Source organism: Schistocerca americana, chromosome 7, assembly GCF_021461395.2.
Source record: "Schistocerca americana isolate TAMUIC-IGC-003095 chromosome 7, iqSchAmer2.1, whole genome shotgun sequence".
Taxonomy (NCBI): Eukaryota; Metazoa; Arthropoda; class Insecta; order Orthoptera; family Acrididae; genus Schistocerca; species Schistocerca americana.
In genome coordinates this window covers 270,440,227-270,512,315 of record NC_060125.1, presented here as the reverse complement: position 1 = coordinate 270,512,315, position 72,089 = coordinate 270,440,227, and the positions used below count along the sequence as shown (strand labels likewise).

The window sequence follows — 72,089 nt, the reverse complement described above, 5'->3', positions numbered from 1 at the left end:
TGCATTTTTATTGTTTGTTGTTTTAGCTTAGTTTTTCATTGTATGGGGGAGACTATTATTAGAGAGTTCGATAGGAGCGAAGTGAACTATTGGGAATGTTTGAGGATGTCGTACGATGTTGTTGTGACTTGTAGTGGGAAGGGGTTCAGGAGATATTACCAATGCAGAATCTGACATATATAAACTCCACGTTAAACTCAGAGTTTTTGGAAACGTTGCATTCCTTTACTAATGCACAGGAAGGATCTGTCGATGTTGATACAGTATTAGAACACGTTCGAATGTTACAACAGCATCGCACTGACAGAATAACGACAGTGAGAATTTCAGCCACAGGATGTGCCGTTTTCCTAATTTTCTTGAGTATAGCTTTGTGGAGAGTGTGGAAATGTGCACCAGTAGAGGAGGTGAGAAGACATCACTTGCCAATGGCATGGGAAATCAGTGTAAACAGTGTATAGGGGTAGCGTTAATGTTTTTATGTTCTCATTAATCTTAGTCTGAAGAATATAAGTTTTGTGAACAAGGTATGTTTACGCAGCCCCAGACAACGATTGTTATATTTCGATCGGGACGAATCTTGTTGAAAGATCGGAGGTGTGCTGCGCTATTACTACTTTTAGTCGTAGAAAAGGGGAATTTTGCTAAAATTCAGTAAAAGCGCGGTTGGGTGATGAAGTATGGGTCCACTGGCAGTGTGTGGTAATAATCGGCAGCCAGTAGGCCAGACAGGGTAAACATGGCGTGGAGTTGTAGCGGCGTATTGCGCATATGATTTATTTGGTGTGAAGAAACAACAAGGCAGGGAACTGCAGCGTTGCTCGAAGTTATTGCGATGTATGAGGCGGGGATCTACGCCAGAGCCGGGAGGGCGATGTGTAAGTGGCTCACGTATCGGAATTTACCCTTCTCATAGTTTCTGTCTCTCTCTGACACTACATCAGAAGTGAGTGGAAAAAGCAGTATAAATAGTCAGGCACTTTTAGCTAGAGGTGAGTGACAGATCGTTCGAGAGGCGGGACGGACCTGTGCTGGTCTACGCTTACAGGGGCCAGTCTGGCAGCGTTGTAAATATTCTGTGTAACCTGTTCTTTATCTCCATGTACTTGTGTATTCCGCCTCCGAGGACACAACACCGGGTCAGGACGGAACGGAAGCTGGGTACTTGGAGATTGCACCGTCTGCCTGCAGGTGGGCAGTGACAGTGGTCTGCAGCGGTTCCAGGACGGGCCATGTTGCTTCCCACCTGGTGTACGCTGTGGGGGGCGCGGCAGCGCTGCAGCTGCGCTAGAGGAGGCGGCGGATGTTGCCATCCAGCAAGCACCACTAGCGGCAAGTTGCGGCACAGCGTCCATGTGGACGCGAGCTAGAGGCCGGTCCTGTCCTGGGAGCAGCAGCGGCCCGAGGGCCACGGGTAACCAGTACATCCACCTTCGTCCCATGGTCGGACAGACCAGGCCGAATGTGGCGGAGGGCGGTGAGGACCAGGGACTGTAGCAGTCTCTCGAATCGAGAGCAGCTACAGGGCACAAGATTCGACGCATCGACGAGTGGCGACTGGCTGGGCACGACTGACTCACAGCTGAGCAGCTCTGATGAAAGGGCAGCAGTGTAGGCATACCAGGAGTTTGTGAGCTGGAGAGACTCGCGGGTCAACATTGCGAGCAGCACGCCGACACTACGCTGCACCCATCGTAGTATAGTAAATTATGTGAATAAAGAAACGGTTCCGAAAACCTCTGTATCACTCTGTCCCACCCCTTGACGCTACTGAACGTGCTCGCCCACCTCACAAAATACGGCAAGTGGGTCCCGGCTTCAGCTCGCCCACCTGGAGTCTCGGGTTCGACTATCAACACCCCGCAACAAAGCCAAGCCACCGGTTCGATGCATCCGTCGCTGTGCTCGTGTGTGGTCAGGCATTGTCATGCTGAAAAAAATGGCGCTCCAAGTCTAGATGCCTAGAAACTCGATTACAACACGCTGTTCCTCACGCGATGACATATTTACATTACACACTGCCATGTTACGTGATATTTGTCTAAGTCCTCTGGTGGCAGAGGACTGTGAAACGATTCTTGTAAAGAAATGTACTAAATTTTATTTGAGAACCCCAGAGATCAAGGGGTCTAAGTGACAAAATAATAGTTTTGAGAAAACGTAAGTCAGAGTTTAACAGTTTTCGTAGGAGTGGACATGAGATTTTCACCGTTTCGAACATTTATTACCAATGATAATAAGTAAGTAGAACATAGTTGAACATAGTTGATAGTTACAAATAATGGACAATACGTACTTAGACCCCTTTACCTCTCACTTACAATAGAGGAGATCCCGGGTTCGAGTCCCGGTCGGGGCACACATTTCCATATCTCCCCGTTGACTTATGTCAACGCCTCTAAGCAGTTAAGGGTGTTAATTTCATTGTAATTTCACTCTAAATATTATTTCCTCCTGCTCATGTGGAACATTTTCATTACATTTGTACCTACACACGTGACTGTATTCACATAACATTTTAGCCCCATGCAGTGTCATATTACGGTCAACATAAGCCTGTCCGGTGTTCTTCAATGTCATCCTCTCCTGAGATTTCTAGCTGTGCTCTCTTCACACACTTTTTGTCCTGGGCTGAGGTTCAGGGGGAATAGCATTGGCCGGCAAGTCCTCAATTTGACCAGGTCTTCGTTCTGCTTCTTCTTCTCTGCCGTCTAAAATTTATGTGTACTAAATCAAGGTTTTTGTAATATCAGTTAACAACGTTGTGGTATCTTAAATCGTATTACATTGAAACAGATACAAAAGCCCCAAGATTGGCGATATTTTATAGAAGCTCGAAATTTAGCGCGGACGTCAATGCGAGATGCCTATAACACTTTCCACAACGAAACGTTGTCTCTAAACCTGCCAGAAAATCCAAAGAGATTCTGGTCGTACGTGAATTATGTTAGCGGCAAGAAACAATCAATGCCTTCTCTACGTGATAGCAATGGAGATATTATTGAAGGCAGTGCTGCCAAAGCAGAGTTACTAAACACAGTTTTCCGAAATGGCTTCACAAAAGAAGAAGAAGAAAATACTTCAGAATTCGAATAAAGAACAGCTGCCAACACGAGTAACGTAGAAGTAAATATCCTCGGAGTAGTGAAGCAACTTAAACCACTTAATAAAACTAAGTCTTCTGGTCCAGACTGCATATCAATCAGATTCCTTTTGGAGTATGCTGATGCATTAGCTCCATACTTAACAATCTGTAACACTTCTGATACTAAATGTAACTGCGTTTTCTCTTTTGATGGTAGTCAATTGTCAGGATGAGACTTACTGTATAGGGCATTTGATTCTATAGCATTATGTCACGGTGAAAATACTAAATTAATTAATTTTTCTCTCTTAACAATATCTGGGCAGGGTGGGTTCTTCCTTGGCTCAATTATGAGGTAGAATAAAACAGTATTTTTACATAAGATAACTTTTATTGAAAATTTTGTACAACTGTTCCCTTACTGGATGTTCTGGCTCGGAGAGCGGCAGTTGTGTCGTTTGCGAAGCCTTCTGCTGCGGCAGCGGCGGCGGCAGCGTCTGATTACGCGTGGTGGTGTGTATCTTGTGTCGCCGTCTCGTCCAGTTGAGTGGAGACGCGCAGCGCGAGGTGGCAAGTTTAATTATTGAGAACGAAGTCGTGCATCGGATGGTGATACCTTGGATGTGGCGTCCCAGTGTTTCTCTTCTCTAAGCGGCCGCATGTGTCATTGTTGTGCGTCGGCCAGCGGAGCAGCCCGGTGGGGGAAGGCTAGTGTCCCGGACTCGAACAATGGGCTCCAGCTTGCCAGTCTTCGGCTGTCCGATCTTCATTCCAGCTCACAGGTGACTGCTGATGTAAGGCCGTCTCCTTCCCGTCCTCACGAGTCACCCGGGTACGTAAAAATCCGTCTTTAAATACCTTCTAACTTCTGTCTTCTGGCGGCGAGGCTGCTGCTTGCTATTCCATTACAACGGCGGCCTTAGTGCGTCTGTGTATGATTTAGTCTCTTCTTGCATGACGGTCTTCAGCACTGAAACTGACTGAAAACTACTGCTACTCTTCCTGTCGGGCCCACTGCGTCTCGCGTATTTATTCACTTCAGTTCACTGGAGGTGAACGACTTCACGGTCATTGCCTCTTCTGTCACGTTGAGAAGCTTCTCGAAGAATCTTCTTAACGTCGGTCTTTGGCTCTTGGAATATAGGCGAGGGCCTTTCATCACATGTGACAACTGAGAAACACGTGGGCCGGTCATTGCCTCTTCTGTCACGTTGAAAAGCTTCTCGAAGAATCTTATTAACGTCGTCATTGGCGCTCGGAATGTAGGCGAGGGCCTGTGATCACATGTGACAATTGAGAAACACGTGAGCCGGTCGGGCGATGCCCTGACGGCTGAATCGACAGAGTCCGCCTATGTGGGGAGGGCGATGGCTTCTTCTGTCCTTGCTGACTTCACGGTCATTGTCTCTACTGCTCTGCTGTTCTGCCCGCTGTTTGCCAGTGTGTAATTCTTCTAAACTAAACTAAGTTTTTCATTTATTTTCTACTTTATACTTCACTTCACACTGATTTCACTAATTTATTTACCTATCTTAAGTACCACTAAATATTCCTCCACCCTTCGGAGAAATTCTCCCTCGAATTTACCACTCAACATTCCTCCACTTTTCACACGGCAAAAGCATTAACACAAGCAATGAAAACTCTCGACTTAGCCGATTACACACGCTTCACAGTAAGTATGTTGAAATCACTTTACTAAAGCTCTGTAAGCTCATGAATCACGTAGTACACACATAAATCGTTATAATAAGTGTAACAAATCTTGATGACAATGAATAAACAAATATAGATTTTTCACTTAGAAAATTACATAGCAACAGCTTGTTTAATCTACCCTATATTAATGCAAGAATATCTATTCTACAGTATTGTTTATTTTAACATGAGACTGTTTAGTAAAGACTGAAGTACAATAAACAAAATTAATACACTAATGATCAAAAGAAACCACTGAAGTACACCAGTTAAGAGTGTGGTATCCAGGTAACAGGGATTTGATGAAGTAATATATTATTATTTAGCTTATTTTTTCGTCTTAAATAAAACAAAACTGTACAAAGCAGAAGAACCAACACAAAGGTTCCAGATAAACCCGTTCCTAGCATTATAATTTTAGTTTTGTGTTCACTTTTTAACTTTAAGACATGTTGTATCATAACATTGGCATCAATTTAGCCTTGCTGTGAGTTTATGAACATATCTAATGACTTCAGAAGGGAACTGTCAAGAGAGTCATTGAGGTAGGATAGGTTTTGTGTAGGAAATGCTTGCATTGCGTTTTCTGGCCAATAAATTAGAGGGAAGGATAAATTAACATTAGTTGTGCCAGTGATGGTTATGGATCTACCAACCTAGTAAAAACAAAAACAAAGAAAAGAAGGAATAAATTGTTTACTACAAGATCTAAATGTTTCTACATTCAACTTTTCTTTCTTAAAAAATAAACCATTATCACTTATTAATTATTTACATTTGTATGCTATCCACAGTCTACTATGATTCAACTAGGACATTCGCACCCTTGATCAAAGATTGTATGGTGCCATGTCTGTATGTTGTGCTGGCGTGGCCACTCTTTTTCTTTTTCGGGAACTTCCTCCACCCTTCGGTAAAGCAGACACTATTGTTCAAGGAATTACATCTGGAGCCCCCTTAAAAGGTTTTAAACGACTTGCATGGACAATAGTAGTTCGGGTGGGCAGTTGCAGTTTAACGTTGACTGGTGACGTGATCTCAATAATTTGATAAGGACCTCTGTAGTTTATTACAAATTTCTTCGTTTTTCCTTTCGCAATGTATTGGGTTGATGGCATCACCCACTGACCGATTTTGTAATTTGGATATCTAGCTTGGGCATTACCTAATAAGCCGGCCGGGGTGGCCGAGCGGTTCTAGGCGCTACAGTCTGAAACCGGGCGACCGCTACAGTCGCAGGTTCGAATCCTGCCTCGGGCATGGATGTTTGTGATGTCCTTAGGTTAGTTAGGTTTAACTAGTTCTAAGTTCTAGGGGACTAATGACCTCAACAGTTGAGTCCCATAGTGCTCAGATCCATTTCTTTTGTCCACTGTCCACTGTGTCCTGCAAGGATATGATCGTGGGCCTCTGCCATTATTTCTTGTCTAAGGTGTTGGGGAACAACAATTCGCGGTCCAAATTTTGTTTTACGGCATAATACACCATCTTCAAAGCAAAATTGTTTTTGAGTTATATTTTTTGCATTCTGTATCCTCATCTTGTGCCTTTCTCCAGTCCTCAGCATCTCTGGCTGTTGCTTCCAAAAGCGTTATTTTGCTACTTAGGCAATCTGCATTCGTGTGTTCTTTGCCTGGTTAATGGATAACTTCGAAATCCATTTCGGAAAGACATAGGGCCCAATGGGTGAGACAACTAGATGGATCCTTTAACCCAAGCAACCATTTTAAAGCTGCGTGGTCTGTAATAACCTTGAACTTCCTTCCATACAAGTAGCATTTAAAGTATTTGATACCATAAATAACACTTAATACTTCTTTCTCCTTTGTGGAATTATTTCTTTCTGCCATTTTTAGTTGTCTCCAAGCGTAGGCTATGGGGTGTTCCGCGCCATTAATATCCTGACTCAAAACAACTTCTACTGAATGACCACTTGCGTCACAGGATAAAATAAATTCTTTATTACAATCTGGGTAGGCTAATACTGGACTGTGTGTTAACTAATCTTTAAGGGTTTGAAATGCTGATTCACAGTCTTCAGACCAATGAAATTTTGCACCATTTTTCAATAATTGGGTTAAGGTTCGGGCAATTTCAGCAAAATTTTGAACATATTTTCGGTAATACGATGCGAGACCGATGAAACTTTGTACTTCCTTAACGCGTTGTGGTGTTGGGAAGTCCTTAACTGCCGAAATAAATTAGGGATCTGTTTTAATTCCTTTTTCACTAATGACATGCCCTAGGTATGTAACCTCTGTCAATGCAAAACTACATTTTTCCATATTCAATGTTAATTTACCTTTTCTAAGTCTCTGAAAAACATTACGCAGATGCACAGCATGTTCATTAATGTCTTTGGAGAATACAATAATATCGTCTAGATATACACAACATTGCTGAGTTTTGAGTCCTCGCAATACTCCATCGAGTTGTCTTTGAAAAGTTGCTGGTGCATTTTTCAAACCGAAAGGCGTTCTTGTGAACTGCCAGTGGCTTCCGGGTGTAGAAAATGCTGTTTTATACCTATCTTCAGGTGTATCTTCCAATTGATGATATCCGCTACGTAAATCGATTATTGAAAAATATTTACTGTTACCCAAACTGTCAATAATATCTGTAATGTTTGGAAGAGGATAAACATCTGAGATAGTTTGTTTGCAACTCTTTGTCCTCCACTTCTAAATTGTCAGTATGTACCGGTACTTTTCTTTCTCCCTCAACGTCTTGAACACGTACAACACTTCTACGTACAAAACAATGTGATACATCTAATTCCTCATTTTCCTCTAATGGCATTATTAGACATATTGTATCTGTAGGTATCTCGGGGTCAACGGTCATCCAGAAAAGTTTTCCTGAGCCAAATGGTATCTTAACCCGTGAATCAACCTTCAAGGACGTTGCACGCAGTGTAGTTGATTTCGCCTTCTGGTCGGGGAAATCTTGTGGCAGGGGGCCATTGCAGCGGTGTCACCTAGCTGAAACACTATTACGCTAAGTTCTACAGTTTGCTGTCTGAGGTCGATTTTAGCGTGATGTTTATTCAGGAAATCCAGCCCTAGGATCGCATCGTACCCGTCAGTTACCTTTGTTACCACTTCTATACCTTCTTGAAATTGTACACCGTGAATATAGAAAATCAATTACGTACAACCTAATGACTTCACTGTACCTCCTCCTACCCCACTCAATCTGTACCTCTGACGGTATATTTCTTTCTCCAATGCACTCATTACTCACTATTGAAACGATTGCGCCTGTATCCACCAGTATCCTTGCTCTTTATCCTGTATGGTTGCAGATAACCAGCATTCCGCCTTCACATTCGCATTAATGGCATGAAATTTTGTTAGGAACGCCTGGCGGCGGCTCCGACATTCCCGTTTGAGTTTAACTGATTTCTATTTTAAAAAACTTTCTTAGACCTGCATTCCTTAAACATATGACCTATTCTTTGACAATTAGTGCATTGAGGTTGTCTGCAGTTTTTTGCTATATGTCCTTGTCGATTGCACCTAAAACATCGTACACCTGCTGAAAATGCATTTCGCTTCTCCTTGTATCCAGTGGCAATGTCTATTTCTTCGAAAGCCGTTGCCACAGATACAGCTTCCGCTAAATTTTTATGAAACTCTGCCCTGACACGACGGGACGTTTCAGGAGGTAACCCACGTAAAAATGTGTCCAGATCTCTATCATCTGCCTCTTGTAAAATAACTTTATTTGTTTCAGCACTAGTTGTCAACTGCTAAGTGTTAATATTAACTTTTTTAATCCTATCTACAAAGCTTTCCTACGTCTCGTTTTGCCTCTGAGTGATAACTTTGTCATTTGTAAGAGCTGTTTATCTGACCATGATCCTAACTTTGCAGCTGCTGCTAAATCATCAAAAAAAGATGTTATATCTTCGCCAGGTTTACCTGAAAAAGGAGTTACTAAGCCTGCTGCTGAGGAATCTAGGGTGAGAGGGATAAAACCGGTTTGCCTAACCTCACACAAATGTTTAAATAATGTATTATTATCATTTTTAACCTGTGCTGCCGGCCGCGTCGGTCTCACGGTTCTAGACGCTCAGTCCGGAACCGCGCGACTGCTATGGTCGCAGGTTCGAATCCTGCCTCGGGCATGGATGTGTGTGATGTCCTTAGGTTAGTTAGGTTTAAGTAGTTCTAAGTTCTAGAGGACTGATGACCACAGATATTAAGTCCCATAGTGCTCAGAGCCACTTGAACCATTTTTTAAGGTGTGCTATCTGATTAACTGAGCTCTGAATAGCTTCCTCAGTAGAAACCGCTTGTGGTGCTGACTCTGACTTTGTACGATTTCGTCTCATCATTTTACAAACTATTAGTTACACAATCCTAGTACACTGAATTCAGAAGACGTTTAAATATTTTCGAAAAACTTAAAATTATGAGAGAAAATACACTTCTAAATAAAGAAAATACTACCACTGCTCTGCAAACCTCTATACTTTCACACATTAAACAATACTAACTGTGGACCTTTAGTGACTGTCATTCTCACCTCATATTGAGCCGAGGGTTTTTTCTCTGACACCAAATGTAACACTTCTGATACTAAGTGTAACTGGGTTTTCTCTTTTAATGTTAGTCAATTGTCAGGATAAGCCTTACTGCAAAGGGCATTTGATTCTAAAGCATTATGTCACGGTGAAAATACTAAATAAATTAATTTCTCTCTCCTAACAACATGTGGGCAGGGTGGGTTCTCCCTTGGCTCGGGCATGTGGTAGAATGAAACAGCATTTTTACATAAGATATCTTTTATTGAAAGTTTTGTGCAACCGTTCCCTTACTGGATGTTCTGGCTCGGAGAGCGGCAGTTGTGTCGTTTGCGAAGCCTTCTGCTGCAGCTGCGGTGGCGTCTGATTGCGCGTGGTGGTGTGTATCTCGTGTCGCCGTATCGCCCAGTTGACTGGAGACGCGCAGCGTGTGGTGGCCCGTTTAATTACTGAGAACGAAGTCGTGCATCGGATGGTGATACCTTGGATGTGGCGTCCCAGTGTTTCTCTTCTCTAAGCGGCCGCTTGTGTCAGTGTTATGCGTCGACCAGCGGAGCGGCGCGGCGGAAGGCCAGTGTCCCTGACTCGAACAACGGACTCCAGCTTGCCAGTCTTCGGCTGTCCGATCTTCATCCCAGCTCACAGGTGACTGCTGATGTGAGGCCGTCTCCTTCCAATCCTCACGAGTCACCCGAGTACGTAAAAATCCAACTTTAAATACCTTCTAACTTCTGTCTTCTGGCGGCGAGGCTGCTGCTTGCTATTCCATTACAGGAGCGGACTTAGTGCGTCTGTGTATGATGTAGTCTCTTCTTGCATGATGGTCTGCAGCACTGAAACTGACTGAATACTACTGCTACTCTTCTTGTCGGGCCCACTGTGTCTCGCGTATTTATTCACTTCAGTTCACTGGAGGTGAACGACTTCACGGTCATTGCCTCTTCTATCACGTTGAAAAGCTTCTCAAAGAATCTTATTAACGTCGGTCATTGGCTCTTGGAATGTAGGCGAAGGCCTTTGATCACATGTGACAATTGAGAAACACGTGAGCCGGTCGGGCGATGCCCTGACGGCTGAATCGACAGCGTCCACTTATGTTGGGAGGGCGATGGCTTCTTCTGTCCTTGCTGGCTTCACGGTCATTGTCTCTTCTGCTCTGCTGTTCTGCCCGCTGTTTGCCAGTGTGTAATTCTTCTGAACCAAACTAAGTTTTTCATTTATTTTCTACTTTCTACTTCGCTTCACACTGATTTCACTAATTTATTTACCTATCTTAAGTACCACTCAACAAATCATATACAACCATTCGCTCGACGAAAGATTCGTACCCAAAGACTGGAAAGTTGCACAGGTCACACCATTATTCAAGAGAGGTAGTATGAGTAAATCACTAAATTACTGGCCCATATCGTTAACGTCGATATGTCACAGGATTTTAGATCATATATTGTGTTCGAACATTATGAATTACCTCGAAGAAAACTGTCTATTGGGACACAGTCAACATGGGTAAAGAAAACATCGTTACTGTGAAACACAATTAGCTCTTTATTCACATGAAGTATTGAGTGCTATTGACAAGGGATTTCAGATCGATTCCATATTTCAGGATTACTGGAAGGCTTTTGACACTGTACCACACAAGTGGGCTTGGTTCAAATGGCTCTGAGCACTATGGGACTTAACATCTGTGGTCATCAGTCCTCTAGAACTTAGAACTACTTAAACGTAACTAACCTAAGGACATCACACACATCCATGCCCGAGGCAGGATTCAAACCTGCGACCGTTGCGGTCGCGCGGTTCCATTTTGTAGCGCCTAGAACCGCTCGGCCACTTCGGCCGGCACACACAAGTGGCTCGTAGCGAAATTGCGTGCTTATGGATTTGTGATTTCCTGTCAGAGAGGTCACAGTTCGTAGTAATTGATGGAGTAAAACGGAAGTGATTTCTGGCGTTCCCCAAGGTAGTGTTATAGGCCCTTTGCTATTCCTTATCTACATACACGATTTGGGAAACAATCTAAGCAGCAGTCTTCTGTTGTTTGCAGATGACGCTGTCGTTTACCGGCTAATAAAGTCATCAGTAGAACAAAACAAACTGCAAAAAGATTTAGAAGAAATGTGTATATGGTGCGAAAAGTGGCAGTTGAGCCAGAATAACGAAAAGTGTGAAGTCATCCACGTGAGTGCTAAAAGGAACTCGTTAAACTTCGGTTACACGATAAATTGGTCTAATGTAAAAGCCGTAAATTCAACTGAACACCTAGGTACTACAATTACGAACAACTTAAATTGGAAGGAACACATAGAAAATGTTGTGCGGAAGGCTAACCAAAGAATGCGTTTTATTGGTAGAACACTTAGAAAATGTAACAGACCTACTAAGGAGGCTGCCTACACAACGCTTGTCCGTCCTTTTTTAGAACACTGTACGCGGTGTAGGATCCTTACCAGGTAGGACTCACGGAGTACATCGAAAAGGTTCAAAGAAAAGCAGCACGTTTTGTATTATCACGAAATATGGGAGACAGTCTCACAGAAATGATACAGAATTTGTGGTGGAATTCGTTAAAAGAAGGCGTTTTTCGTTGGGACGGAATCTTATCCCGCAATTCCAATCACCAAATTTCTCCTCCGACTGCCAGATTTTTTTGTTGACACCGATCTACATAAGGGAAATGAGAGCTCGTGCAGTAAGATATTGGTGTTCATTCTTTCCGCGCGTCATAGGTGACATCTCGTAATACAAACTGACACTTTCTTGTGCCATGAAAAACCATCCACGTTGATGAGCTACGCTCTTTGTCAAACAAGCATTTTACTTGTGTTACAAATGGCCATTATGTCTATGGACCACATTGTCATTGCTCAGTAACAACCTCAAAAGGAGAGCAAGAATATTAGTCAAGAAACGATAGTATTATGAACATCTAATTCAGCTGTATAATTCTGTTACAAGTATCTTCTAGAATATCACTATATATCTATGAGATTATTTACGTACTTTTCCGCAGCATCTTATACACTGCCCAAGACATGAGTTCACTTTGCTTTCTACGGTCTCACAGTGACGAGACTGAAGCCATGCCACTGCACATGTTTGTCTGGATTATCGGGTGTGTTATGAGTGGCGCGTGGACAGCTAATTCTGCTGAGATTGTGGGCCATCGCCAGTCCTGCCATGAAGCCTTTCTCGAAGTCTTTTGAATTTTGCTGGCGCCATGAGAGTAGTGTGGAAGAAATACATATTATGAAGCGTGAGCACATACAGCGCTAGTAACATTGGTGTGGCATACATCTGGCTCAGGGAGAGGAAGGCAATAGTAAGAATGGAGCCACTTTGAGGATGAAGGTCAGTTGACAGCGGAGAAATAATTTACCGTTTTGTATTCCATTACAGCGGCGATCCTGCTAGACGAAGACTGGAGGCAATTTTGTCACCGGTTAAGTAACACAATGAGCAATGCGCCGTTGCTGCCATAAGCCTCCTCCCCCAATGCTATGAATGGAGGTGGTGCACCGGACGAGAGCAGTCCGCCATTGACGTCATGCCACACTCTCAAGAGCCTTGCAGACCGCCTGGTGCCGAATGGCCGACAACAGACAGTCAACACCCACAGAGCAGTTGTGAATGGGATCTGCCAGACAAGATGATAATCCTTGATACGACACATGCAGATAAGCCGGCACCACAAGTCCCAGAGGATTACCCCAGGTGGACTCACCCCTCTACAGATAGTGTGCGGAGTGTGGTGGCCATGGTACAGATGGGTTGGTCACGCAGTCATGTCCTACGACACATATGAGCGCTGCCAACAGCCCAGCTGCCATCTTGATGCTGTCAAGGACAAAGACAAGATGGGGGTCCAGAGACAACCACTGCTGCTCCTACATCAGGCGCTGGGTGAAAGGCAGCCCTAAGTCTGTATCATCCTCCGTGCACCTTAGATCTACAACTACTCCAGAGACAATTTGCCCATGTATCTAGTGCCATGTTTTATCCATGTGACTTTGTAAATGTAAACGAGTCCCCAGGGACCTTTGTGGATAGGATGTTTTGTGTAATTCTCTATTTCATGTAATTGCGTATATTTTCTTGTGAAAGTGATCTAATTTTTGATACAGCTCTATTTGTAAAGATAATTTGTCATGTATATATGCAAATTTATATCAAAAGTGTAACATGCAAATGTCTTTTAGGTAGTAGAAACAATATCACGTAAATAAGAATACCTGATGACACATGTTACTTGCTTGTTTAGATTTTGGTAGTGAGCATGTTTCTTAAATTATTATTATTGACTCTTGATATATCATGAGTGACTGAAACCATGTGGACAACTGAGCACAGGTAAATCACCGAGGCTGAGAATGGTTCGAGCTCCCCAGAATTGTAATCTGATTCAGGACATCAGACATCTCTGACCACAGAAATTGTATGAATGTGTAAAAATACTTCTGCAAGAGCTTTTTAACCACTTAGTAATCGTTCATCTGAAGACTGTGGTGTAGGACAGATCTTAGCGTCTACATGAAACATGAAACATACTGCACAAAGAAATGCCCATATATTCTTCTTGCAGCATTGCGCCAAGATAGCATGGCTTTTTCATTTGTGTTTTTGGTTGGTAAAATCGCCCTTTCACTTATGTTATCATTAAAAGATCTCAAAACTGTTTGGTGATTTCCTGTGTTCTGCATCACACTATACCATTTTGAAGTGAGACAGTATCCATGTGGAAATAAACTATATGTGGAGGGAATGAGAGAGGACAACTCACTGTCTCGCTTATTATCATATTCAGAGCTATTCTTCAATGTTGTCATTACATCCTAGACATCATTTTCTTTGAGACAACATGACGTTATCGACATGAGCAGTTGTTGATGGGAGCTTGTACAGTGTTAATGCACTCAGAAACTTTATAGGATATCTCCTTCGAGTAGTATTTTCTGGAGTATACAACAAGCAGGTGGTTTGGTTATTCAGCAGTACACCTTGCAGTAGACATTTGGGGCTTGGAAGCCATATGCAGTTGCTAGGGAGAGAAACATTTCTAAGTACTTACCGGGGAAAGAACGCTGGCCCTAAGAATTACTTGCACTGGTGTGCAGTCAAAGCTTTCGACCTAGATCTACTTGTTAGGCGTATCTGGCCACGGCAGGGACAGGGGTACGGGAGACAAAGTAACTCATCATCCAAGGCGTTTCATCAGTATCATGAGCCCCCATTGTCTGCAGAGTAGGAGTCTATAAAAGTCCACAACTTACCATGTTCGCCTTGCGCCGGACGCTTTCGACAGAGCCCTCACTTGCTATAGTCCCTCTGAGTTGTAGGGAAGCTTTAGCCTTTATTTTAGGACAGAACAAATCCGTCAGTGTCCATGTCTGTCTTGGAATGGTCACTAGATGCCACTTTAATGTGGTGCCATTCTCTGCCACTCTTCTGTGTGCAGAGTTTCTCTGGAAGCCTCAGGCCTTTGGAAGAAATTTAGGATGGAACGCTACATTTATGGCGGGACTGAAATGACCTGTGTTGGAACAGAGAAGCACTACTCTCAGCTTATCCGTGCCACCTGGTCGGAGGTACTGTAACATTCGCCCTATCAAGAAAATGGTTTCTGCAATGAATCTGTTGTTAAATTTAGGGCTAAACGAAAACTCTCAAAACATACTGAACAGTGGCCGTAGAAACACAATTTGGAACGTAATGTCTTTTCCTCCGCACATGGAAATTTATGGGGCAGAGATCAGTTGCTTCCCCACTGGAGAAAATAATATTGCTACCTTTGGTTACGACTGAGTTCGAGCTTCAGCGGACGAGCTAGAGGAGACATGTGGCCTTTGTGGAGGGTTGTGATTGGCGCAAAATCATGTGGTGGTGGCGTTTGCGTTGGTGCATTTTCCGAATGCATGCAGTTTTGATGGAAAGGTGAGAAGAGGAGAAAAACACTTCTGATTCAGATTCCGGTCTGGAGAGGAAAGTCCGCTCTTAACTTTTGTTATGAGCGGTTTACGCTTCGGCCATCCGTGCTGTGAGTATCTTCGCTCTGGCACTGCACTTCACTGCCGAGCCTGTGGCGAAGGCTTAGCTGTACTCACAGTTCGCACGTACTTCATCTCGGTCAACTGCAGTGCCAAGGACAATCGTATTTATATCAGTTTGCCGCCTTGATGTTTGATTTTCTTGTCCACACTGCCGTATCAGAGAATCAAACTGACCCATCGCAGGATTGGCGAATGGGAGTGTCACAAGCTGGAATCTCCCAATATATCAGGGCTCCAATTGAGAGTAACTGTAATCCGTCTGACAGATCACCTGGCAGCGACTTTGCCTATTCTGTGTCCGTGATAGCGCATTACAGGCAGCGCACATGACTACTCTGACAACGTTTGCACCACGAAGTTACCTGAGACAGCGCTACGCATAGAGATAGCGGTACACTATTACAGTTCCAGCTTTATAAGGCAAAAAAATCACAGTCTCACTAATTGTTCTGGGCCGCTCCAACGTAGTGCAACATATTTATTTATTTATTTTTTTACATGTCTAGTCTCGTAGGACCAAATAAGAGCAAATCTCTAAAGTCATGGGACGTGTCATTACATGAAATTGCAACATAAAAGTAATAACAGATGAAATAAAATGTTTATGAGTCCAAAAAAGTCAAGCCATAAGTTTCAGTAAACGCAATCAACAATATAACATAGGAATCAGCTTAATTTTTCAAGGAACTTCTAGACAGATGTGACCGATGAGGAAACTCTTCAGTTTCGATTTTAAAGCGCGTGGTTTACGGCTAGATTTTTGAATTCATATGGTAGCTTATTGAAAGTGGATGCAACAGTATACCGCGTACAATTCTGCACAAGAGTTAAGGAAGTGCGATCCAGATGCAGACTGAATTTCTGCCTAGTATTGACTGAGTGAATGCTGCTAATTCTTTCTAATAACCTGACATTGTTAACAAGAGACGACAGTAAAGCTTGTATATATCGAGAGGCCAATGTCAGAATACCCAGACTAGTAAACAGGGGTCCTCAAGAGCTTCGCGAACTTATACCACTTCTGTGTGCTATAAACCCATCAAAGACTATTCAGCGTTACGTATTTTCAGATTGCATTATCCATGATCTGAGCCAGGGTAAATTCATTGTACAGGGGAACCTTCGTCTTTGGGAAACAAATGTCAGCCAGTGGAGTGCTAATTATTTGTGTCGCCTAAAGTTCATGATTTCTTTGTCATCTCGCTTAACATATTTGTCCTGTTTTATGATCAATAAACTCGTGCCATGTTTATAAAATATTAATTCCGTGTTGGTATACATTAAAAACCAGTCACAAATTGAGTACAATAATGGCATGACCATCTATTTATTAGCTTTTCTTAGCATTCAATTTTTTAAACATTTTGACAAAAATGATAATCTACAATGCAATAGCGACCATTGTCAGAAGGCTGATTTAATTTAGCAGACGCATGGCCAGGTAGAGAAGCGGAAGGCTTAAATATTAAAGCGACTGCTCTCATGGTGTAAACTGGCTGTAGTGTTTCAGATCAAACCTCAACTTCAGTGTAGTCTTGCAATCTCATCTACAAATTTTCGGGCCGTTTCCACAATTTGCCCTGCATCGTCAAATTCATGCTTTGTTTGAAATTTCGTTATTTTACATCCTCCAGTTTGTAGTGCTGTTTGAAGTTATACAACCACCTACTGCTTCCCTTGAAGTCAATGTAATCTATGTCGCGCGAAGTTTGGTGTGCGTAACGTAGTAGGTCACATTCATGAACATCCTATAAATTGTACTGTGCATCCTTGAAGCGTGCCAACACCAGTTTTTGTAACAAGTAAGCTTTTTTCTCTCTTGAATGTCCATATTTTCTCATATGCACTACACAGTAATATTGCTGTGAACTTATTCGAAATCTGTTCGTACTGTGTATTGTTACTATGCTGTAGATAAACTTCCACGTGCTTAACTATGTTGAGTACCCACTACTTGGAGAGCGATTGTCCTTTACTGCGTTTCACTGGTGACGGGTGTTTTGGCTCCCTGTCCAACAAGGATGTTAAACGAGATGGCTCGACACCTATTGTAATGTCAACTTCACTTGTTAAGCACGTGTCGTTATCAATGTACTCCTCATGTACATTGTCCGCACTGTCGAGCATATACGATACCAGACATTTCACTGACGCATTTTGCAGAAACACTAATATTTCATCTGCCACTTCTTTCTCACTCTGCAACATTCATTGAGTTGCTTTCTGACATAGTGCCAACTTTGGCACCTGTCGTACATATCTTGGAATGATTGCTTTGTTTATCGTTGCCTTTGCTCTGTTTGTATCAACACCACTAGTACCGTATCACCGTTGTGAATTATTCGTCAACTAAGCAGTTCAACTACGCTCCGTAGCCTAATGCTGTGATCACCATTAGATACCACCAGTCCCGCTCCCTGTTGCCATTAGAAGCAATTATTGTTGTTCCATGGTACACAGTATGTGGGGTGGCGAATGCCGGAAACATCATTGACCTTTTACGGCCTCACGTTCTAGGAGTTTCTTATGAGCTGTTGTGCATCCGGAAACGATCTTCAGTTTTGGGTCCAAATATTTTTTTCAGTAGTTGTCTTTCTATTTGAAAGTTGGTAGTTAATAATGTCTTCGTTGGGGTGAGTGCCTACGTGAGGACGACTGTGCTGTAGTGACAAAGATTGGCTTAGATAGACAAGGATTTCTTTTTGCATATATTCCAGATAACTGTTTAGACTTAATGCAGTTTTTCTGCACCCGTTTTGCTAGCCACTCTTTCGGTTTTAGCGTTTCAGACAAGTTCACCTAGGTATTTCAAGTGTTTTACTTGTGTGATATTGTCATACGTGGTTGCAAGTGATGCCAAGTTTGCACTCTTGGAGTATGGGTATTATATATTTTTGTAAGGGATATAGATTCCGGGCTAGATGGCGGTCTTATGAAGGTTCTTAATGGCGTGGGTGGCATCCTCGGAAGTCCGGGTAATTAGTGCTAGGTCTTCAGCAAGGAGAAGGCACTTAATGTTGATTCGTGTACCTTTTGTTCCCGTATTTATTCCAGATATATCATTCTCCAAAGTTCTGATGACCCTAAAGACTGCTTTGTTGAACAATTGTGGGGACCGTCCACCCAGGACTCCAACTCTTTCTCATTTCACTTTTCTCTTTAAAAAGAAATAGCCTACATTTTTGTATATATTTCGATTTTTGTAAAATACTTTGTGCAGACTAGAATATGTGTACGGATATTTTTTACGTCACCAGTCTTGCGACCAGTATGATGTTAACGCCCATTTTTCTTATTTTGTGCTTCAAGTGAGACTGTGAGAGTACTACTTGCTCCTGTACCATCTGAAGTGAAGAGAAACAAGATATCAAAGTACGACGTTTATTATTAGAAACTTGTTTACATAGGAAGCATGTCGACGTAACTACATTCACATCCATTGCTAAATGTAACTGCATTGTGTTTGGTAACTGATTTAATTAAACACTACGTTGACATACTACTCTATGGCTCGTGTGGTGAGCGCGCAGTCTAATACAGATTGTACTGGCTGGGCAGTTCCTTGGTGCGGAACACTTCTGACATGAAGGCAGCCGATTCCTTGGGTGTCCTCGTCATGTTCGGACTGGTTTTGTCCACCTCGCACAGCCCGTACGTAACCCTGTATATAGAAATGTGAAAATTTTTATTCAGCGATGTTTACGTGAAAAAATGAGACAATCACTTATTTGGGATGAGGAAATCACTACATTACAGTAGCAGTTACTACAAGTGGTTATATTACACTGAACTAGACAGTAACTAAGAATATTATTCGGTTTTATGCCGTCTTTGGGTTTGCTTTTCGGTAATCCACATATTCATCCACTAGATAGTAACGACAGATATAGATTCATTTAGCGACTTTTGAGTTTCAAATGTCTTACCTTACGAATACGGGTAGCTTACTGAACAAATTTCCACTAGCATATACATGATGAACCGACAAAATGCAGGCACCCTTCCCTGAGTGCGAATGCATAAGAAAAGGTCCTATGAACATGTGTCCGTCAATGCACGGTGTGCACGCAACAACCAATCGTCCCGAAACACACTACAGAGTAGCATCGCATGCAAGTTCTGACAGATGTTCAAAGTTGCCTCCATGTTATGCAATGTACGCGTTCACATGTTGCATCATGGACTGCCGCACTGTTTCACCAGTTCCAGCCTCTCTCCGAATAGCGTCACAGGCGTCGTGAACTTGCTATTTAAGGTTCTGCACATCAGGAACTGGTTCAGCTTGAACATCGCTTTTCAAATACACCCGGAGGTAAAAATGTAGGGAGTTTAAGTCTGGTGATCCAGCAGGTCATGCTTGAGGTCCTTCGCTTTCGACACAACGTCTGGGGAAGATGTTGTTAAGGTGTCGGCGTACTGTAACGCAGGACTGGGTGGTGCTTCTCACGAAGAAACCACGTAATTTGCCATGTTACCAATGGCACATTCTCACGCCCAAGCACAGTATTCCAGGAGGAAGTCCACGTACGTTCCTCCGTCGAGGCGCCGTGGAATAAAAACCGGTCCAAGTATGTGATTGCCTAGGATGCCTGTCCACGGACTGGTGCTGAACCGATCCTGATGAGATGCCTCAGGCATATCCCAAGAATGGTCTGTAGCCGTAAAATGACGATTATGCAGACTGATTATGCCAGTTCTGGTAAGGTTGCTTCGTCGGTGAAGATGACTGATGACAGAAAACCCATAACTGTGATGGTCTCGTGCGAAAACCATCGACAGAATTCTTCCCATTGAGCGATATCTGCTGCTGATAATCCTTGCACCCGTTGCATATGATGGGCATATTAGTGGTTGTCACGCAGAGTACACATAATCGTAATTTGGCTTACACCACGTTGGCGAGGCATGCGCCTGGCGTTTGTGTTCGTGTTCTTGTCAATATCCCGTAAAATGGGGTCCTCCAAATTTGGTATATGCACAGTCCGCCGCCTCCCTGTGCGTTCACCTATCTGAAAAGACACGTGATCACACAAACGCCCAAAAAAGCCTAGAAATGTTGTGTGATGAATTTGGTATCTGTGAGGGTGCTTATTTTGGCATAGTCGTGCTACCTCTCCATCGTTTCTAACTACTTGGCAGTAGACACACATAATCTCGGCTTGTTCCTGTCGTTAATATCGGACCATTCGGCTGCTTACAGTTTGCAGCGTCATACACATAGCCTGCAATACACAAGGAGCAGACGGCACTTGGACATAGGAACTTTGATTACTCAGCGCCATTCACTGTGGCGACGATGTACTTGCTTACATATGTTCATGGGACATTTATTCCTCCATTTGAAGTTAGGAGTCCGTCCCTGCATTTGTCGCTTAACTGCTAAGGTCTTCAGTCCCTAAGCTTACACACTACTTAACCTAAATTACCCTAAAGACAAACACACACACCTATGCCCGAGGGAGGACTCGAACCTCCGCCAGGACCAGCCGAACAGTCCAGAACTGCAGCGCCTTAGACCGCTCGGATTTTTATTTATGTTCCACCCATATTTGTTCACACTGAATCCCCGATTTCCATGTAAAGTATATACGGAAAATTTTGTGAATGGTTGCGTGGATTAGGGATACGTGGACAGAATTATTCTAACCATTGATGCTATCACTGACTTAATATATACAATGAGGTGACAATAGTCACGGGATTGCAATATGAATACACAGAGTGTTCGGAAATTTCCGTTACTCACTTCTAGGGCTTGTAGAGGGGAGTTCGAGAATGATATTATCAATTAAAACCGATGTCCGTGAAAGTACTGCTTCTGTGCTATAACATTTTCAAAACATGTCTGTAATGTGACCACTTCCACAAGTAACTGACTAAAGGTGATCCAGTACATACTTTTTTTTTCTTTTTGCAGTTCCACTCATTAATAGACAAATAAGTGGATCGCGTACTCGCTGAGGTGTTCTCTTCAGCGTGATGTATTATAGATTCTTCCAGTTCGTATGTGTGGTGCCTCCTTTTAGCGCTACATTCACGCCTGCTGACGGTGGAGGTGCCCTGTCTCGAAACTGTTGCTTCATTAGGACGAAAAGTATATGCGATGGAGTGGCCCGTTTTAGATAACGAACGTGATAATGAAGACGAGCAGCTGCTTTAGAGCCGTGAGCTTGACCATTCAGAAGGATCATGTCGGTGTATTCCGCAAACGTATGCTCTGGGATGTTGACCTAACACTTGAACGAGGCTCGAACCAGTTCAGAGATATAGGACAGACGTCAGATAACATCCGCCGATTCGACGTAACCACGCCCCACCGGGACTACCTTGTTGCATGTTTACCTGGGAAACATCTTTGCAACTTGCTGTTGCACGAAATGGCACTTTTCCGGACATGGGTTACTATTCAAATTATTATGCTCTCAATTTCCTTTTATAAGTCCTAGAAGTTTGTAACGGGAATTCCGAACACTCTGTTTACAGATGGAGGTAGTGTAGCGTACTCAAGGTATAAAAGAGCAGTGGAGTTGTCATTTGTACTCAGGCGATTCATGTGAAAAGCCTTCCGATGCCCACACGACGGGAATTAGCAGACTTTGAACGCAGAATGGTAGTCTGAGCTAGTCGCACAGGACATTCCATTTCGGATATTGTTAGGGAATTCAATATTCCGAAACCCATGGTGTCAAGTGTGTGCCGAGAATACTAAATATGACGCATTACCTCTCACTATGGACAACGCAGTGGCCGAGGGCCTTCACTTAAAGACAGAGAGCAGCGACGTTTGCTTTGAGCTGTCAGTCCTAACAAGCAAAATAACCGCAGAAATCAATGTGGGACGTACGACGAACATATTGATCCGGACACGAGGATACTGACGTTGGGTCTAATAAAACAGCGACAGTAACGGAAATACCCTCCTAGCCTTAATGTAAGAAGCATTTGAGACATAGTTATGTTATTCTAACAACGATATTTACCAGTGTTTTTGTGAGGCAAAGGCGGTGTTGCAGCGTGTGGTGAGAGTGGTCGGATGATTTGGTACGACACTTGTTCGGGAGCGTTGTCCTGTTCATACAAATGCTATTGCTGTCTACTTTTGAGAATTTACATGTCCAATCCTACATGTGTAATACGTTCTCTCCGTTATTATCAACTTTCCTATGTCAAACGAGCGTATAAGTTTGGTTTGTGGGGCGCTCAACTGCGTGGTCATCAGCGAGCTTATAAGAAAGCGAAAAAGGATGATAGAACCTCAAGGGGCCGGGAAATTCAGTTTCTTAGCCTGTGTTATTTCTTTGTGAATAGTAAGAATGTTTGAGAGGACACGCTTAGCTCACGTGATTGAAATACACTCCTGGAAATTGAAATAAGAACACCGTGAATTCATTGTCACAGGAAGGGGAAACTTTATTGACACATTCCTGGGGTCAGATACATCACATGATCACACTGACAGAACCACAGGCACATAGACACAGGCAACAGAGCATGCACAATGTCGGCACTAGTACAGTGTATATCCACCTTTCGCAGCAATGCAGGCTGCTATTCTCCCATGGAGACGATCGTAGAGATGCTGGATGTAGTCCTGTGGAACGGCTTGCCATGCCATTTCCACCTGGCGCCTCAGTTGGACCAGCGTTCGTGCTGGACGTGCAGACCGCGTGAGACGACGCTTCATCCAGTCCCAAACATGCTCAATGGGGGACAGATCCGGAGATCTTGCTGGCCAGGGTAGTTGACTTACACCTTCTAGAGCACGTTGGGTGGCACGGGATACATGCGGACGTGCATTGTCCTGTTGGAACAGCAAGTTCCCTTGCCGGTCTAGGAATGGTAGAACGATGGGTTCGATGACGGTTTGGATGTACCGTGCACTATTCAGTGTCCCCTCGACGATCACCAGTGGTGTACGGCCAGTGTAGGAGATCGCTCCCCACACCATGATGCCGGGTGTTGGCCCTGTGTGCCTCGGTCGTATGCAGTCCTGATTGTGGCGCTCACCTGCACGGCGCCAAACACGCATACGACCATCATTGGCACCAAGGCAGAAGCGACTCTCATCGCTGAAGACGACACGTCTCCATTCGTCCCTCCATTCACGCCTGTCGCGACACCACTGGAGGCGGGCTGCACGATGTTGGGGCGTGAGCGGAAGACGGCCTAACGGTGTGCGGGACCGTAGCCCAGCTTCATGGAGACGGTTGCGAATGGTCCTCGCCGATACCCCAGGAGCAACAGTGTCCCTAATTTGCTGGGAAGTGGCGGTGCGGTCCCCTACGGCACTGCGTAGGATCCTACGGTCTTGGCGTGCATCCGTGCGTCGCTGCGGTCCGGTCCCAGGTCGACGGGCACGTGCACCTTCCGCCTTTCACTGGCGACAACATCGATGTACTGTGGAGACCTCACGCCCCACGTGTTGAGCAATTCGGCGGTACGTCCACCCGGCCTCCCGCATGCCCACTATACGCCCTCGCTCAAAGTCCGTCAACTGCACATACGGTTCACGTCCACGCTGTCGCGGCATGCTACCAGTGTTAAAGACTGCGAAGGAGCTCCGTATGCCACGGCAAACTGGCTGACACTGACGGCGGCGGTGCACAAATGTTGCGCAGCTAGCGCCATTCGACGGCCAACACCGCGGTTCCTGGTGTGTCCGCTGTGCCGTGCGTGTGATCATTGCTTGTACAGCCCTCTCGCAGTGTCCGGAGCAAGTATGGTGGGTCTGACACACCGGTGTCAATGTGTTCTTTTTTCCATTTCCAGGAGTGTAGGTATTGCAATTGATGAAAAGATAGTAGGTGAAATGCAAGTTATCCATGGATCAGCAACACTGGATCTCGTACTACTGACGGCGCAATGGAGGCAAAGGGTATCCTGATACCACTGCTTAAAGATACTTTCACCAAAAGTGAACAGTAGTAGTCAAAGGTGGAAATAGAATGTAGGCAAAGCGTCCTGGAACGCTCGGTTTTGGGAGGAAGTGAAAGCTAAACGGCAGTAGCACCAGAAAATAAGAAACTACACATATTCCTAAAGTAGTGTTATTCAGTGGATATACTGTATGATGTTTCGCCTTCAGTAAACAGTGTATGAGTTGAACATAAATCGCACATACTTGGAAAAAAGGAGGATAATTATTTAACGTTACATTGATGACTAGGTCATTACAAACGCAGAACAAGCTGCGATTGTGAAGGTTTTGGAAGGAAACTGGACGTGCTTTCTGAAACAAACCATCCCGGCACCAGATTAAGAGATGTTAAGGAAGGTGCTGGAAACCTAAATCTGGACGCTTCGACGGAAATCAGAACTGCTCCCCACACGACTGTGAACAAGTGTCGTAATAACTGCATCATGTCGTTCATTAACAGGCCTATGAAAAATGATAAACCTGAAGATTACTAGTTACAAGGAACACGTGACATTAGAACAGTAGTCAGTTTGGTAACTGAGGAAAGAGAAATTGGAAGAGAATAAGATGGTCAAAATCCGATTACTCGCTTATGGACCAAAACAACACGCCCACTGCCCTATGCGATTATAAACGTGGAGTCGTTCCAGAAGCAACACATAAGGCAAACGGCGAAATTCTCTGACATTAGCAGCTTTGACAAAGGCCAGAGTTTTTGGACCCTGAAGCTGCGAACGAAGAGCTGGACGTCTGTTCGCTTACTACTGCCGTGATCATTTATTGAAGATGGCGCAATGAGTGTGGAACTACGAGCTGTCGACAACGTGTTGGGCACCCATGCCTCTAGAGCGTAGAGAAAACGCTGCTCTGTAAGCAGGAAAAGGTGGCGGCCTGTAACAGAGTACTCTGCCTGTCCGAGCAGGAGTATTTTTAAGCACATCGTTTAGCGCACTTTGTTGAACACGGGACTGAACAGTCGACCCCTACATGTTTCCATGTTCAACCATTCATCGTCAGTTACGATTGTAATGGATACCGAATCATCAAGAGTGAACCGTGGCTCATTACGAACGTGCCGCCTAGCCGGATGAATGATTTTCGTTTTACACCATCTTGATGGTCGTATGTGGCTACACCGATTTACAGAGGAACAGCTCATCGAAACAATCACATATGCAGGCGGGTGGTTACTCGATTTTGTACTCTATTTCGCTACGGGGTGTCTACATATGGGCTTCCAACTGATCTGTAATAGCAACCGAATGCACCATGATAGAAGTGGACGATCTGAATATCATTGGGAGCCATCTGTAATCCTTGATGCTTGATGTCTCCTCTGACTATGACATCTTCCAGCAAGATTTGTGCGCATGTCACAAGGCCAGAATCAAGCTGCAGTGATTTTGTAAGTGAACTGGCGTTAATGACTTGGATCACAAATTCGACTCTTGTGAACCCGATGGAACACATCTGGGACGCTATCTGGTCTCACCTCCGCGGCCACAAGAACCGGCCCCTGATTTACGGGAAATGCATGTAGTGTATATAAACATCCGGTTCTACTTACCTCCAGGAACTTAGCAAACATTTGTCAAATCCATTGCACTCAGAATGGCTTCAGTATTGTTGAGATTATAGGATGTTATAACTGTTACACAATAGGAATATATAACAAATGACTGAGACGCGTTCATTTGGAAGAAAAGACGATGATGAATTCTTCTAATCGTTCAGGTGTGATATACATCGCAGTTGCTGATTCAACGAGTTCCTTTCTGTAAACTGATAGAGAAATAAGTTAATATGCTTAAAAAGCCGGCGTAAGATCGAATAAAATCCATTGGTGAATTAAGTCGCCCCATTGTGAAACATCAAAACAGTTACACAATCACCGTTTCGGATGTCACTGTAGCGGTCCTCTTCAAGGCGAATAAACTGCTTGCCAGACGAGGATCTCTGAATAGATCGGCGAACCTTCATTTGTATAGTTGTTTTATTGTTTTGTAATAACTCTTCCTAACACCCTAAATGTTTTTATTTGGACTGCTAGAGATAATTGATTCGCTTTGTAGAGACGCCAAAGTACTTCGATTGGTAAGTTAGTCAAGTTAGTCAATGCACCAACTCATGGCACTTTAAACCACCCTGCTGAGCACATCTCACCGCTGTCCTCTTTCTCTCTCTCTCTCTCTCTCTCTGTCGCTGTCACACACACACACACGCTGTCTAACTATCTGTTTCTGGTTGTCTGTCTTTTTCTCTCTCTGTTTTCAGTCCTTGTCAACTCCCTCTAACAAAGTAAAGCCTTGTATAAAATTTCAGAGTAATCAACTTGACAATACGTTACACTAAGCTCACACGGTTACGTAATGCTCTATTGATAAGGAAACATATTGGTGTTTTATCCGTATTACGTCAATTAACACATGAATGTATTACAATTACTCACGTGAATCCCAAGTTCCATTCGATAGTGTCTATGAGACTCCATGCGGTGTATCCGATAACCGGAACACCGTCAGTGTTTATCGCCTCTAGCATAGCTCCGAGGTATTCCTGGAAATGATACACCAATACAGTACGTTGCAGGTAATGAAATGGTTACTATAATAGTGTGGAAATTACTACTTACAGTATAGTATTCGATGCGGTCAGTATCATTCCGTCCTCCAAAATTCAAGCGACCGTTCTCTGTTATAATGATAGGATATCCTGGGTACTGACTGGCCACCCAGTTAAGTTGTTTCCGCAGTCCCCAAGGAAGGCGCTGAAAGTTTAGATACTGATTACACAAATTATTCTTATTTCCACCTGATTATTCAAGATAGGTGCTCAGTTAAAATATATAGTTTGTTGGCAGTTTTTCCACACTAGTTACAATCTGGTGTGGCTGTATTGTGTCCATCCAATTATTCCAGTCCTCTATTTGAACAGAAAAAAACACTAAAATCTGTCCACAGTTTAAAATCAAAGTAATTATTTTTTCACTTTCTTAAAAGTGTTAATACAATGTAGTAGTTCCAACATATTTCTTTTCTCAGTACCTCCCATATCCATATAGTATAGAACACATGTGCACAGGGAATATGTCTCAGCAAGAAAGTCAATGTCAGTCCTCTGCTCAGGTAAAGAGACATGAGTAGAGCCGAGAATCCAAAATTAACGTGCTGAATAAGTCGCTAGTGGAGTTCATCTGTCGTTCCCCTCTTCTGGCATGTTTTGAAGTATCAAGTGTTCTGAGCACGACAGTGATGCGTTGTTTTGTAGTGTAGTGTTGTGTTTATGTTGATCCCTGTGAAACGAAGCCGGAAACAGAAACACGATGCAAGCGTACACTGCTTCTCTCTAAGATCAACATGTGGTTGTCGATCGTGCTACGTTCCCTTACTCCAAGAGGCACTGCAGAGTGAGTTGGAATACAATCCAACACAGTGGCGCAATGTCTCCTGATCATGAATTTACGCCATCACCTTTCGTCTTCATAGTAGCCAAATACTGGCTCAGAACATTGCTTCTTCAAATTCGACTAGGGACGACTACCTCCAATATGGGGGCTACTGCACGCGCGTGCGTTAGCAACCTCAGAAATTGAATCTGTTTCTTTGACCATCAATGCGACACTATATTTGGTTGCTCCAAATATGTTTTTTATAAGTTTCACTCGTTACCGTTATCACCCCCCAACCTTCGCCTAGTGGAGTACATAACAAATAATTTTACCTGGGAGAGGTGTACAAAATGAAGACATAATTGTTGCAGGCGTTGCCTAGATAACACCCATCTCTCAGGCTGTAGTAACTTGGCAGCAACAAGACTATCGTCTTTGCTCTTGTTGACGAAAATCGTTATTTTTGTGTATTTATAGTATGACTTATAGTACGTGAGCCTCTAGTATTCCCAAGTTTCGTATTGCAGTTATTTATAGTAGTATTTTTTATTATGCTTGAATAAATAACTAGGCTTTATCAGATAACTACATTGCTCCAGGGTTAATTGTAGTATTTTTATTCAGTTCATTAGCTACAGTTGTTTCTATCTTTTTGTTATTTTCATATGGTACTAGCTCTTTTACATATGCTGCCTGAGTCTTTGTTATTTGTGTGAGACCATGCTTCTGGATACTTAATGTACACCGGAACCGAACGCTCCATTTCCATTAATGTAGTTGTCAATGTAAGTTGTAAAACGAGGTTTGCGGCAAATTACGTGTTAAAATTGCTATAATCAAATAATTCTTTTAGATATAATACTGAGTACAGTACAATTTATTGTGTAGTGACAAAAATTACCAGTAAAATAGTTTGTTTCCAAATTCGTTATTTAGACTATCATTGTTTCTTTCAGATTTACGGGACATTTACGAAATATTCAACAAAAATAACTAATATTACACTGCTGCCACTGAAGATATTATTTCGCAGTAACGTAAATCCTCTTATTTAAAATCCACCTTCACAAATAGTTGAATCTGGTGAATGGTTCATTCAACTAATCCATCAATTATTTACTTTTTTAAACATTTCACTGACTTATAACAGTTATTGACATCGGATTGTATCTGGATAGATTATTAAGAATAAGTAAATCCAGGGGTGGAATTACAGAGACCACTCAATTCTATCTATTTACGAAACAATTGGATCATTTAGATGTATTAAAGTATATTTTTTTATACAAAAACCCTACCACCAATAGTTTTTAAACTATCAATAGCGCTATTTGTGATTCTTCTTTTGAATTTGTAGTTCTGTATTATTAGTCTACTATATATGTTGAGTAGTATTAATTTTTTGTTGTGTATCCGTTAATTCTAAAATGGCTGTAACTCACTGTCTCTTCTGAGAAAATGATGAAGCTTCACATGTGCTCAGCTTAATTCATCTATGTATGTGTGAATCAGTGGTCAATACATAAGCGTTTGAAGGCTAAATATGTTTGTACCATCTTTCGTGGCTGCGATAAGTTGTATTTAGTCTAAATAAGACATTCGTTACAATCGGAAAAGACGATATTAACCTACATAACTTGTAAAACTGAGACTGTGAGAAAAAGAGAACGAGAAAGAAAGAAGACAACTTGTAAATATATATTTTCATAATTAAGTTAACAAATGAACTTATTGTGAAATTGTTCAGTTTCTGAAATGTACATATTGAACAAGAATGACATAGACAAAACTAAAAATTCTCGTAACCTACCTTTGAGATAATAATAATAGTAATCATAACTGCAGTCTTTTCCCAAAAGCTTAAATACTGTAAACTTCAATTAAATTTTTACCTGCTGTAGAGATTCACAAAAATGTAAAAATAAAAATAAATTAATTAATGCTACGTCAACACGTTCAGTCTGGTTCTATGTCACGTACTGCACATTGCTATTATAACATGTTTGGATAGAAATTCTCGATGAAACCCAGTTATGAAAGTCTGTACAGAATCTGAGAATACCTTCTAGAGGAAAAATAGCTTTTGATTATTGGGAACTAAACGGCAGCGTATCAGGGATTGAGACGTGTTTTGTTCCAGTTTACACCCATGACCTACAATGTTTCAACGCAAAAACGTCATGCCCTGGCTGGCTAGAGCTGTGAGAAATAGCAAATGTTCTATCACCGTTTTCTTGCCTTTGCGATCGACAATTTGTGAACGCTCTGGTGCCCTCAAATGTCTTTTCACTAACACATTATGGTCCCTTGCACCTCTGTGCAAACAGTACTTTCAGCTTACCACAGGATCAGATGTAATTACAGCAGTGTCCCGCGTTTTGGAAGGTGATTCGCCTGTGAGACCTGGCGTCACGAAAGTCGTGTTGTAGTGATTCATCCCAAAGAAGTCTGCCGAACCTGTAACACAGTATGTTTCACCTGATTTCATTTAACTGATAAACCGAGATGAAAGGTCTAGTCTTACCGACAAATTTGTTAGGTTTTGCTTGACACTCAATCAAGTAAAGAATGCTTTCATTGTGTAACGACAATTATATGAGAATTGAATACGAATAAAGATTTCCGTCAATGTGTATTATAAAGACAAACACATCAGGAAGTAACCGGTCGGTCCCTGAGATGGACTCGGAAAGTGCAAATGGTAGTTCACTTCGCTCTAAAGGCTCCTATCGAAGTACAAGTTTTGTCCGGTTCACTGTTTCGTCATGAATAACTTACCTTATATTTAACTACCGCAGTCGTGTAATAGCTCTTTTGTATCATCAACAAATATACACCTATAACCATGGAATTACAAAACAGATAGCGAATACTTACAAACAACATTTGTATTTTCTATGATTTTAAGAGAGTGTATGATCGAAACATTGGATACCACCTATTTAAAAAAGAAATCTTACCAAAAATTAAAATGTTTCAAGAAGCTTTACAGCAAATCGAAATCATTTTCTATATTACAATAAACGCTTGGTGAACGCCATGCATGAAATGGTACAGAACACCTCTGTTGCAAGAATCAGTCGTTATATGTTACAAGAAGATCGAATACCAAGACGTACAAAATAAAAATGTAGTGGTCAATGTTGTCATGAATCTTTTGGAATCACATCACTTTAGTTTTTTTTTAAAGCAACTTCCATTACTTCTGTAAGCTGAAGTTATGTGTAAGGTAGTGTGCTGCTCAACCTTGATGAATACCTTCAACTAAGTGCGTATGCACTGACTGTGGCGAATGCACTGACCGTGGAATTTGTTTCAGTTCTTCGTTGCGAAAGGTGGAAAGTGGTTGTGGTGATGTGAGCGAGCAAATGTGCAGCACAAAAGGTGTTTTCTGTCGAGACTTTGGGAAATCCAGCCTCCGCACATAGTTCACTTCATTTTCTCGGAACCACGAATTAGTAGACGTTGTTTTCTGTTGAGATTGTTGTCACGTTAGAATAAATTCACGAGGAGAAATACACGGCGCTTTATATAATTGATAGAAATGAAGCTGCTTTTCCCACAATACTTGCTACACAGTGCGTAGTTTTCTGTTAAGCTGTAACTTACAGTGTTGCTTCCGGTCTCCTCATCCACTTGAACAGTCAATTTTTCATTAGACGAGGACCCTTACACTTATTCCCTGTCTTACACTCTTGGCTGCGTAGGCAAGAGTAACACTGAATAGTTCAGATGTTGAGGAATAATATTTTCGTCACACACATGGGGTGATAATAAAGCTTTAATCATCATTTCGAAAAAAGTCAGGTCGTGAAAATAGTTTTGCGTTTTTTGAAGCTGGTCGTTTTGGCCGAGTGGTTCTAGGCGCTTCAGTTCGGAACCGCGCTGCTGCTACGATCGCCGTTCGAATCCTGCCTCAGGGATGGATGCGTGTGATGTCCTTAGTTTAGTTAGGTTTAAATAGTTCTATGTCTAGAGGTCTGATGACCTCACATGTTAAGTCCCATAGCGCATAGAGCCATCTGAACCATTTTTTACGCACTGTAATCACCATGGTACAATACGGCAGCTCCCCACTACAGGAGACAACTACTGTAAAACGTTTGAAGGACAACAACGGTGGAACATTTCACATCGAGCTGCAGGAATTTTACGGTAATTAAGCACCTTCATATGACACAGTCCCCTTGTAAGAGAGACGTATGTAATACAGCGAGACTACAGGGAAACATTACACAGTTTGCTACATTTATAGTCGGACATAAAATCTATTCACTTTTACTATAAATATTCAGCTATCAAGAGACCTACTACAGTATATGCCCGCAGAGCGTGAGCAGTTGTCAGTTATTTCTGAACTACTTTATTTGCTGTCATATTCACTATTTTTTTAATCAGCTAAGACCAGTTTTAACATTTACTTCTTCCACAGATAGTTTATCCCCATACTTTCCTTTGATACATCTCGGGAGTTCCTATTTCTTAAACGATCGGTAATATCAAAAGGCAGCTGCCATATACGTGTACTCTTCGTACTGAAACTGGTTACACAGGCAAACGTTGACTCGCCACAATGAAGCTGACTGCAAATAAAATTACATTGTCCAGTGAAATAATAAAAAAAAGGGATTTTCTTAATATCTCAAGGAGAATGATAGTGTTGAAAACATATGGTCATTACAATCAGTACTTTTGTGGCCTTCAAAACCTCTAGTTTCACCCTTGTGGTTCATAGATTCCAGCGCCATCCTAGCAAGATGAACGCCAAGAATTCTAGTGGGACGAAACTCAGCATCCATTGTCGCTCACTTTCGCGTTGTGACGTGATTGACTTAGAAAATATTGTTAGAACTGACGAGTCTATGATGGACGAACATATGAGAAGATCTATTTACATCACATTCATGTAGTGGCAGCATTTAGTAAAGTTACGCCCCCAGTTGTTGAAACACAATGTACCGGGTGATGAAAAAGTCAGTATAAATTTGAAAACTTAATAAACCACGGAATAATGTAGATAGAGCGGTAAAAAATGACACACATGCTTAAAATGACATGGGGTTTTATTAGAACCAAAAAAAGAAAACAAAGTTAACAAAATGACCGACAGATGGCGCTGGACAGAAAAACTGCTACCGTGAAGGGTGAGAGGTTCCCCGATATGTTACAGAGGCGCATCGTCCCCAGCCTCGCTGATAAACACCTGCTGGAACGTACGATATTTATACAGGATAGCGTTCCACCCCATATTACTAGAGGCGTTAAAGATCTCTCGCGCGTGTCGTTTGGTGATGATCGTGTGCTCAGCCGCCCCTTTCGTCATGCTTGGTCTCCCAGGTCCCCAGACCTCAATCCGTGCGATTATTGGCTTTTGGGGTTACCTGAAGTCGCAAGTGAATCGTGATCGACCGACATCTCTAGGGATGCTGAAAGACAACATGCGACGCCAATGCCTCTCCATAACTCCGGACATGCTTTACAGTGCTGTTCACAACATTATTCCTCGATTACAGCTATTGTCGAGGAATGATGGTGGACATGTTGAGCATTTCCTGTGAAGAACATCATCTTTGCTTTGTCTTATTTTGTTATGCTAATTATTGCTATTCTGATTAGATGAAGTGCCATCTGTCGGACACTTTTTTAACGTTTGTATTTTTTTGGTTCTAATAAAACCCCATGTCATTCGAAACATGTGTGTCAATTTGTACCTCTCTATCTACATCATTCCGTGATTTATTTAAATTTGTACTGACTTTTTGAACACCCGGTACTTCCACAGCTGACAACTTGGTTACTCACCCCTAATGTACTCGATCTCCTCTTGTGTGAATGTTGGTAGCCTTGATCGGGGTCGTCCTTCAGCCGCACTATTGGCATCCACTTGCTGTCGTACCACAGCCGGATAATCCCCATCCTGACTGTAGATAGGGTGTGCGAACATACCCATCTGCAATATACAATTACACGTCCGTTTTCTCTCAATCATCAATGTCCTACATATATAAATTTTACGTCACGTGATTACTATACGTTACACCCCCTAAGAAATCACGATTACACTGAAAGGTTACAGTAGATACAACTGGTTGATGTCAGAGCTGCAATACCCACCACAAACTGTCGTGCTCTATCCGCTGCTTCTGCATCCTCTGTCGAGTTAGTCTCTGGTTCAGGCCAGTCCATATTAAGTGTAATTCCCACGCTACCTGCAAAGTTTATCAAAACATCCATGTACATACAAATTAGATCATGTTACTAAAGGTCATTGTTTATAGTTATTAAACTGGTGCACAAAATAATACTGATGGATGAGAAAGTATAATTTCATTTTATCCAAAGTTCTCGGATATCAGACAGACTTATATCCTCATTTCTAGCATGGAAATAATGTTGTGTACTTCTTTTCATAGATACCAACACTTTTATTTCATTGTACGAAATTATTGTGGGGTAAGTGAAACAAAGTTCGGCAATAAGTATTATACTAAGAATTTTATTTCTTTTCTGTAAATTCAGGGAATATGCCTTATTTACGTTAATTTCGTAATTTAGAAGAGCAAATGAAGCCACCATTGATATTCATCCCCACAACTACGTACTGAAATGACCCTTTTAAAAATATAAATTCAAAACGTGGAAGATAAATAGTTTAGAAAAGAGGAGAATAGAAGCTTTTGAAATGTGATGCTATAGAAGAATGCAGAAGATTAGATGGGTAGATCACATAAGTAATGAAGAGGTATTGAATAAAATTGGGGAGAAGAGGAGTTTGTGGCACAACTTGACTAGAAGATGGTATCAGTTAGTAGGACACGTTCTGAGGCATCAAGGGAGGGTAAAAATCGTAGAGGGAGACTAAGAGATGAATACACTAAGCAGATTCAGAAGGATGTAGGTTGCAGTAAGTACTGGGAGATGAAGAAGCTTGCACAGGATAGAATAGCATGGAGAGCTGCATCAAACCAGTCTCAGGACTTATGACCACAACAACAACAACAACAACAACAACAACATCAAATTCAAAAACTAAAGACACTTAAAACATTCAGTTTCCTTTACAACATGTAGAATAAAATGACCTTTCACCTTTTTACAATTTCAGGACTGGAAGTGCACGCAGCGAATTCTAATGCTCGTATGAAACAGTTTACTGGTTGTAAAATACTGTTGTTTTCGCAAAATTATTTACACTGTCGTTCACGGTTTAGAGAATGAAACTTGCGTCATGTACAAAACGAGGGAAATTTTGCAATCTCTTATATTCAGTCATAAATCATTACTGTATATTACAGAAAATAACGAACCTATAACTTGATCTTGTGGCACCCACGATTTGACAACATTTCAACGAGATTCAAACTCATTCCATACATACGCAGTACATACACACTGCGGACAGCTTTTTGCTTGCAGGCTGCTAGATATCGATTGAACCATTGGGGAACTTTTTCTATAATTCTAAAATATCCTAAGTATAACATGAATGTTGTTAAATAGAATAAGATATCTAATGGCTTCTGATTATCTGCTAACCCTGCAAATTTGTCACACAGAAAAGAAAAGAGAACATCTGATTCCTTCGTGAATACAAATTGTAAATACGAGAGTGATTACGTACACTAGATAGCTCTGTATAACATTTAGATAACACGTGAAGAGAAAGCAAGTACATAATTGTCTCTTCCATTCGTGACATACTTATACCTGTGACTAATCTCTCTGAAATATGGTACGCTGGAGTTCACAAATCTGTTTCATCTTTCATCATATTGTAGCAGATGACAATGCTACGTACTGTAAAATAAACTTGTATAGTGGGCAGGTGGAGGAAGGGGAGACATATCAAGTGAACTCTCCTAGTGCATACATATTCTTCTCAATCGGTAATACACCAAACTGACTTGTTGTTATAACGGAAGGAAAGTAATGCTTGCCATTACTGGTCTTTTCTCCAATTGCAGGCTTCTATTTCCTCTCTTTGTCCTTCCACAGTGGAAACCCATACTGAGGGTAATTATAATATCGTCTTGCTGGTTATTTCGTACTTTGAATTGCCACTGTCTATGCTGACTACAACATAGTGCAGTAGACGCATCAACGACTAAGTAATAGATAGCTTTTGTGTTAGAAAACAGGTCACCTGCGCCATGTAAAATGGAAGTGGCTGCAACAATTGCCATATTGTGGAACTTCATACTGGTCCATAGCGTAACACTCAAGCCCAGGAAGTGCAACACTGGGATCATCATCGCACTTTATTGCCGTAATATTGTGATCGAACGACCTTCGAAAGTGCAGGGACTGTCCGTTTCAAATCTTACTTTGTCAGGGATGCTGTAATTACTTTGATTCACCGTAAATTATAGTCTAATATTGATTGCTGTGAGGATCAATTCGTTGGGGCATGGGCCGCCATAGATTCTCGCGAACAGTAACGGCATGTAGGCAATCAATAATGCAGCAGTCTTTCGTAGCTTCTTTTCTGGACCTAAACAGTTGACGAGTAACCATCCTTCATCGCTGTTGGATACGTCGAAAGAAGGTGTAGAATGGGAACCAGTGGTTATATCCTACGTCGACTGGACTGATGAATCGTGGAATACATTTGCTACAGGACTGTGAAAGAGCGTCGGTTTTTCATAAATAAAGTAGGCCATTAATGCGAAAATGGCGCATTTCAGGCAGTTAACAACTTTATTCGAAGGTGGAAAATGTTTGGATAGTATTAGTGTGCCTTCAGATGGGCTCGCCAAAGCCTCCTCTCATCAGTGAAAGGTAAAGAAACCAACTGGCTAATCATGTGCGTATTTTCGTCACAATACAGCACTCCAGAGGCCATCTTCAATTGTGGCAATTTAATAGAGCATCCCATTACCCTAGGTTTCGGTATTTATTTTGTGAGCATCATTCCAATACATCATGGGCATCAGGTTGCAACAGTAGGACTAAAATTATTCTTTAAATGACACTTCACACCTGGAAACAGACTTTTAGTCGTGGAACATAAACTGTTAATCACCCACAAGAAAGAGTCTGTTCACTTCCATTCTTCGAGTAGTGCGGAGGGAAAACAATCTGTATCCAATGCTGGCTGCCCGCTCCTTGTTACCTGAGGCTTAACAAAGCCACACGTGGCAGCACTCTAACGACATGTGATACAGCTTAGGTAACAAGTAGTTTTAGTCACAGTAAGGCGGGGCCGTAATGGAAACGGGATCGAGTGAGGTGTGTACTCTTTAAATCCGGCCACGACCAGTCGCCTTGACACGAAGGCTGCAGTTGAGCAGTAATTGGTCAGAGTGACTCCCAACACTATCATTATCTGGAGCAGTCCATGCCAAAATGCATCGTCGCCGCTGTCAGGACAAAACACATTTATAAAAGATGACTAATTCAGTTGGTAATACATGTGCATCTTCTTCAACCACTATCATCCACTGTAGAATGACTCTTCCACCCATGTTTTGCTTGGCTTGAGTAGCCAAAAGAATGCGACTACCTGCTTAATGGCATATTGGTACAACTATTTAATGCGTTACAGCAGCTATTGTAATTGTCATGGAATTAATGCGCCTTCCGAAGTTTTCGAGAGATGTGTAGCACCCAATGTCTACACACAGGTCGCACAGAGTCTTTAAATTACGAGCTCGTAGTTTGTGGGTGTGGAGCTAGAACCAGACAGCATCAGAGGTGAGTTCCATCTGGTTCGGATGAGGCTAATTTTCAGGCCAAGAAATCAATGTGAGCTCACTATAATGCTTCTAAAACAACTGTTTCACGGTTGTGATCCTCACAAATGTTTACATAGTCCACACCTTTCGTGGTACCTTAGTTTACTCCCGCATATTGGATGGAAGCGCAGGGGAAACGCTCGCCCACCAGTCTGTGGGCGTGGCGTGGTGCATGTTTTGTACAGCCTTTCGCCTGTTTGAAAACATATGAGACACAAACATCGACCTAGAGTAGGAAGAAAGGTTATTTATGCGACCAGGTGATATGTTTTCATTTGTCCACATTTCAATCTTGATGATCGAGCAACCACTAGCAGTCGTAATAGACGATGTCACTAGGCCAACACTGAACCCATGCGGTTCTTCTGTTCTGGAGCCCTATTTTCAACAATGCACTCCAATCGTTTTTCCATGATACACTTGAACTTACTGCATCATCAAGTCTGCCGCAGATTGCCGTGTACCAGGTTATACGGAACTGAAAAGTATTTTATGTCACCTTCCTGGGAAGACATACAAAACCTTGTCGCCTACTCGGTGTTTCACAGTTCTTCAACCTTTTTCCACGACAATTGCACCATTTCCTTCTGTTTCCAGACGCGATGCCATAGTAATCAGCTCCTTGTCAAAGTCACCTATGTTAGCACATTTCTCCACTTTCAGACAGCATCATCGGTAAACTGATTCCTCAATCATCGCTGCTTCGCTTATATTATCGGTCCATAAGTATCTTCATTTAATGTACGTAATGTCCCACCTTCGTCCTTATGACGACTTGAACTCTCCTATCAGGGGACACTTTTATTGATGTGTATTGATGGCAGTTCATTCTTCTTCAAAACCCGAATCAGGGAAGATAGTGCTGGATACCATGGTATGGTGCAAAGTAAATTTTCTAGTTAATCCCATATTGGTTTCAGGTGATAACTTTGGCCGGGCCACTACATTTCAAGAATGTTGTTGTCCACGAACCACAGATGCTGCTTAATGACACGTTTCATTGTCATGCTGATACGGTCACCGTTTCCGAACAGTTCTTTTACTGTAAGGAGTACCCAATGCTGTGTTCGCTAAAGCACAATGGCGGAACCACAGGCTAACCACTAGAAACACCCGCATCGGTACTTTACCGTTAGTATTACAAATCATGGCATGTAATTATTTTCCAGGTATTCGCCAAATTGAAATCCTTCCATCTGATTGGACTGTTCATCGTTCCTAGTTACTTGTTTACAGTCACCCTCTATCAGGTGGCGTAACTCTTTACACTACTTACAGAGATACACAATTACAAGGAACTGTTATACTACTGTACCACATTTTAAACTTTCTGCGCTCAGGTACTGTGCTAGTCGGACTGCTGGAAACACTTTGGAACTCATGAGTGATTCCTTCCACTGATTTCATGCAATTTTTTACAACAACCCTCCGCAATGTTACGATTCCTGCCCATCCGTATAAGATTTCTTCTGTCGTTCTTCGTACGTAGTTCCACTTCACAATCATATCACCATCAGTTGTCACGGGCAAATTTAGAAAGGTTGACATATTCCTGACTGATTGAGTGCCTAGATGATCTCGAATGCCTGCTCCAGCTTAGAAGTCACTGAGCTCTCCAGATCTACCGATTCTGCGGTTATTGCTTATCTACTGAAAATGCGATACTCCTCGCCTACTTTCATACTGACCCATGTGTCTCTCTCGTGGTATGTAGTGCTCAATTACATATTACATAGGGCTGTCCGGATACTTTTGATTAGATATTGTACACGCTTCCCTTAACACATCATTTTCCGCAACAGCACAAAGCCCCATTAGGTATCGCGGTGGACTGTGGTCACTGGCTCGTCATACGTATTTACCTACTGTTTTTACCTACAGTTATATGTATCAGAAGTGACTTTCATGCTGTCCGGCGGCACTGACCGTTCTGTGTGGCTCTGAACTCCTCATCGTACATGTGCCAGACCCTGGCGTGAGCTTTGATGACGGTATGTGTCGCCAGGTAGTCGCCGATGCCCGGAGCTGGTTGAGACGGTGCGACCCCCAACATAGCGTAGCCCATCGTGAACTGATGTGGCTCGTTGAAGGTGAGCCACCATTTCACCTGTGGAACAATAGATCGTCAATTATGCTGCCAGGTAAAGTGATTGTATAACGAGGCTACAAGTGCACTGGAATTTACCCTATCTCCGAAGTTTTGGAAGAGTAACCTGGCGTATTCAACGAAGTAGTCCACCAGCAATTCGTTGGGCCAGCCTCCGATGTACTGCAGTGCTTGAGGTAGGTCCCAGTGGTACATTGTCACCTACAGACGGCATACAACAATTTCAAATTTCATGAAACGAAGTAGAGAGCGTATATTTTTGTGAAGTAATTAGATTCACTTAATTATGCCTAGATCTTCTGCGGAATTCTGCCAAACAAGAACGATGGTAATTCTTTTACGATATCTGTAAAAAGTTTGTAGCTGGTGGTTTGGAGATATTTATGGTTTCTATGTGATGTAATAGTAACGTCGAATGAATTATCTTTGATAGGAAACGGTTATGTCCTCGTTCTACACATCAGGTTTTTATCTTCATTGGAATTTATAGGAATGTAAATCCGTAATCACTGCAGAACATAGGCATCTATACACATGTAAATAGGCAAGGATGCTAGGAGTTTAATAATTTGCAGATAAACATAACCTGATATGCGGAATAAATTTTCACATCTCGTAAGATTTGTACAAGATATTTATAGCTGGCAGGAATGATAGACTTGCGCTAGACCGATTCAAATGTGGCTTTATTTGTTAACCCTTTAACTGCTCTGGACGTGTTTACGCGCGCCACCAGTCCTTCTACGTGGTACTCTGAACGTGTCTACCACGAGCCAGTGGAGGTCAAGGGGCTCTATATACCAAACTCCTCACAAAATATCCCTGAGCAGGGACCGAAATTTTGTCGGTGCAGTTCATAATATATATACAGAAACAGTCTGCTGTTTTCTGTTACCGGTTAATATCAGGAACCACTGCTGGGATTGTGATGCTTTTTCCATTGATACGTAGACTGATTGACGAGGGAGGTTTGCGCATATCATTTGTTACCGCTTCGCTGGGAAAGTCATCCTGTCGTAGGTACTAGGCGGTACCCATGCAAATCCGAGGCAAGAAGTCAGTCACGAGTAATATTTTTTTTCTGATTCATTTGTATGACTATTTACCGCCAAACACCTCAGGACAGACTTTAAAAAAGTGGTAAATGGGACAAGTTTATTCAAATTCCCGAAGAGCACGTACGGACAATCTGTTATGTTTGTTTTTCCGTTCTGGAATAGTCTTGGGACTAATCCAGTCAAGAACAATATTCATTCGGATTATTTGGCCACAGTACTGCAACTCTGCCACTCCATGCTACCATACGGAGGTATGCACATTCACAGAAACTACTTTTCTGATATCACTCTCACTGATTCAATGGACCATCTAGGTACCGCTTTCTTCGTTGGTTGCTGGCGACAACTGTCTTCTGTTAACCCACATGGAACGCTCACTTACATGGAAAGTAAAGTACAGTCGCACGGTTGAATTTCTCACCATCCCGTTTCTGTTCTCCTTGGTCTCTACGCCCGCTATGCCGTCAAAGACACGCATCACTGACTCGTTTCTCGGAGTATTTTGTAAGCAATTGCCGTTAATTTCACCCAAGAGCCAGTGAATGTGGGTTGTGCTGTTCATCTCGTATAATACCATGTCATCAATGAAAATTTTCGTTTATTAGTCATTTTTAGAAAACAGGTGACTGACTATGGGCTATGGCAATTTATTTTGTCAGCTAGACAGCCTGACAGTAAAATCAAATTTGGTCTCATTTCTTATAAGACGTTGTGGAAAATTAGCCTGTAGTTACACCTTAAATTTGACATAACTGTAAAGAATCAGTGCTGCTTCTTTTTTTTCGTCTCAGGATCAGTTATATTTATACTATATGCCGCTTATTAGCGTTTGAAAATGGAAGAGAGGTTCATTGCATGAGAAAGAGTACACGAAAATTATCATTCTCCACTTACCAGAGGCTGAATTCCGTTGGCGAGCAAGGCGTCGATGAGGTTGTTGTAGTAGTCGATACCAGCCTGGTTGATGAAGTCGAGGTCCCCATTAGGCAACACACGTGACCAGGCGATCGAAAATCGATAGATGTCCGCCTGTGCGATAACGAAGTATTAATGGTTGCTACGAAGTGTCTGGGGATTGACAGCTGATACTTCATTATTAAATCATGTATTACTGCTGAACCCACTAAGGCATATCTACAACGATAAAGAACCGGTTAAACCAGCATAACAGAAGAATAAGTAATGTGCCGGAGAATGGTTACACATGGATAATATTTTTGCCGTTTGTTGACTAAAAGGCCAGCCGGAGTGGCCGAGCGGTTCTAGGCGCTACGGTCTGGAACCGCGCGACCGCTACGGTCACAGGTTCGAATCGTGCCTCGGGCATGGATGTCTGCGATGTCCTTACTTAGTTAGGTTTAAGTAGTTCTAAGTTCTAGGAGACTGATGACCTCAGAAATTAAGTCCCATCGCTTTCGGAGCCATTTGAACCATATTTTTGTTGACTAAGCCAAGAAATTGAAAATATCTAACTTAAAACCACACTGCCTTTTTGTGATCAATGACAATATTTAGCGAAGTGACCCTGAAAATTATTTATCATTCTGGAAATATATAAGAATCATGAACAGAGATTATGAAACAGACAGTGATACAAACGAAGAATGCGATAAGGTTCAAATTCAAATGGCTCTGAGCAGTATGGAACTTAACAGCTGAGGTCATCAGTCCCCTAGAACTTACAACTACTTAAACCTAACTAACCTAAGGACATCACACACATTCATGCCCGAGGCAGGATTCAAATCTGCAACCGTAGCGGTCGCGCAGTTCCAGACTGAAGCGCCAAGAAGCGCTCGGCCACTCCGGCCGGCAAGCGATAAGGAAGTTTGTGTTAATTGCAAGAATGGTACCTTCTAATTATTAAATGGATGATTTTATTCGACAATGGAGACCAAAAATTAAGGACTACGCACACACCTTAGAGAGTAATCTATTACTATAATTCCTCGCCACTCTTCTTACAAAGAACCCCCGGTAAGAAAACCAGAACTAAATTAGTGAAATGTAGTCACTGGAAATAAACATTCAAAACGAGTAAATTGATTAAATTTTCTAAAGTACAATTCCATCGTTTCGAATATGAATGGCTAGTTATAATTCGTTTCTTCTGGAAGTTTCTTTTAACTTTTTGAGATCCTGCTATTGCAGCTCTTCTGGTTCACAACATTGCCAACGTAAGCTCGTACGCTCTCTCGACAATATGGAAACGAGTAGACTACGTGGCACCATTCGATTTCTCCGACTACCTTGTCTTCCATTCCATAACAACCCACAGTAACACGATAATACCAAGATACTCCACAAGCACCCGTCACTTTCTCTAACACGAAACCAACTCATATCCGACAAACAGGGAAATAGAGGAATATTGTATCTCTGTATATCAGCACCTAACATGAACATCTCTGATAGTTTCGGGAGGAGGGAAATATGGCGCACTGGTTAAAACATTAACTCACAAAGGTGACGCAAGGGTTTCTGATCTCGTTTTCATAACACTTTTCCGTAGTTTCCCTGAATAGAGTAATTTGAAGACAATTTTATGTTTCGAAAGTACGCGACCAAAGTCCTCTGCCACCCTATCTGTTTCAATACTTATTTCCACGAATATTTACGTAGCCGTTGGCGACAATCATCTGTCCTCTTGTTTTCGTTTTAAGGAAAGTATTTTACTTTGTTGTACTCCTACGTTGTCTACTACAGCGTAAAACCTGTAACTGCTTCTGGAATGTACATAATATTTTATTTTCGTACACAAACTGCATGCTGAGAAAAATCAATTCCCGACGGAGCGCTACATGAATCTGAAACAGGTAGTACAATTTCTGTAGATACGGAATACTTTGTACTGTACTAATAATCAGTAACTCAGTCACCAGTTTTATTTTATCTCGAATAAAATCAGGAGACAATATCTTGAGGACAAACGGTGTGTTGCAATCTGCAATGCCATTAGAAATTGTACTTACGTTGAGCGTTTTCAGCATCTCCACATCTTGCAGGTACTGATGGTAAGAATCGCAGGCGACGTCTCCGTTGTCTTCTCCTATCATGTATTCCGGATAGTTGTGGAACATGTAGTCCTGAATGCTCTCTCCCTTGCCTGTACAGAGATGCAAGAACGTTACAATAAATAGTGCAACCTATTAACTACTGACATGGAAGTATATTATTGACTTGGACAAGCAACAGTAAGGAACGTACTGAACGCACATGTTATTATAAACGCTAAACATAACAGCACGATTTCGAATAGATAGTTTTCTTTTACACTTTTTAAAATTGCCTTGGAATACACTTAATGCTTCTGAACCCACCATCTTCATTCCAGGCACCTTCGACCTGATACGCGGCTGTTGCAGCTCCAAACATGAAGTCAGCCGGGAATCGGTTGGTGGCATTCTGTGCAGAAGCAACGGCCAACACAGCCGTAAAGGTGATCAGCAGCCTCATCGTTGGGAGTGTCCAGAGCCTTTGTACTACCTGCTGCAAGCTGTACATATATATATAGTGTAGTTGGGCTATAATTTCGTAAGTTGTTTGTAAGTCCGGAAATAGATAAAATCAGTTAATTTTCTTTTATCGCCCGTTAATCAGCATGTTTCTATAATGATAGCGCCTGTTCTTGCCGATATTATCGGAAAGGTATCGAAGTCCCTTGTTGAGCATTACACAGTTATATCAGCACAGGCTTTCTTATCAGTTATGTTTAATTTATTCTCGTCTGGATAATGCGTGAGTCAGATCATTAGCACCTCTGATACTGAGAAAAAGAAAGGTCATGACTCAGTGCCTGGAAATAAATGATTGATTGCTTAGCTAAATAATAATTCCAAATTGTAAAGGCAATAACTGTTTATGGTTTTGGAAAAATTGTATCGGTTGACAAAATTCTGTGAACTGGCAATTTCCTAATAAATGAAGAATAATTATATTTCATAAATTGAGAACTCGTGCAGTAATATTTTAATTGTAAAATTGTCTAACAAAGAATGTTAAATCCACAGGTATTAGAAAAATGGTTATATAAAGAGTAGTCAAGTGAAAACCTAACACCCGGAACAACCGGATCATGGAATGGATTGAAAGGTGTAATCGTGCTACGAGATGATGCTGTCCGACGGTATTCCTAGTATTTTTGGCTCTGTGAAGTGTCACATATTCTGCAAAGTGTCTTCATAGCTCTGCGCATTGATTGTGGTTCCTCGCTTGCGCAGAGGACCCCTGCAGTCCATAACGCGCGTCTGAACACTGCCAATTTGACGAAAGCAAGCTTCAGCCGTTTCCTTGGGAAACACTGCTACGTTCACCGTACAGCCCAGACATTTCATTGTGTGCTGTTCACATGTCTGTCGGTCTGAAGAAGACAAGCGTTACCATCGGTTTCAGCTGGACGAGGTAGCGCAACAGTGGGTGTGGTTGTAGAACCGTCGGTGGCCGACGGCGTTCCAAGACACAAGAACTGATCGTTTCGCCTCCCAGTGGGATAAATGCCTTAACGCATGTCGTAATAACTTTTGAATGGGACCGTTCCACAATACCGTTGTGATTGGTGTTTGATTTTCAGTTGACTGCCCCTTATATGTATACGTAGGTGTACCTCCAGTGGTCTAGGGCACAGCGGACAGGCTATATCGTTATATATCATGTCCATAACTGTGCGGGATCACTCTACCTCCACACTATGCGCTGTACGTGGCCCTCTGCCCACACCAGTCTGACTGGCACCCTGATACCCGAAGTGGAAACACGCTCTCTAAAACCACCGATTTCTGTGCGACACGTTTCACCGGCACTCGCCCACATCAGGGAGTTCTTAATTTACTTCAGCTACTCACGAGCATATTTTCCGTCTGTACGTATGCCCATCATTAAAGACTATTATCACGTTTACTACCAGCAACACTCATCAATATGGTCGCACACCGGCGCCCCGAAATTGGCTGGAACACGGTGTGGCGAGCAGTACACACGCCTTTTCCACCTACGGCGGCGCGTGCATTGTGGTACGGTGCTACGAACGGTAAATTCCCTCTTTATCTGACGGACGATCTCCGGTGTCTCAGATACTCGGTCGATGATTCGGACGGGCACCGCCTGACTTGTGACGCGACCGGCGGCTGCTGGCTCTTCACGCAGCTCATTCTGGCGTTACTCTTGCGGCTGTTCCCTGAGTTTGTCTCCCCTGACTATTATTACGTCCCGAAAGGATTTATTTTCCACCTGCCAGGACCAATGCTGACAACTGGCTAATATTCATGGCTCCTTACTACATATTTCGTGATGCTCACGAAGGCAACTCAACTCTTGGTCCCTACTGATGACGACATATGCTTCTTTCAGCGGCCACCTGGAGTACAGGACCCACTTCGCTAATTATTCAGGTTCACTAGTTGTGAACCCTCCTGGTCACTGGTCGTTCTGGGTATGAGACGCGGTTACTAAAATTGATTTTGGAGCATATTGATCCGCTACAGACAGAACAGGGGGCAAAACTTACCAACAGACGAGAAGACGGCTCGGACGCTCGTTACGGCATTCTTAGGGTATTTTGTAACTAATAAATAAATAAATAAATACATCTGCTTAATCCTGCCCCTGATCTAGACCACGTTGTCTCGATGTTGACCATTGTCCTATCCGTCGTCCTCCTTCCGCAGCGTTTCCTTAACTCTTTCTTAAAAGGCAGCGTCTTTGATTAGAAATCCGAAAGTCCTCGGTCCTGGCTTCGAACCCCGTCACTGCCTACATTTTTGGCAAAAATTATTAACAATGGCGGCCGAAGATATGCGCCATAAGAAGTCACATTCATTCGGACAAAGGCTTTTTCAAAGAGGGCGGAGGAGTGGACAGAGGATCAGGGCACTTTTAGCCCTTGGAATGGGAAATTGACCTTAAAATACGAATTATCAACGGCATTAGGACACAGAAGGCAATGGAAACCACTTCATTAAATACACGTTACTTGTATCCACAGGACGTACGGCCTGTAATCGAAAAAGGGTTGTGATGATGGCTCCATTGGCGATAGATCCTAGACTAGTCCCCTATTCGGATCTCCTGTAGAGGACTGCGACCATGAGAAAAAGACTGAATGCCTAAAAAAAGGGATTACGTTATAATAGTTGGGGCACTGAATGTCAGAAGTTTGAACGTCGTGGGGAAACTAGAAAATCTGAAAACGAAAATGCTAAGGCTCATTCTAGATAGAGTATGCGTCGGTGAAGTGAATTGGAAAGAATTCAAAGGTTTTTGGTCAAATAACAATAATATCAGCCGTAGCAGAAAATGGCATAACGGTAGTATGATTCTTTATGAATAGGAAGATAGGACAAAGAGTGAGTTACTATGAACAGTTTAGTGAAAGGGTTGTTCTCAGCAGAATCAATAGGAAACTAACTCCGACAACAGTAATTTAGTTATCCATCCCGACGTCGCAAGCAGAAGATGAAGAGACAGAGAACGTATATGAGGGTACTGAACGGGTAAATCAGTATTTAAAGGGAGACGAAAATCTAATAGTTTCGAGCTGCTGGTGTGCGGTTGTACGGGAAGGAGTAGAAGCAAAGGTTACGGGAGAATACGGGCTCGGTAGTCGGAACGACAATAAATTTCAGATAATAATAGCGCACACTTTGTTCACAAGAGAAGGAGGTATACGTGGAAAAGACAGAGATTCCGAAATCAGATACTGGATTGTAAGGCGTACCAAAAAGCAGATATAGATTCAGGTTACTATTTAGTAGTTACGAAGAGTAGGCTGAAGGTTATGAGAATAGTAGGGATTAATCAATGTGCAAGAAATGGGATGGTTTGAAAGAATTAGGAGATACCCTGGAAGTTCTCTGAGGCTACAGAAACTGCGATAGCGAAAGGCTCAGTAGGCAGTTCAACTGAAGTGGAATAGTCATCTCCTAAAAGGACAGTCACAGAAGTTGTAGAGAAAAACATAGGTACAAAATATGTAACTGCAAAGAAACCATTGATAAGGGATGAAATATTTCAGCTAATAGACAAAAGAAGGAAGTAAAAAAAAATGTTCCGAGAATTTCAGGATTTCAGAAATACAAGTCACTGAAGAATGAAATAAACAGAATGTGCAGGGAAGCTAAGGTGGAATGACTGCATGAAAAATGTGATAGTCAGAATGACTGACTCAGAATGTAGAAAAGTCAAAGCATCCTTCGGTGAATCTAAAAACAAGGGTAGTAACATTAAGAATCCATTGGGAACTCGGCTGTTAAATGCAGAGAACAGGCGGACAGGTGCAAAGTGTACGTTGGGGCCTCTACGAGGGGAAAAACTTGTCTGATGACGTGATAGAAGAAGAACCAGCAGTTAATTGGGGAGAGGTGGGAGAATCAGTATTAAAATCAGAATCAGAATTTAGATGAACTGTGGAAGCCTTAAAAGAAAATTAGGCAGAAGGTATAGATAACATTTCATCGGAGCTTCTAAAATCACTGTGGGGAGTGACAACAAAACGATTATACACACTTATGTGTAGAATGAACATCTTTCACACACTTCCCAGAATTACAAGGATAGAGAAGTGCAAGAATTGTCGCACAGTCAGCTTAACAACTCATGCATCCAAGTTGCTGACAAGACTGATATAGAGAAGAAAGTAAATTGATGGAGTATATGCGTAACACCAATGACGTTACTCAGAAGGACTTAACCGTAGTACTAGCTGACAACCCCGGCATTGCCTAGATATACATTTTGCCAGTTTTCTATTAGAAACTACAATATAAAATAAACTGGATTTGTAGTGTAATACCAAAAAAAGTGATTTCCATGTTTTTGTGAATACACCTCTGAAATTATGAAAGAGTCGTACAAAGAAATATGCACAATGTACTAATGTGTAAATACTCGTCCGGCCGCTGTCGCCGAGCGGTTCTAGGCGCTTCAGTCCAGAATCACGCTGCTGCTACGGTCGCAGGTTCGAATCCTGTCTCGGGCATGGATGTGTGTGATGTCGTTCAGTTAGTTAGGTTTAAGTAGTTCTATGTCTAGGGGACTGATGACCTCAGATGCTAAGTCCCATAGTGCTTAGAGCCGTTTGATCCATTTGTAAGTACTGTATCCCTGAGAATTTCTGTAAGCTGGGTGCAGCTGCTTCGCGTGTATACAACGTGATTTTGTAAATGTCTCTACGACAATAACTCTTCATAGCTCTTCATAGCCAGAGCATTATGACCACTAACCTACCATCGACATTAACCCGTCCAGACAATAGCATCATGACTGCCAGTCAGGCTCACGCACGGTGTATCTAGTATCAGTGAGGGTGCTGTCCATGTGTAGAAAGGGGAAAGCGCGAGATCTATGTCAGTTTGACCGAGGGTAGATTTTCATTGCCCCGAGCGGTCGAAGACGCTGCAGTTGTGGACTATGCGGCTGGTCCCGGCGGAGGTTCGAGTCCTCCCTCGGGCATGGTTGTGTGTGTTTGTCCTTAGCATAATTTAGGTTAAGTAGTGTGTAAGCTTAGAGACTGATGACCTTAGCAGTTAAGTCCCATAAGATTTAACACACATTTGAACATTTTTTTCTCATTGCCCGGAGACACTGCACTAGCATTTGGGAAGCTGCACGATTTTCGGGTGTTCGAGGAGTGCTGTATCGAGTGTCTTCAACACGTAGCGAAACCAAGCTCAAACCACGTCCAGACGACGTGGGACTGGACAGCCACTCCTCATTAAAGATGTCGGGCACCTTAGAGTGGAAGACCAATAATAGAGGACACTCGGTGAACTGTGGTGGAAATAACATCAGACTTTCATACTGGGCAGAGAACCAGTGTGTCTGAAATCGCAGTGCGCCGAACATTCCTAGCGATGAACCTACGCAGCCGACGACTCATGCATTGCCAATGTGAACACCACGACATCGGCAACTACGACTGAAATGGTCACGTGACCATCGATACTGGACGCTGGATCAGTGACAGAGTATTTCATGGTCTCCTTTATCGTGCCGATCGGAGGGCGCGAAACTGTCGTCTTCCAGGGGAACAACTCCTTGACACCTATAATTCGGGAAGGACACAAACTGGCAGTGGCTCCACTATCCTCTGGGGAACATTTACGTTGGCATCCATGGGTCCAGTGGAGCTCGTACAAGGTACCATGACGGCCAAGGAGTATCGTACACTGTTTGCAGACCCCTTCATAATGATCATGTTTCCCGAAGGCAGTGGTATTTTCCAAAACGATAATGCCCTATGACACAAGGCCAGGATTCTGACTGAGTGGTTCGAGGAACACAGCGGCGAGTTGAAGTTGATGTGCTGGTCCAAAAATTCGCCACACCTGAAATCGATAGAACACATCTTGGATGCGATTGAACCTGGCGTTAGAGCGCATCGCCCCCCTCCCCGCAATATATGAGAATTATGTGTCTGGTGCGTGCAGAACTCGTGCAACTTCCTCCAGCGACTTACTAAGGCCTCATTGCTTCCATGACACGACGGATCGCCATAGTTATCCGTGCCGTACCAGATTTTACGTAGCTAGTCATAATGTTCAGACTGATCAGTGTATATCTCGTCTTTTCTGGTCAACGGCGTCACTGGTCATAACCGTGTCGACAGCTGAACGATATATATTGATCAGCCGAAACATTATGACCACCTTCTTAATATGTTAGCACACACTTGGACTGCCGTAGATCACCAGTTAGTGGAAGTTTTCCGAAAAATTTGTGGCACCAGGAGTCAAAGCGTAAGCCACGTAATTCCATTGTATGGCCTGTGGTTGGTGGGCTAGCTGCCGCCCGGTAGCGTCCCAGATGTGCTAAATAGGTTCAAATCAGGGGATTTTGTTAAGAAAGATACCAACGTGAATTCGCTATCGTGCTCCTCAGGCATCAGCACCAACCTTCTGGCCTTGTGACACAGACAGCGCTCCTCCAAGAAGATGTCATCATGGGCATGAAGGGATCCATGATGTCTCTAAGACCGTTCACGTGGCCCACATTGGTCGTGATGTCTTCGATTACTACCACAGGCCACATGAAAGCCTAGGCGAATTCTCCCAAATGCACAAGACTTCTCCCACCGGCCTGTCCATTTCGGGTTGCCGTTCGCCTGGATGACGGTTATCCAGTCAGAACCATCGATGTGGCGTAAGAAGAAAAAGCATTCATCCGACCAACCGACTCTTCTGATGATCCACGATCAATCTGGAGTATTCTTTCCTTGAAATCGTAACTGACTGAGTAGTTGGATCAACATAGTAACACACTATGGTCTTTCGTTGTGGAACTTCATGTTCAACAGTGTGCATGGAACAGTGCGTTCCGAAACCCCTGTGCCTGCACCAGCATTGTACTCTGAGGTCAGATCTGCTACACATCCCACCTGTCCTGGTCTACAGAGTGGGAAAATCTGCGACTTCCACTTTATGTGATGAAAAGCGGATGTTCAACACGTTGTGCTCAACTCCTAGTTTCGCCATCTTTCAATCACTTTCGATATGCTTACAACAATAATAGGTCAATAACCAACTAGCAACGCTGTTTCCGAGATGTTCGTCCTCAAGTGTAGGGCTATAACCCTCTGCCTATTATTAAAATCACTTATGTCCGTGGATTTCCCCAGTTTTTGCTCGTATCGTCGTTACAGTGATGCTCAAGTAGCCTCTGCACCACATACGTATTTTCCTTACAGCATCGTCTACCTACACTGCCACCAGGTGGCATTTAGTCTAGTGACAGACATCACATACAGAAATAGGGCAATGACGGTCAGTGATCCCTTCAGTGCAGACACACATCAAGGTCGAGCTCTTATGGGAATTGGCGAGATCCCGTGATTAATGAGACTAATGAGCAGGGCACTACATCAGTAGTGTGTGGTTTATGTTGAAACTTAGGGACTGAAGGGAGGCGTTCTAGGGTAGCCCATGCGGTTGTGGTGACCAACGGGTCCGGATGGCGCTGTGGTGAGGGCATCTATCTAGAGTACAGGATACCAGGATTCGATTCTCAGACTAGCTTAAGTTTTCAACTTGGCCGTTTGATGTAAATCAGTGCACACTGGCAGCTAATGTCTTTAACTCATTTACGTCTTGCGGTAATACTGTTTGGTTCATCAATAAATACTGATATGGACCATAATGGTCTCTGCTGGTACGATAAATTTTGTATGCTTGTTCTTCTCTTCTACCACTACTGACCGCTGAGTGGAAAAAGAGCACTTCAGGTCTATAACTTCTTACTGTGTGACAATCGGCTTATATCGGCGGTCCATTGGCCGTTTTGTTTCCTCAAACTAAGAAATCAATGAACAGAGAGATGGAAAAGTGATGCTGAGCCGCAGATTTAGAAAAAGTGAAGGATAAATTTCGTGTTAATCATTTAAAAATGTAAAAAAGGATATAATAATCCCATTTTCTAAAAAAGCAGGTGCTGACAGGTGTGAAAATTACCGAAGTATCAGTTTAATAAGTAACAGCTGCAAAATTCTGACACGAATCCGTTACAGAAGAATGAAAAAATTCGTGGAACACAACATCGGGGAAGATCACTTGAGATTGCGGAGAAATGTAGGAGCACGCGAAGCAATACTGACCCTACTACTTCACATAGAAGATAGGTTAAGGAAAGACAAACCTACGTTAATAGCATTTGTAGACTTAGAGAAAGCTTTTGACAATAATGACTGAAAAATTTCTTTTAAATCCTCAACGTGGCAATGGTAAAATATAGGGAGCAAAAGACTGTTGTGAGAGTCGAGGGGCTCGAAAGGGAAGCAGTGGTTGAGAAATAGTGAGACAGGGTTGCAATCTAGCCCCGATGTTATTCAATCTGTATATTGAGCAAGCAGTAAAGGAAACAAAAGAAAAATTTGGAGTATAAATTAAAATCCAAGGAGAAGAAATAAACACCTTGAGGTTTGCCGATAACACTGCAATTTTGTCAGAGACAGTAAAGGGCGTGGAAGAGCAGCTGAACGGAATGCACAATATCTTGAAAGGAGGATATAAGTTGAACATCATCAAAAGCAAAACGAGAATAATGGAATGTAGTCGAACTAAATCAGGTGATTCTGAGGGAATTATATTAGGAAATGAGGCACTTTAAGTAGTAAATGTTTATTAGTTAATTGGGAAGCAAAATAACTGATAATGGTCGAAGTAAGGAGGATACAAAACGTAAACCGGCAATGGCGAGAAAAGCGTTTCTTATGAAGACAAAGTTGTTAATATCGAGTATAGATTTAAGTGTCAGAAGTCCTTTCGGAAAGTATTTGTATGGAGTGAAGCAGTGTACGGATGTGAGACATTGACGATAAGCAGATTAGACAGGAAGGGAATAGAAGCTATTGAAATGTGATGCTGCAGAAGAACGCTGAAGATTAGATGCGTAGATGACGTAACTAATGAGCAGGTACTGAATCGAATTGGGAAGAAGAGACATTTGTGGTATAACCTGACCAAACGAAGGGATCGGTAGGTAGCACACATTTTGAAGAATTAGGGGATCACCAATTTAGAACTGGTGGGAAGCGTATGGTGTAAAAATCGTAGAGGAAGACCAAGAGATGAAAACAATAAGCAGATTCAGAGGTCTGTAGTGTGCAGTAATTACTTGGAGATGTAGAGGTTTGCACAGGATAGGACAGCACGGAGAGCTTCATCAACCGAAACTTTGGACTGAAGACCACAACAAGAATAAAAACATTTATAAAAAGAATTTAGTAACATAACGCGCCGTCGCACAGTAATTCGTGTCTTTCGCGATGCCAGATAGTAGCAGTGTGCGTGGAGAGGGTAGCGTGACGTTGTGTCTAAGGACAAGGAGCCTCCAGGATTCATCGCCGTTGATTGAAGAATTGTGCTGAGTTTTGTAAAATACCAGCCTTTGATCTTTATAGGTAGGAGACTGACGTAATGATATTAGTAGTGCTTGTCCAGTTTATTTGAATAAAAGTACTGTTAATATTTATTGGAATATTTAAAGGATAGCTGGGGATTAATGAGGTGCAGTACTCGTAACGTTTATTTCTCAAGAATACATGATCAGTTCCAGAAAAAGTGACGCCATTTTGAACCCACCCATAATACTGACGACCGCATGATCTGTTATCGACTTTATAATAAGGAGGATTATGAACGTTACTGCCCCGCCTTTCACTCTCAGCAATTCAAGCCACACTCCTAGATTCCTGTCTAACCACACAACTGCAAATCGCTAAATATTTATTTCATCCTTCGTATTCTAATCTGACAGAAACGTAAATAAAATCGATTACAGCAGAACACACTTGTATTTCTTCCATAAGAAACTCCCAAATGTGTTAACAAAGCTCACACGAGAAAACGAAAACATGTTTGCATGTGGCGAGATGCGAACGAGCACCTTTAGACACCTGAACCCACGAATTTATCGATTTAAGTAGCACTTAGTCGTATTTTCTCTTGTCTTCGCTATTATAGTCTCTCTTGAAGGATTATTTCGTTGACGAGTTATTAACCGACATTTAATGAAAGTGGTGACGTGTTTGTGATAAATATTCAGTGCTACGTTACCTTGATACGACGTACTGCAAATTGTAGTACGAGCGTGTGTGATGCTTAATTTGCAAATTATTGGCGATAACAATTCTCACCTGAAAGGCACTCTTACATCAAGGCACTAAACTTCGATAAATCATTGTGTGACGTTCAAATATAGCAATGATTATAACAAATCATTCCAAGAATAACTTGTTTTTATGAATATGGGACACACATGCATGTGGGAGGCTTGCAGCTAACGCTTACGAAAGTCGATAGTAGTTTCTACGGCCATCGATAGCGCGCGTGAGGCCAGAATGACTTCATGTTTGGAGGAAGGGGTCTGAAATGAGCGTTAGCATAATTTTTTCGTAGGGAAGAGATTCATTTAAAACGCAGTCAGATCCACATTTAGGACCATAAGTAGATGGTTTAGTCAGCTATCAGCTGCACATCTGACACATTTTACCTGAGTCAGAACCACATGTTTTTTAAAGCACTCAGGAACGGGAGTGTGGAAGAGGCAGCAGGTGTGTGCACTTTCCAGATAATCCTAGAAGATAACCGACTCGCCACACTTCTACAGCGAGAATAAATATTAAGGAAAAGTGCTTTCACTGTACTGCGTAGTGAGGGAGAGAGTCTGAACTGCCCGGTCGTGTTCTGTTATCAACACTTCCGTCGGCTCTATACACAGAGAGATAACACTGTGCGTAGGACGTTACATTTCCTGCGAGACTTGGGAGTGCTTTCCTTCAAAAGATAATTTGACCATTATAAAAACTGCTGAGGTATTGTGTGGAAAATTTTCTACGAGGCACTCGGGTGGTTCGAGGAGGGGTGCCAGGACAAGGTTATGTAATGCGCATGCATTACAAAGAGATAACCAGGCCCACTGAAGAACTCTTCAGCATTTCTAATCTCTCTTATCCTCTTTGTCGGTGTAATTACCGTAACCTGCCGCTGTAAACAACGTCTGTTACGAACTTTAGTGCTTGACCCAGACGAGGCCTTTTGAAACAGACTTAGTGGAAGAAACTTTCATCAAAGTATCTTGCCGATTTGTTGGTGACATTTAAAAGGCAATAAAAAAATCATACATTAAACACCAAAGTTAACAGTTTCCAGTACGCCCAAGATGGAGCACGTATGTCCACGTAGTCTAAGTGTCAGAATAGATAAAAAGGAGAGGGATGGGTTGGGGGACATAGCTCACTATTAATGTTTTGCAAGCCTCATGTATCTTGACGAAGAGGAATCTTCAGATGTAAATGTAACTTCGGACTTAACCCAAGGGAGTCTTATAGGACCATTAAAAACAAAACTCCGTCCGAAAAGGTATTCGAGGGCCCAATAGTACCGACCGGCCGCCGTGTCATCCTCGGCACACAGGCGTCACTGGATTCGAATATGGAAGGGCATGTGGTCAGCACAACGTTCTCCCGGCCGTACGTCAGTTTGCGAGACCGAAGCCGCTACTTCTCAGTCACGTAGCTCCTCAGTTTGCCTCGAAAGGGCTGAGTGCACGCCGCCTGTCAACAGCGCTCGCCAGACCCGATGGTCACCAAGCCCGACAGCAGAACTTCGGTGATATGACGGGAACCGGTGTTACCACTGCGTGAACGCCGTTGGATAGGACCAGTACTTTTCAGAATATTAACAAATCCCCTACAGAAATGAGGTCTGTCGCGAATGATGCTGTTATACACAGAGACCTCGCAACGCTAGAAAGATGTAGCTAAAATCAAGTACTCCTGCAGGGCATCAACGAACGCTTGTTGCAGGGCTTGGCAGTTGACAGTCAAACACATGTGCATAAGCAGGTACAAATATCCATTATTGTATGACTACACAACTGTAGAACAATCACTGGAAACAGTTACATACATTAAATAGCTACAAGTGTGCGTACACTGCGATATAAAGTGTGACGACCACATACAACTAGTCGCAGCTAAGACAGATTCCAGATTCAACCATCACTGAAGAACTGTCAGTGTCATCCTCAATAAGGGAGATACAAAACCATAGGTTGATCAGTACCTAAATAATGCTCGTCAGCCTGGGAACCATGCCACATAGAATAGATGCAAGCAGCAGAGGAGGTCCAAAGAACAATTGCACGTTTCTTTACAGGTTTAAATGGTAAGCGCGAAAGCGTCACAGTTATGCTCGCCTAGCTGCAAGTGGCAGAAGTTATACGAGTCAAGCAGTATATTACTTTCATCTCGCAGAAATACGATTAGGGTAATATTAGATAGAGTTTGCAGGGCGACAACCCATCACTTGTTTTACACGGGTGCTATTTGCGACTGGACGAGAACACATTCCACCAAACGAGAGACCAGTTTGTTGATTCCGTCGTTGTAGAAGCTACGGTTTGTTGACGAATCCACACCACCACCTCTGCTTGCACTGCTTCACTGCTTCATCACTATCAAAATGAAATGACGTCATTTTGGAACGATGAAAATAGGACAGATGGGGAAGACTAACAGTGTTCTGAAAGATCACAGAAGGACGAGATATCCTTGGGTACACTTAGAAAAGTCCTGGACATACTAGGTTACGTTCGGAAATCAGAACTGAACTGTGAGCAGCAGACAAAGGCTCGGATGATGATTTAGTAACGATGAAGCCTAGTCTGAAGTTTAACAGACTCATCCGGAAGAACCAGAGCGCAAACAGTTGGGATAATTAACTAGTGAGGAATGTCGAGATAGTTTGAAATTCACTGTGGCTATAGATACCGCAGTTGTGAATGGGACTACCACGGTAGGTGGTTCAGTCCTAAAGGGATGGACACCCCTAAAATTGGGCAATCAGAGAAGGTGAACAGGCAAAAATTAGGTACAAGGAAGGTAGCTATGAAGACATATTTCAGATGATGGATGAAAGAAGGAACTTCAGCACTGTTCGGGAAATTCAAGGATTTAGAAACAGGAGTGAAATAAACCAGAAGTGCAGGAAAGCCAAACGTATTTGGCTGCACGAAAAATGTGAGGAAATCGAAAAGGAAATACGGTATCGCAGTGTCTATGTTATTCCGAATTACGATCCAAAGTTCCTTCGGACAAGCATACATGGAGTCTACTTCGTAATTCGAAGTAACACAAAGGCGGCAATATTGTATTTTTCTGCCGACAACGGGCAAGCGACTTTCAAGTAAAATGTCTCCCAAGTACCAGAATATACAAAAGGGATGTACGAGTAATGGTTGTAGACACACGATTGACGACATATAGAACTTTGGTTCCGGACATGAGACGTGCTTGGATAACCAAATCGAAAGACGACCGCTGGCGATAAGCCGGAAATCCGGGTTCGAGTCCCGATCCGCGACAAATTTTCACCATTGTCAATACAATATACACCTGATGGTTGTCGATATTCACAATTGCAAATACATTTCTTGTATCGAAAAACAAGTGGTTATCTGGTGGATTGATTCAGCATGAATAAAAGTCAAAGGAACCTTCAGTGAAATGAAAAGCAAGGGTGTGAATACAAAAGGTGCACTGGCAATTCCACTGTTAAGTGCAGTGGAGAGCGCAGATAGGTGGAAAGTGTACACGGGAAAAGTCCGCGAAGCGGAAGACTTGACTGACGGTGTCACTGAGGAGGAAATCGGAGTCTAAATGGGAGGCATAGGAGATCCAGTATTAGAATCAGAATTTAATAGAGTTTCGGAAGAATGGAAAGCAAATTAGGCAGAACGGATAGGTAACATTTCTTTGGAAGTTCAGGAAGCGTTGGGAGAAGTGGCAACCAAGCGACCATTGAAGTTGTTCTGTGGAATCTGTGAGTCCACACATATACCTTAAGACTCCCTCAAAAACATCATCGACACAATCCTGAAGATGGCAAGGGAAGATAAGAACGAGAACTGTCACGCAATCAGATTAACGGATCATGCTGACATGAATAATACAGAATGAGTTTTCTTGTTGGAGTGGAGTGTGCTTCCTCGAAGATTAAAACTGTGTGCCGCGTCGGGTATCGAAGGTGGCACTTCTGCCTTTCAAGGGTGATCCTCAGACCGTGGCTAAACCACATTTCCGCGATATCTTTTCTTCCTGGAGTGCTAGTCCCGCGCTGTCTGTGAAGTTTGGTGGGTAGGAGATGAGGTACAGGAGAGACTGTCGTAAGTAGTCCATGGATAGACGGTAGAGCACTTACCTGCGAAAGGCAAAGGTGCCATGTCCAAGTCCACGTCGTGAACACACTTTCAAAAAACACAGGAGAGCGGAAATGAGAACTGAGGATCTGTTAGACGACAGTGAGTTTGGCTTTCGAAAAGTTTATATCAACAGAGAAGTTAGTTTGATATTGGGAATGATACTGGGTGGAAGGGTTAAGAAATATAAAGACACATTCAAAGGACTTGATGTGAAAAAGGACGTCAGAAGCTGTCAAACAAATAACTGAAGATGTAGAGTGCAAGTGCTACTACATAATGAAGAGGTTGGTTCATACAAGAGGCGCGCGGCATCGCTTCAGTCAGAAGGCTGATGACAAATAATAAAACAAATCTAAATGCCGCCTCCACAAATATTTAGGAACACTTTCCCCCAACCCACTTGTGACGAAATTTGGTTGAAGAGGTCGAAATACTATAAATGCCTATCCTGTCCTCATGTACAGGACGCAACAAGACAACATTTAAAGAGAAGCCTGTAATTTCTCGTTTCTCCCGTTGCCTGATCGTCCTAGAAGCCTCAACAATATCTGATTGCTTCAACAGATTCAGGTCCATTCTCCTTAGTTTCCTAGGCAGTTGAAATGGAGTTAGTTTTAGAAAACTCTTCATAGTGATACATTACGTTCAGTGTCCATGTCTGTGGCAAGAAACAGCTTGCATTTTAAAACGTGACATCTTTGTCCTACCGTTACATAATCTGCCTGAAATATGGTATTTCCAGGCTGTTCCACATATAGAACTTTCATTCTTAAAGCAATGGTTTTTAAGATGGAAGTTGTGTTATATGAACATTGTACCGGGCTGAATCCTTCTGCATTCTCCTACCGTTTTCCTATGTTGTGTTGCCTACTATCCTATTCGACTCAATGTCCAAAATTAGATTTTCGTCTATCTTAACGCACCGGAAAATTTCTTCCATCTCACTTCTCCTATCTCCGAGCTTTTTACAAACTGTGTATCTTGTGAGTTTGTATATTTGTACCAGTGTGGTGGGTTGTGGCTTTGTATCTGTCTTGATGTGTCCCGAGATTTATTACCATGATAATTACTAATTAATTACAAAAATTTTAAAAGTAAAAATTATGGGTCGTTTATGGTGGATAAATTACAAAAAACGGCAAAATTGTTCTCTCACACCGATTTCTCAATCTTTGATACTTTTCTTCGGATAACTCATGGTAAAAAGTAAAAGGCTGAGCCATATTGCAATCAGTTTTATCTATAAATGCTGGTGAAACTGGAACACGCTTATCGTTGAACTGGAAACAAAGCCAAATTTATCTGCATAAGTAAACAAAGTTATAACTCATTGAACTAAATGCTATTTGGCATATGGCAGAGTCACTTTGAAACCGAGAACAGTTATTAAGACCAGTTTTTCAACCTTCTTTGCAGCCATCCTCTTCAGGGCGGCTAAACGGCTGCTGTTTGGTGGTGGCCTATACACGTTTCTAGGGGTTGCAGAGGGAACTTAAAGAGAGGTTCTAATAGAGAACCAGTGCCCAGAAATGTGGTGTTTGGATGTAAGATAACTTTGATGATCTGACGACGTTGAAGTATCCCGTTTCACATTACGCATACAACTAAGAAGAGGGCACTATTATTTACTCCTGCTGTCATTATGATACCATATATCATTTTCGCTAGACTACAAAAACTGCTGCGAGACATTGTTACGTTCACTACTAGGAGAGTTGTCTGTGGTGTTCCATGGACGCACCACACTCTCGATATCTACCAAGACTTACTCCGTCACGTAAAGGAGAATCCGACGACATGTACTCGAAACATAGGCCGTGCCATGGGGTCCTGTAGAGAACATTCAGTAGGACGAATTTCTTTTGTTTATGCTGTGTACGTATCGTGAAGCGGGAGAATTGAAACTAATTCGATCTACAAACTTATTTTACATCCAAACGATGCTTTTCCTTACGCCGTGGTAATGGTCACTAATAGGTGTCTGTATGCCACTGATCAGATAAGTAAGTAAATATTTCGATGTCAAACAGATATATTCCCGTTACATACCTACAGCAATCGCTGGCGTGCTTTACGACTTTCTTTTGTAAATAAGAGACGCACGAATCGTCTCCTACCTTTTGTCACCACTTCTTCGTTAGCACTCTCCCTTGCTGCATCTTAGTATATACGTTTCAGTGTAGTTATATTTAAGGAATCAGGCAATAATAATTATGATCTCTACTTTATATTTCACTTAAAAACCACTATCATTGCATTTGACACTAATTATATAGAAGGGATCAATTTTCCAGCGTAACTAGAGTTGAAAGAGAATCAGTTTGGTGACATGTCGGTTTGCGCGCCGACCACGTGGCATTACGTGCAGATCTACACACCCTAGAAAAGTCGAACCTTCGCACTCTAAATTTATTACACGAAGTCCGATCTATGTTAGTCCACGTAATATAACATTATTAGTTGCATCGCATTTGATACAAACATGGTCCACCTTCACCAAACATTGAATATCTGTTCTTCAACAGTGATTTGGTACCTGATTACCTTTATAGTAGATAACAAAATTTGTAACAGATCACTCGCAGTAGAAATGGTGATGCATTGGCCTTACTTGGTTAAGTTTCGATTTTCATATTTGATTACTTCTGTTATCACTATGAACCATCCCAACTTCCAAATAATTAAGATTGAGAAAAATTCTACTTCGCCAGTTTCATCAAGTTTTCAATTTCACCTCATCTCTACCTTTTCTCGCGGATAAGTTACATAAGGTAATGAGAAGTAGTAGAAATGAGAACAGCGAGAAACTTAACATCAGGATTGATGGTCACGAAGTCTATGAAGTTAAGGAATTCTGCTACCTAGGCAGTAAAATAACCAATGACGGACGGAGCAAGGAGGACATCAAAAGCAGACTCGCTATGGCAAAAATGGTATTTCTGGCCAAGAGACGTCTACTAATATCAAATACGACCTTAATTTGAGGAAGAAATTTCTGAGGATGTACGTCTTGAGTACTGCATTGTATGGTAGTGAAACATGGACTGTGGGAAAACCGGAACAAAAGAGAATCGAAGCATTTGAGATGTGGTGCTATAGACGAATGTTGAAAATTAGGTGGACAGATAAGGTAAGGAATGAGGAGGTTCTACGCAGAATCGGAGAGGAAAGGAATATGTGGAAAACACTGACAAGGAGAAGGGACAGGATGATAGGACATCTGCTAAGACATGAGGGAATGACTTCCATGGTACTAGAGGGAGCTGTAGAGGGCAAAAACTGTAGAGGAAGACAGAGATTGGAATACGTCAAGCAAATAATTGAGGACGTAGGTTGCAAGTGCTACTCTGAGATGAAGAGGTTAGCACAGGAAAGGAATTCGTGGCTGGCCGCATCAAACCAGTCAGTAGACTGATAAAAAAAAAAAAAAAAAAAAAAAAAAAAAAAAAAAAAAAAGTTACATTGGCTAAGCTGTAAAAGGACCTTTTTTTACAGGACCACCATAAATTATAAAAAATAAATTTTTATCGCCCATTGTTATACTTATTCCTTATTTGTTTTCATGAAAACAAGATACAGAATACGATGACAGTACACAGTGTACTCAAAAAGAATATAGTGATAATAATGAAACAACAACAAAAAAGCCAGACACTGAAACACAAATATAATATTGGAAAATTTTTCAGTGCCCACACGTCTTTCTGAAACAGCATTTAAGGAAGACCTTGAGTATTAATCATCTTAAGCATAGTGTTCCTCGTCCTCCTCTCTCTCCCAAATGTAGAGTACTCATATAGAATTTGACTTTTGTTTTAAATTTTGAATAGTATTTTGGCTTAACAATAATCATTAGCTTAGTTGAGCAATATGGCTCAAATCATAAAACACAGGCGCGCAATTGCGCATTTTGTTGGCGCTGTATTCGAGAAAATTCTGGTTTCCTTTACTTATTCAGTTGTTTGTCGGTATAATTCTGTTTATGTGACTTCGCATACTTTACATAAGTCATATTGAAAATGTTATGGTAAAGATAGGGAACTTCACTATGATAGAGAATTCCAGGAGATAGAAATTACAGGTAAGAGTGAAAATACTGAAATGCTTATATATGATACAGACGCTTCAGCACGCGAACATGAAGTGTCCACTGAAAGCGAGACCATTAACGCTAGTGTTAGTTTCACCAATGAGTATACATATGGTTTGAGTACCACAATACTCAACAGTTGAGTAGAAACTTTTAACCAGATGTCAGCTGGAATACTGATATTAATGATGAAATAAGCACCTTACATAATGAACTGTGTACTAAAGATGAAATAAGTATCTTACGTAATTAAACAGGTACTAAAAATAATTTAGCAGCTTTCCGTGCTGAAATGTCAATCACGCACAATGAAATATTAAGTAGTTTTGGTAAGACGTTCATCATAACCTGTAAGGATCCACCAATTTACAGTAATGAGAAAACAGAATACAAACAAACATAGTACAACCTTCCACTGTTTGGCGTACATTTCAGAATGACATTTCCAAAAAGGTCATTGAGTTCGAAGTGGATTTATCAGAGGGTGTATTAAGCAAGATTGTACAATCGTAATGGCACAGTATAGATCAGTAATGTACAGCTGGAGCAATCCGATGCAAAACAAGCAGCACAGGACACAGTGTTACCAACCGCTACATCGCTTAGTAAAAATGCTAATACCCACTACACGGTAAAACATCAAGTAGATAGATAGAAAAAGCAAGTATGTCACCAAAACGTAAGTTTTACAGGACTGGAAACCTACTGCATTTACATCCAGTTTTCATAGGTGAATATCTGTCTGATGAAGAACAACGGCTGGTACTCAGGAAAACAATAATAACAATAAAAAAGACTACATCAACAGCAACGGTGGAGAACCAGTGTTACCAACCTGAAACAGGACAAGTATCGTACCAGGGGCGTAAAGTTATCGTAAATAGACCGAATGTAAGCAAAATTATCATACTTATCAACATCGTGACCGTGATACATACTACTGAGTGTCAAATCTGTTTGTAGTTACTTTATCTCTTATGAAGTATACTACCGACTTACAATCAGCAGAGATTTTCTTGGAATTAAAATCAATGTTTTATGCGTGGCATATAAAATGGTTCCATGAAAAGTTGTGCAATGGCCTCCCGCTTACGTTTCGTCACATGTCGGTTCCATCCCGAACACTCTGCGACCTCTCTCTTCTTTTTCCTATTGCTGCCTACGCCAGCGACCCAACAATTGTGACGTAATAGTTCCAAGAAGGAAACAGGTGTTGTATTCCTTACTACTAAGCGGTTATGCATTTGTTGGCGATTGCCTGGATAATACTTTTTCATTAATCATTGTTAGTTCAGTGTAAATCTAATCCTTAAGTCCGATCTGTGCGAGACGCACTAGGTCACTAGGCGAACTAGTCGCACGGAAGCTGTGGATTGGCAGCGCCGAGCCTATATTCTTCAGCGTTTTCTCTCACACTTTTCCCCAAACGCAGCAACAAGTAGAAGACGTGACCTTTACCTGTGGTCTTCGGTTACGATGTATGAAACGAGGTGAAAGGGAAAAACAAATGCCGGCGAGAGGCACGGCACGTGAAGGGGCGAAGAACTCCATCAGTCTTAGGAACTTAACCGCTGTTCCTATGTCGCACTAAACATTTGCTGTGTCTGTTCTATGCCCTTAAGTTTGAGGAAATTCAGCAGAGCTTTTATTTCAATAACTTAATTCACTTTCTTCCAAAAATGCAAATTAACATGCTGTTTGTTACTAACGCAAAAACCAAAATGCGCTTCGCAGTGTTGGATCGCGAATATTGGCTACGCTCCGAGGTGCACGAAACTTTCTGAGATCAGCAGAACTACGATCGGAACTACGAGGTGGAGGGCCACACAGAAAGTGAGCACCTTATATTTACCACCTTCTCGCCATACCGATCGGCGAAGAATAAGACACATGTAGCCGAAGCTATTCTCTCTCCACTACTGACATTTAAAATGTATACACCGAGCATAAAAAACACATCATTTTCCCCCACTTTGAATTTAATGAATGAGGAAACATTTTTAAAGGCACACTTATTGAAAAATCTGTACGTAGGGGCTAACATTTTCAGTTTATGTAGAAATGAAAAGGAAAGGGCAGTGACAAATGAAACGAGCGGCAACTTTATTATGCTTATGTTAAAATTTATCTTGTTTTAAAACATTCACAAAATATAAACATTTATGCAAACAACATCATACAAGCTACGAAACTTTGGCAACAATAGGAACAGTTATAGAATAAACATTCTCTTATTATCACATTGTCACTATTTTAAAATTTAAAATTCGTTATCTATTAGTATGCTATCAAATTCTTCCACGTCTATGCTACAGCACAAACTGTGAGTTTTATGGAAGTTGCGTTGAACTGACATTTTCTTTCTTTTCAATACTGCTAGGTTATTGCTACGATACCCACTCTGTTATGCACTTTGCTTTTCTGTCTTTCACTTCTTGTTCGGCTAAGAGTATATAGTTCACAGTCGAATTCACCGTTTTATGTCGTGGTTTCGTTTTCATTAAATTTATTTGGCTGAATGCGTATTCACAAACAGCATTCTAGTGCGGAAACGAAATAACATCGAACAAAAATCTAGACAATTTTTTAAAAGCCATCCACTAGTCATTTTCTACGTATGCTATCAATTTTGACCAAAAAATATCCATTGAACTTTTTATTTTAGTATCTGCCGGCAGATCAAACGATGGTAACTGGCGCCAGTCACCTTTGATTATTTTGTATTTGTTAGTAGATATAACAAAAGGCAAATCTTCCATCAACGACAGCAAACTTGGTACGGTGTCTCTTGTCTTTCTTAACATTTCTTTGGCAAGCTCCAGATTTGTCAATAGTTTAAGAACGAGATCCGAAAAATTGAAGTGCTTCTTAATTTTCTTACTTCCTTCCATTATAAATTCGACACAATTTATTGAAAAATCTGATTTCAACTTCTCATTATTGTCAGCCTCAACTTGGTCTAACGTTTAGATAAACTCCAAAGTACATATTTTTCGGTCCTAAACGATGCATCTCGTTGCGTGGATCAAGTTTGTCCAAATCAATTTCATAAATATAATTCCTGGACGTGTACGATTCCAACAGGTCTTCAGAGTTTGTAGAAATTCTTTCATGGAGATTCGTACCGACTACGGATGATGAATAGAAGAGATTATTCAGCTTGGTGAATTTGGGCAGAATGTAATAGAGGAAAAAGGTAGAATAGTTTTATTATAGGATTTCTGAGAGAATGCACAAACTGTTCAACAGATAACACTCCGACTGTCAGCATTTGGTGTGTAAAACACAATTCTAGTGCAGCTCGATGTTCAGCTGTCTTAGAACCACCTGCTTTAAAAGTTAACCAACGCGCTTGTGGTGGGTGAAGCATTTTGCGGCTGTCATTTTCCAAAAATGTTTGAAACTTTGCAAAAAAAATTTTGTCGTTTTGCGCCGTTCTTAAATTTATCGTAAAGATTACATTAGATTACTATTTGTTCCATAGATCATGAATACGACACTTCGTAATGATGTGGAACGTTTCAGGTAAGTAAAAGGTGTCTATGCAAGATATTGCATCACACAACATAATACATGACTCCCAATATTTTTTTGGGGTGGGGGTGGGGAAATTACCCATTTACTATGTCCTAAAATTCATCTAATGAGTAGAAGGAGTAGCCACTCAGAAATTCTTTTAATTTCCTTTTAAATGATATATGGCTAACTGTCAGACTTTTGATGCTATTAGGTAAGTGACCAAAGACTTTTGCGGCAGCATAAATTACCCCCATCTGAGCCAAAGTTAGATTTAACCTTGAGTAGTGAAGATCATCCTTTCTCCTAGTGTTGTAGCCATGTACACTGCTATTGCTTTTGAATTCGTTCGGATTGTTAATAACAAATTTCATAAGTGATTATATATATATACATAGTTTGTGAGGCTACAGTGAAGATCCCTAGCTCTTTAAATAAGTGTCAGCAGGATGATCTTGGATGAGTTCTAGCAATTATTCTGATTACACGTTTTTGTGCAATGAACACTCTTTTACTCAATGATGAGTTACCCCAGAATATGATGCCATACGAGAGCAGAGAATGAAAATAGGTGTGGTAAGCTAATTTACTGAAATGTACATCGACAAAGTTAGCAATGACCCTAGTAGCATAATTAGCTGAACTCAAACATTTAAGCAGATCTTCAGTGAGTTTTTTCCAGATCAACCCCTCATCAATGCATATACCTAGAAATTTTGAATATTCTACCATAGCTACCGATTTCTGATCGAGGTCTATATATATTAATGGTGGCAGTCCACTTACTGTGTAGAACTGTATATACTGTGTTTTGCCAAAGTTTAATGAGAGCCCATTAGCAGAGAACCACTTAATGATTATCTGAAAAAAATTGTTCACAATTTCATCAGTTAATTATTGTCTCCCCTCGATGAACCATGACCTTGCCGTTGGTGGGGAGGCTTGCGTCCCTCAACGATACAGATAGGAGTACCATAGGTGCAACCATAATGGAGGAGTATCTGTTGAGAGGCCAAACAGACGTGTGGTTCCTGAAGAGGTGCAGAAGCCTTTTCAGTAGTTGCAAGGGCAACAGTCTGGATGATTGACTGATCCGGCCCTGTAACACTAATCAAAACGGCCTTGCTGTTGTGGTACTGTGAACGTCTGAAAGCAAGGGGAAACTACAGCCATAATTTTTCCCGAGGGCATGCAGCTTTACTGTATGATTAAATGATGATGGCATCCTCTTGGGTAAAATATTCCGGAGGTAAAATAATCCCCCATTCGAATCTCCGGGCGGGGACTACTCAAGAGGACGTCGTTATCAAGATAAAGAAAACTGGCGTTCTGCGGATCGGAGTGTGGAATGTCAGATCCCTTAATCGGGCAGGTAGGTTAGAAAATTTAAAAAGGGAATGGATAGGTTAAAGTTAGATATAGTGGGAATTAGTGAAATTCGGTGACAGGAGGACCAAGAGTTTTGGTCAAGTGAATACAGGGTTATAAATACAAAATCAAATAGGGGTAATGCAGGAGTAGGTTCAATAATGAAAAAAAATAGGAGTGCGGGTAAGCTACTACAAACTGCATAGTGAACGCATTATTGTGGCCCAGATAGACACGAAGCCCAAGCCTACTACAGTAGTACAAGTTTATATGCCAACTAGCTCTGATGATGATGAAGAAATTGATGAAATATATGATGAAATAAAAGAAATTATTCAGGTAGTGAAGGGAGACGAAAATTTAATAGTCATGTGTGACTGGAAATCGAGAGTAGGAAAAGGGAGAGAAGGAAACGTAGTAGGTGAATATGGATTAGGGGCAAGAAATGAAAGAGGAATCCGTCTGGTAGAATTTTGCGCAGAGCATAACTAAATCACAGCTAACACTTGGTTCAAGAATCATAAAAGAATGCTGTATACATGGAAGAATCCTGGAGATAAGAGAAGGTATCAGATAGATTATATAATGGTAAGACAGAGATTTAGGAACCAGGTTTTAAATTGTAACACATTTCCAGGGGCAGATGTGGACTCTGAGCACAATCTATTGGTTAGTAACTGTAGATTAAAAATGAAGATACTGCAAAAAGATGGGAATTTAAGGAGATGGGACTTGGATAAACTGAAAGAACCAGAGGTTGTAGAGAGTTTCAGGGAGAGCATAAGGGAATAATTGACAAGAATGGGCGAAAGAAATACAGTAGAAGAAGAATATGTAGCTTTCAGGAATGAAATAGCGAAGGCAGTAGAGGATCAAGTAGGTAAAAAGACGAGGGCTAGTAGAAATCCTTGGGTAACAGAAGAGACACTGAATTTAATTGATGGAAGGAAAAAATACAAAAATGCAGTAAGTGAAGCAGGCAGGAATACAAACGTCTCAAAAATGAGATCGACAGAAAGTGCAAAATGGCTAAGTATGGATGGCTAGAGGACAAATGTAGGGATGTAGAGGCTTATCTCACGAGTGTTAAGATAGATAGTGCCTACAGGAAAATTAAAGAGACCTTTGGAGAGAGAGAACCACTTGCATGAATATCAAGAGCTCAGATGGAAACCCAGTTCTAAGCAAAGAAGGGAAAGCAGAAAGGTGGGAGGTGTATTTGGAGGGTCTATACAGGGGCGATTTTCTTGAGGACAATATCAAGAAAATGGAAGAGGAGGTGGATGAAGATGAAATGGGAGATAGGATACTGCGTGAAGAGTTTGACAGAGCACTTAAAGACCTAAGTCGAAAGAGGCCCCGGGAGTAGACAACATTCATTAGAACTACTGACAGCCTTGGGAGAGCCAGTCCTGACGAAACTCTACCATCTGGTGAGCAAGATGTATGAGACAGGCGAAATTCCCTCAGACTTCAAGAAGAATATAATAATTACAATTCCAAAGAAAGCAGGTGTTGACAGATGTGAAAATTACCGAACTGTCAGTTTAATAAGTCACAGCTGCAAAATACTAACGCGAATTCTTTACAGACGAATGGAAAAACTGGTGGAAGCCGACTTCGGGGAAGATCAGTTTGGATTCCATAGAAATGTTGGAACACGTGAGGCAATACTGACCCTACGACTTACCTTAGAAGAAAGATTAAGGAAAGACAAACCTACGTTTCTAGTATTTGTAGACTTAGAGAAAGCTTTTGACAATGTTGACTGGAATACTCTCTTTAAAATTCTGATGGTGGCAGGGGTAGAATACAGGGAACGAAAGGCTATTTACAATTTGTACAGGAAGCAGATGGCAGTTATAAGAGTCGAGGGGCATGAAAGGAAGCTCTGGTTGGGAAGGGAGTGAGACAGGGTTGTAGCCTCTCCCCGATGCTATTCAATCTGTAAATTGAGCAAGCAGTAAAGGAAACAAAAGAAAAGTTCGGAGTAGGTATTAAAATCCATGGAGAAGAAATAAAAAATTTGAGGCCCGCCGATGACATTGTAATTCTGTCAGAGACAGCAAAGGACTTGGAAGAGCAGTTAAAGGGAATGGAAAGTGTCTTGAAAGGAGGGTATAAGATGAACATCAACAAAAGCAAAACGAGGATAGTGGAATGTAGTCTAATTATGTCGGGTGATGCTGAGGGAATTAGATTAGGAAATAAGACACTTAAAGTAGTAAAGGAGTTTTGCTATTTGGGGAGCAAAATAACTGATGATGGTCGAAGTAGTGAGGATATAAAAGGTAGACTTGCAATAGCAACGAAAGCGTTTCTGAAGAAGAGACATTTGTTAACATTGAGTATAGATTTAAGAGTCAGGAAGTCGTTCTGAAAGTATTTGTATGGAGTGTAGCCATGTATGGAAGTGAAACATGGACGATAAACAGTTCAGACCAGAAGAGAATAGAAGCATTCGAAATGTGGTGCTACAGAAGAATGCTGAAGATTAGATGGGTAAATCGGATAACTAATGAGGAGGTACTGAACAGAATTTGGGGAGAAGAGGAGTTTGTGCCACAACTTGACTAGAAGAAGGGATCGGTTGGTAGGACATGTTCTGAGGCATCAAGGGATCACCAATTTAGTACTGGAGGGCAGCGTCAAAGGGAAACATCGTAGAGGGAGACCAAGAGATGAATACACTAAGTAGATTCAGAAGGATATAGGCTGCAGCGGGTACTGCGAGGTGAAGAAGCTTGCACAGGATAGAGTAGCATGGAGAGCTGCATCAAACCAGTCTCAGGACTGAAGACCACAACGACAACAACAATTCTTGTGTTTTGGGTGTGATAGCTATACTTGTATCATCGGCTAAACGTACCAGCTTTGCATCTTCGTGAATATGGAATGGCAAGTCATTAATATGTATTAAGAACAGCAGAGTACCCAAGACCGAACCTTGCAGCACCCCATTCTTGATTGTTCCCCAGTTTAAGAAATCACCAGTTTTTTGCATATTATGTGAACTGCTTATTTCAACTTTCTGCACTCTCCCAGTTAGGTATGATTTAAACCATTTGAGCGCTGTCCCATGCATACCACAGTACTTGAGCTTTTCTAGAAGTGTTCCACTATTTACACAATCAAAAGCCTTTGAGAGGTCACAAAAAATCCCAACGAGTGACTTCTGGTTACTCAGAGCATTTAATATGTCATTCGTGAAAGTATATACAGCATTTTCCGCTGAAAAACCTCTCTGGAAACTAAACTGACATTTTGTTAAAACTTTATTTTTACAAAGGTTTGAAACTACTGTACAATACATTACTTTTTCAAGAATTTTGGATAAGGCAGTCAGAGTAGAGACTGGGGAGTAGTTGTTGACATCAGACATATCCCCTTTTTTATGCTGTGGTTTAACAATGGCATACTTCTGTCTATCTGGGAAAATAACCTGCTTCAGAGTGCTATTACATATGTGGCTAAGAATCCCACTTATCTCTTGGGAACAAGCTTTTGTTTTCCTGCTAGAAATGCCATCGCCGGCCTCGGTGGCCGTGCGGTTCTAGGCGCTTCAGTCCGGTACCGCGTTACTGCTACGGTCGCAGATTCGAATCCTACCTCGGGCATGGTTGTGTGTGATGTCCTTAGGTTAGTTAGGTTAAGTAGTTCTAAGTTCTAGGGGCTGATGACCTCAGATGTTAAGTCTCATAGTGCTCAAAGCCATTTGGAAATGCCATCAGTTCCATGTGAGCTTTTATTCTTGAGAGAGTTTATTATCTTCCTAATTCCAGAATGAGAGGTGGGTGGAATTTCATTTGTATCAAATTGTGTGGGTAAGGCCTCTTCCATTAACTGCCTTGCTTCTTCTAATGAACATTTAGATCCTATTTCGTGTACAACATTTAAAAAATGATTATTCAAAATGTTTTCGACTTCCGGCTTGTTGTTTGTCAATTTTCCATTCGCTTTGATGGTAATGCCATCATCCTGTACTTTTGGATGTCCTGTCTCCCCTGTAACAATATTCCAAATTATTTTGATTTTGTTATCAGAGTTATTAATCTCAGACATGATGCACGTGCTTCTGGACTTTTTAATAACCTTTCTTAATGTAGCGCAGTAGTTCTTATAATGTTTGGCTGTTTCTGGGTCATTACCTTTCTTGTTGTTAGATACAGTTCCCTTTTGTGATTACAAGACATTTTTATTCCTTCACTAAGCTAAGGTTTTTTGCATGGTTCCTTGTAATTAGATTTAACTACTCTCTTGGGGAAACAGTTTTCAAATTCTCTTACAAGTGTATCATGAAGTAAGTTGTATTTTAAATTAGCATTGGGTTTCTTCTATACCTCATCCCAGTCTAACTGCAGAAGATTTTCCCTGACATTTGTAATTGTTGAGTCATTAATTGAATGCACAAATTTGGAGGGTAGTTTCGAATTACTGAATGGAGCTATATCATATAGTGTAACTAGCTGAGTACTATGATCAGAAAGTCAATTCTACGGGACAAGTGTTTATGTTATCAAACTTACCTTGGTGTGCTGCTGTCCTTTACTACCCGAGCAGGAAAATCAATGACAGATGTCAAATTGAAAGAACCGAGCAAGACTTCCAGGTTACACTCTTTCAGTGAAACAACATTGAAGTCCCCACATATAATAATTTTCTTTCCCCTATCGGACAGATAGCACAACAAGGCATCCAAGTTTTCCAGGAATAAATGAAAGTTTCCTGAAGGGGGCCTATATACTGTTACAATTATAAAAGAGCCCTCCTTCAGTTTGACAGTCACATGCTTCTATATGTTGCTCTAGACAAAACGTTTTAGTATCCAAGCTTTCTGCATAGTGATAACTTTTGACATATAT

At 41.8% G+C, this 72,089-nt stretch overlaps 1 protein-coding gene across 1 annotated transcript; it reads right to left on the bottom strand.

Moving 5' to 3' along the window:
- Positions 1-18,728: 18,728 nt before the first annotated feature.
- LOC124622473 (myrosinase 1-like) lies at positions 18,729-44,034 on the bottom strand. The gene is made up of 11 exons (XM_047148181.1): positions 43,886-44,034; positions 43,538-43,671; positions 41,460-41,594; positions 39,586-39,708; positions 39,327-39,507; positions 33,781-33,875; positions 33,469-33,616; positions 30,008-30,123; positions 26,911-27,045; positions 26,728-26,834; positions 18,729-19,022 (listed from the first exon to the last, which is right to left on the bottom strand). Exons 1-11 carry the CDS (start codon positions 44,019-44,021, stop codon positions 18,893-18,895), a joined length of 1,440 nt encoding a protein of 479 aa, XP_047004137.1. The 5' UTR covers positions 44,022-44,034; the 3' UTR covers positions 18,729-18,892.
- Positions 44,035-72,089: the final 28,055 nt, after the last annotated feature.

Excerpts from the sequence above, each read along its gene's own strand:
- LOC124622473 (XM_047148181.1), bottom strand. The coding sequence starts at position 44,021 with ATGAGGCTGCTGATCACCTTTACGGCTGTGTTGGCCGTTGCTTCTGCA. Across the intron at positions 41,595-43,537 it reads AGATGCTGAAAACGCTCAAC|GCGGACATCTATCGATTTTC; the intron begins GTAAGTACAATT and ends GTTATCGCACAG. Across the intron at positions 33,617-33,780 it reads ATAGAGCACGACAGTTTGTG|ATGGGTATGTTCGCACACCC; the intron begins GTGGGTATTGCA and ends TGTATATTGCAG.